The 68418-nt window shown below is 42.4% G+C and overlaps 1 non-coding gene across 1 annotated transcript; it reads left to right on the forward strand.

Moving 5' to 3' along the window:
* Window positions 1–40608: 40608 nt before the first annotated feature.
* On the forward strand, window positions 40609–40714 carry LOC146892411 (U6 spliceosomal RNA). The gene has a single exon (XR_015004643.1). It is a non-coding gene; the product is annotated as a U6 spliceosomal RNA (small nuclear RNA).
* The last annotated feature ends 27704 nt before the right edge of the window (window positions 40715–68418 follow it).

Here is a 68418-nt window from a genome sequence, read left to right on the forward strand (position 1 = left end):
GAAGTAACTCATTGTTGTCACTAGGCTTTCTATATGTCAGCTGTGGTGTCTAGTAAAGGCATCATTGCCAATTTTGAATGGATGGTAACTCCATTTTGAATCTTTTTGTATGTGTGTATGCGTATGTGTATATCTATACCTTTGTAGGTACAATATGTATTTTACAAGGCTTCAACAGTAGTAAGTATGTTTCCATATGTCTTGTTCAAAGAGTCTTTAGTGTTATTCACCCCTCCTAGTACTCCATCCTTTACCATGTCCACCTCTCCCCCACACCAATTTAACTCTTCATGCTCCTGCTATAGAGATACATGCTTATCCATGTTCATTGTTGTTCTATTCATTATATCCAGGAAAGAGGCTAGATCTAGCCCATCAATGAACAGACAATAAAAGTATGGTATATTATTACAATAAAATATTTTCTGGTCATTAATAAAAACAAAATTATGAAATCTATAGATAAATAATCATTCTGAATGATATAAAATCATGAAAAATCATTCTGAGTGAGATAACTCAGACCCAGAAAGACAAACATCATATGTTTTCTCTCTTTTCTCAATGTTAGCTTTGAATCTGTAGGTGTGTGTGCTTGTTTCATTTGAAATACCCATAGAGGTCAAGAAATTAGTGAGGAGCCATGAGAGAGAATGAAGGTTTCCAAGGGAGGGAAAATAGTGGTATAAAGGCTTAAAGAAAAATAGATAAATTAAAATTTAAAAACTAAAAATCAACTCAAGTACTGCCATGAAGGGTGAACTATACATATGTTCTAGAAACAACAAGATTAGCTAAGTTGTGTAGTCCCTAGACTCTGGGCTCTCTGAGATCTGGGGAAGTTGATTCTTCTCACCACTGAGTCCTAGCACAGTATTTGATATATGAGAGACAATAAAAATTTGATATTTCATCAATCACTTAATCCTATGAGAAATACCAAAAGCAGAGGTTGTAGAGATGGAAATGAAAAGACAAAGCACACACGTATTTAAATAAGGAACACATGTGTTTTGACAAAGCACATACATTTAGACAAAGCACACACATATTTAGACAAAGCATACACGTGTTCAAGCAAGGAGGCAACTGTGTATTACAGATAAAGGAAAGAGAGAATTCTAGCATGCAGTCGTAGTTCCCAGCCTGGATAGATTAAAAAACATCGTATGAACAGAGAAGAAGTGAAGAGACACAGACATGTTTCCAGGAATACACAATGAATTCCATTTCAGACATATTGACTTAGACACTCTTCTAAAGAGACTGTCCAAACGGCAGCTGGTTGTGTGGATGTATAACTCCCTGGAAAGACATAGAGGTTACAGGTATCAGAACATCACACAGAAAAATGCAGAGTTCAAGTCTTTTTCTCCTATGATGTTCTGTATCCATCTTAATCTACCCTAGGGTCTCAGAAAAATACTTTAAAAGACTTGAGCAGATCTGAAGAAGCCTCTTGAATAAAACTTGAGCCCCACTTGTAGGGAACTCAGTGACCCACCTCCATTTACAAGCCAGGCAATCCTTCATTCAGGAATAAGCACAATCAAGTATATCTACTCTCATAAAATAATATCATCCTTGAAGTAGAATGAAGTATAATAATGTGCACACATTATATATTTGAAAAATGACATAATAAAACCCAGTACCATTCATGATAACTCAAATATTATTTTTAATTAAATATCAGTCTAAATTAAATACCAGTCTATACACACCAAAATGTATCAAGCCCTACAATAACATGGCTCAGTCTTAAATGCATGCTAAGTGGATGAAGTCAGACACAGAAAGTCACATATATTTATTGCATTTCTATATAGATCCATACAGACAGAATCATGGTTGCCAAAGAATGGGGAAGAAAGAAAATGATGGTGACTCTTAACAGTGTGAGGTTTCAAAAGGTGAAAAATCTTCACTTTGAAAACTTTATGACAATGGAGAAATAAATCAAAGGACACCAAAAGATAAAAAGACCTCTCATGAGCATGAATTGACAAATTAACGTTATGAAAATTGGCTACATGTTTAATCCCTACCAATTTAATGCAATCTGCATCCAAACCTCATTGATATTCTTCACAGAACTAGAGAATTAATTGAAAATTCGTATTGAAGCCCAAACCCATTAAAAAAAAATAACTAATATCCAAATCAGCCTTTAGCAGAATGGGCAATGTTGAAGGTATTGTGATGTTGCAATACCAGACCTCAAAGTCTATTATAGAGCCATAGTAACAAATACACAGCACAGGCACACAAAAAAAGGCACATAGGCCCGCAGAAGAAAACAAAGGCCCCATAAATAAATCCATGCAGTTACAGCAGCCCCATTTTTGACAAAAGAGTCAGAAGCATACACCGAAGAAGAGACAACCCCTTTAATGAATGGCACTGAGAAAAACTGGATCATCACATGTAGAATGAAATGAGATCCATATCACTTTACCCTGCACAAAATTCTACTCAAACCAAATTGAAGACTGTATATAAGACCTGGGACTTTGAAACTGCCAGGGGGAAACATAGATTAACACCTCGAGATCTAGGCACAGACAAGCATTTTCTGAAAAGGGCTCCAAAAACATAGGAAAAGCTTGCAAAAGTCGATAGATGGGATTACATAACCAAAAAAGGAAGAAAAAAAAACTTGTACATAATATAAGGATGGTCAGCAGAATGAGAAACAGTCTACAGAATGAGAGAAAGAATCAGAGAGGATTAGTATCTGTGATATATATTATATATCTAAGGTAGGATATATAACTGGCATATATTATTATCTGGTATTTGTATACATAGTCAAAAGTGAGGACAGGGGAGATGGCGCCATGCTTGCTGCACAATCTGAGGCCTTGAGTTCAGATTCCCAGCACAAAAGTCGGACAAAATGATGCTCACTCACATCCAGCACTGAGCGAGCAGAATTAGACAGATCCCAGAGGATTCCGAGCCGGCCAGGCTAGCTGAGATGGTCATCTCCAAGGTCAGTGAGGGACACCGTCTCACAAATGAAGTGGAAAGAAATAGAGGAAGGTGCCCAGCATCAGCCTGTATCATGCATATGTACTTACACACATGTGCGTGCGCACACACACACACACACATACCACATAAGAGTCTAACAAAAAACCTGCAAAACTAAACACCAAAAAAGTCATCTAATCAACAAATGAGCTCATGAAGTGAATAGACAGTTCTCAAAAGGAGAAATAAGTATGGCCAAATACTTGGGGGAAACCATTCAAGTATTGGGCACACGGCTCGGCAAGAACACCTGCTGCTCACGGTTGAACTCCTGAGTTCAGCCCCTCAGAACCTTCATTAAAAAGCCAGTCATTGTTGTACCTGTGCCTTTAGCCCCAATGATAATACAAACTAACAGTGGAGGACACCCACTATTATTGTCTTCCTCTGGCATTTGCACACGTATGCACACACACCTATACATACATGTGAACACACAGATGCACACTACTCAAAAGGTGTTCTGGGTCCTTAGACATCAGGGAAACGCAAATTTAAAGTGCTGTATGGGAGCCGAGGGAGGACACAGATGGGATGCCCACCCCCACTTCTTAGTCTGAGGAGGACACAGATGGGGTGCCCACCCCCACTTCTTAATCTGAGGAGGCGCAATCAATCAGAAGCAGCAGCTTGGTCATTTCCAGCCCCGAGCCCATGGAGGACCAAGCACTGCCCAAGTTTTCTAGACCCAGGCACGTGAGAGAAGAAAAGCAACAGCTCCAAGCCATGCCTTGTGGGTGAGGCAGGCAGGTCTCAACCAGACGCCACCTGTGACCCAACCAAGAGCCCAGATGCCAGGCAGCTGGACACCATTGTGATGAGTGAGAAATGGAAGAGAGGGAGGCAGAATGGTTCATGGGCTGGGGAGAGAGGCAGATCTGTGGACGTGAGGATGGTGAGGAACAGGCTGACGTGAATGACCAGCTAGCCACCTGAGTCCAGGGTGATGCCCAGGCCTAGGCTGATGACAAGGGCCAGGTCTTCATTTGAGCTGAGGGGGCCTGTGTTGAGGTCTGTGGCTCCTATTACCACTGAGGGCCATGCTATAGTTGAGGCCTATAGTCTGGGCCACCACCTGGAGCCATGTTGGTGTCTTACTTTCCTGCTCTCTCCATGGCTGCCTGGCTGCTGCTGGCTAATAGCCCAGGCAAGTCCCTCTCTTTCTCCCTCATTCTCTTCTTTCTTCTTCTCCCATTCTCTCTCCTATTTATTCTTTGCCCTCCAGCCCTACGTATCCCTCTTCGGCCTAACTGTTGGATGTTCAGCTTTTTATTAGACCAAGCAGGTGCCTTAGGAAGCACAAGATGAAACAGATGCAACCAACGTATCTTTACATAATTAAACTATAGCAGCGCAAACAAATGTAACACACCTTCACGCAGTTAAAGTAATAGTCCACAGCATAAACAAATGTAACACATCTTTCCATCCTTAAATGTTCCTCAACGCTCCCCCCTCTGCCCCTTGCTACCTCTGCCAGGCGAGAGAGCCCCAGGATCACAAGAGTAAGGGAGCCAGCCCTGCCCCTCACTAGCTGCAGCACACAGGAGCGCTGACCCTGCACTCGCTCTCGAATGTCCCCCACAGCAATCAGGATAGCAGGCCCTACACCTCACCTGGGCAAAACAGTAGATCTGGTCCTGATGTGAGTATGGGTGACCTGGATCGGCAGATCCTTCTCACTGCAGGCTACATTGGGTGATTGAGCTCGCCTGGGTAGTGATGATGAGGAAAAGCTGGCAGGCTGATCAACCCAGTTACCACCCAAGCCCAGAACCAGGGCTATGAGTTGGCCCACCCTAACATTCGCCTCACCTCTGAACTGTTGGAGCATGCTAAGTGGAGGAATCTACAGATCCAAAACAGCAGGATCTCCATGACACAGGACAACAGGACATCCGAGAGGAGCCCCAGTGAGAGCCCATTATCAGTGGCGGAGCCGAAGCCAGGGTCTCAAGCCAGAGCAATGACTCGCGGCAGCCAGCTCTGGAAAGTAAAGAAGAATGGGCCAAACGGTAAATTGGGCAACTCAACAGGCCACATTCAGCTTCCACGAGAAGAGTCTTCTCTCTCTCTCTCTCTCTCTCTCTCTCTCTCTCTCTTTCTCTCTCTCTCTCTCTGGCTTGGTTTGGTTTCTGTTTTGTTTCTTTGTTTTGTTTGGTTTGGGGACTTGCTTTAAAATCTGGTTTGGTTTTGTGGGAAGGTGGCAAGGGCAGAGGGTGTTGGGAGATAAGTTGGATCAGAATGCATGCTGTGAAGCCCACAAAGAACCAATAAATGATATAGATAGATAGATAGATAGATAGATAGATAGATAGATAGATAGATAGATAGATGTGCTTTATGACGTTGTCTCACCCCAGTCAACGGCTATTATCAAGCAAACAGAAGGCAATAAATGCTGTCAGATCTGCAGGAAAAGAGAAAGTGCTGACTCACTGCTGGTGATTATGTAAATACGTGCGACCACTGTAGAAATGGGCACAGAAGTTTTTCACAAAACTAAAAATAGAAGTACCATGTGACTCTTGGTTATTTATACACCTGAAAAAGGACTAAGTCAACAGAGCACAGAGATGCGTGTACATACATGGTTATTGTTGCCTAGTCACAATAGTGAGAAAGTGAAACGAGCCTAGATAAATGGATGAAGAAGAATGTGGTGCTTGCACAATGGAATTGTATTCAGCTCTAAAGAATAATGAAATCATGATGTTTGCAAGGAAACGGATACAACTGGAAGTCATTGAGCAAACTGCTAGCCATGGAAGGCAGAGATGACGTGCATCCTCTCAGGGGAGTCTAGACTTCTATCTGCACGTGAATGCGGGAGGGAGCTAGAAAAGGAGATCTCGAGAGACGAGAGGAGATCTTAAGACATTGGGCAGAACTGGGTAATGGGGTACATGTGACTTGAAAGCAGGAAGAATTTTGAGTGCCCGTCAGAGGAGGGCAGGGGACATAGAAGAAGGTGGGAAAAGGAACAAAGGAACAAAATCTAAGGGTACACGTGTAAGATGATGCCACAATAAAACTCTGTATAATAGCCTTAAAGACCATAAATAAAGATTAAGACGTGTACTGCCTTCTTTGAATCATTGGTGATGGTTTCAGGCTATGAATGTACTAATAAAACCACAAAAATCTTAGTTTGTGTTATGTAAATTGTATGTTGCAATAAAGATTGTTTAAATATCGCCATTGGGCATATACTCAAAAGAGGCACAATCATGCCACAAGGGCACCTGCTCAGCTGTGTTCATAGCAGCATTGTTTGTAACAGCCAGAACCTGGAAACAACCTAGATACCCTCAACCAAAGAATGGATATAGAAAATGTGGTACATCGACACGGTGGAGTACTAGTCAGTGGTTTAAAAAAAATAAAAATAAAAAAAATGGCATCTCTAAATTTGTAGACAAATGAGTGAAACTAGGAAAAAAACATCCTGAGTGAGGTAATCCAGGCCCAAATATAGTATGTACTCACTCACAAGTGGATGCCAGACATAAAGCAGAGGATAACCAGCCTTCGTCCACAACCCCAGAGAAGCTAGAACCCTCTTCCAGAAGCAGAGGGAAGCAGATGCGAGATCCACCACTAACCACTGGACCGAGCTCCAGGCAAAGAGAGAGACAAGCGATAATATGAACAAAGGGGTCAAGGCCATCATGGGGAGACCCACAGAATCAGCTGACCTGAGCTAGTGGAGGATCACTGACTCTGGAATGACAACTGGGGAACCTGTATAGGACTGAACTAGGCCCCCTGAATACAGGTAACAATGGTGTGGCTTGTACAGTATATGGGTCACTGGCAGTAGGACCAGGACCTAACTCTAATGCATGAACTGACTTTGTAAAGCCCATTCTCTATGGAGAGAGACCTTGCTCAGCCTAGGCACAGGAGGGAGGGCCTTGGTCCTGCCTTCCACTTGGTGTTTGTGACAAATAGCTTTAATTGTCAATGTGACACCGTCTAGACTCACCTGGGAAGAGAGCCTCAATAAGGAATTATCTAGATCAGGTTGGCCTGTGTTTTAGGGGGAAAGCCAGAACTCGTTAGGAGCAGGCAAATGCACTTCAGAAACCATGGCACAGCGGTTCTCAACCCTCTCAACGCTACAACCCTTTAACACAGTGCCCCATGCTGTGGTGCCCCCCAACCAGTGGTTCTCAACCTTCTCGATGCTGCAACCCTTTAACACAGTTCCCCATGCTGTGGTGACCCCTGACCAGTGGTTCTCAACCCTATCAATGCTACAATCCTTTAACATAGTACCTCATGCTGTGGTGACCCCCGACCATAAGATTGTTTTTGTTGCTACTCCATAGCTGTGATTTTACTACTGTTGTGAATCTTAATGAAATCTCTGTGTTTTTTCTATGGTCTCAGGAGAGCCTTGTGAAAGGGTCTTTCAGGGTCTCCACCCACAGGTTTAAGAACCATTGCTATGGCAGTTTCTGGTGACCCAGGAGGTACGAATTTCCTGTCTATTCTCTATTTCTGCACACGTTTGAGCTGCCCTCTTATTTTTCTCAAGTAGTGCAGAACAAAGATTTCCATTGGCTGATAAAATATTTCTACATTACCATTATCCAATAGGAAAATGACTTTCTCCCCTTAGAAAACTTTCAGGTCTATTTTCTGATTGACTTGGCGCTGGTCAAAGATGCACCATAGCTGTGAACACTCACAAACTCAGTACTAGATGAGAAGAGAAGCAATTCCATTGCGGGAGGTGAATGGCCATCAAAAGAGCAGAAGCTAGCTACCCAGGGCAAGTGACCAATGGTTTGCATCATTGCCAATGGTTTCCGGGTCCCAGACATTTTCTCTGCGTTAGAAGCATATAAAACACTCTCTTAGGTGCTGCTGTGGCACCTTCCTCTCAGGCATCTGCCAAGGAAAATCTGCCCTCTCAGAAAGCGCTGCTGTCCTTCCTTTTGAGCAGATAATGAGAATTTTCTAATCCACGATTTCTTTTCCTGACTGTAAGGCTCAGCGTTAACTTTACTGCTCAGTTACCTAACTATATTAGGTCTCATCATTAGAGCATCTAATTCCTTCTTCTTTTGATACTTTTACAGCTCTAATTCCTGGCCTGCCCAGCTTTCTTGTATTACAAATATATTTTATTCAGACCACCTCAAATTCTCTTTGAAAGACAGGATTTTTATAAGTTCCTCTAATACCTAGTATTCCTTAACTTTATTATTTTTCCATTATTACAGTGATGAGTGCTTATTATATAAAATTTAGGAAAGAAGAGAAAAATTACCCATGTTCCGACCAGTGTTCTCATCAGGCATTATTAGCATAGTTTTAAAAGCAGCCCGAAGACCGCCATTTTGTCACAAAAGATAAGAGCAGGTAAGAGCACCTGCTGTGCAAACCTGATGGGCCCAGCTTAACCTCTGGGCTCCATATGAAGCTATAAAAAGAGAACTGACCCAATGGCGTTGTCTTCTGACCTACACAGACACAGAGACACACAATAACAATAATGGTGATCGTGACCATGGTAGATTAAATATTTTAGTTATTTTGGAAAGAGGATCAAAGCCAAGTCATATAATGAGCCAGACTAAATATATTTCTCTTTTTTTACTTTATTTATTTATTTATTAAAATTTCCACCTCCTCCCTTCTTCTCATTTTTCTCCCCCTTCCCCCCACTCCCCCTCTTCCCTCCCTGTCCAGTCCTAAGAGAAGTCAGGGTGTCCTTCCCTGTGGGAAGTCCAAGGCCCTCCCTGCTCCATCCAGGTCTAGAAAGGTGTGCATCCAAACAGACTAGGCTCCCAAAAAGCCACTACATGCAGTCGAAACAAGTTCCAGTGCCATTATCATTGGCTTCTCAGTCAGCCCCCATTGTCAGCCACATTCAGAGAGTCCAGTCTAATCACATGCTCGTTCAGTCCCAGTCCAGCTGGCCTTGGTGAGCTCCCATTAGATCAGTCCCACCGTCTCCGTGGGTGGACCAACCCCTCGCAGTTCTGACTTCCTTGTTCATGTTCTCCCTCCTTCTGCTCTTTATCTGAACCTTGGGAGCTCAGTTCAGTGTTCCAATGTGGGTCTCTGTCTCTATCTCCATCCATCGTCAGATGAAGGTTCTATGGTGATATACAAGATATTCATCAGTGTGGCTATGGGACAAGGTCAGTTCAGGCACCCTCTCCTCTACTGCCCAAGGATCTAGCTGAGGACATCCCCTTGGACACCTGGGAACCCCTCTAGAGCCAAGTCTCTTGCCAACCGTAAGATAGCTCCCTTAATTAAGGTATCTTCTTCCCTGCTCCCATATCCACCCTTCCTCCATTGCAACCATCCCATTCCCCCAAGCTCTCCCCATCCTCCCCTCTCCCTTTTTTCTTCCCATCTCTCCTTCCTCCCACCCCACCTCACCCCCATGCTCCCAATCCTTTGCCTGGCAATCTTGTCTAATTCCAATATCCAGGTGGATAAATATAAGTTTTTCTTTGGGTTCACCTTCTTATTTAGCTTCTCTAGGATCACGAACTATAGGCTCAATGTCCTTTGTTTAGGACTAGAATCCACTAATGAGTAAGTACATACCATATTCAAAAGCCCAGGACCAGATGGTTTCAATGCAGAATTCTACCAGAACTTCCAAGTAGAGTTAATACCTATACTCCTTAATGTGTTTCACAAAATAGAAACATAAGAGTCATTGCCAAACTCCTTTTATGAAGCTACAGTTACCCTAATACCAAAACCACACAAAGACTCAACCAAGAAAGAGAATTACAGACCAATCTAACTTATGAACACTGATGTAAAAATTCTCAATAAAATACTGGCAAACCGAATCCAAGAACACATCAAAAAAATTATCCATTATGGTCAAGCAGGCTTCATCCCAGAGATGCAGGACTGGTTCAACATATGAAAATCTATCAATTTAATCCATCATATAAATAAACTGAAAGAAAAAACATGATCATTTCATTAGATGCTTAAAAAGTATTTGACAAAATTCAACACCCCTTTATGATAAAGGTCTTGGAAAGATTAGGGATACAAGGTTCATACCTAAATATAATAAAAGCTATATACAGCAAGCCAACAGCTAACATCAAATTAAATGGAGAGAAACTTAAAGCCATTCCGCTAAAATCAGGAACAAGACAAGGCTGTCCACTCTCTCCATACCTCTTCAATATAGTGCTTGAAGTTCTAGCAATAGCAATAAGACAACATGAGGAGATCAAGGGGATTCGAATTGGAAAGGAAGAAGTCAAACTTTCATTATTTGCAGATATGATAGTGTACATAAGCGACCCCAAAAACTCTACCAAAGGACTCCTACAGCTGATAAACAACTTTAGTAATGTGGCAGGATATAAGATGAACTCCAAAAAATCAGAAGCCCTCCTACACACAAAAAAACAAAGAAGCAGAGAGGGAAATCAGAGAAACATCACCTTTCACAATAGCCACAAATAGCATAAAGTATCTTGGGGTAACTTTAACCAAGAAAGTGAAATATCTATTTGACAAGAACTTTAAGTCTTTGAAGAAAGAAATTGAAGAGGATACCAGAAAATAGAAGGATCTCCCATGCTCTTGGATTGGTAGGATCAACATAGTAAAAATGGCAATTCTACCAAAAGCAATCTATAGATTCAATGCAATCCCCATCAAAATCCCAACAAAATTCTTCACAGACTTTGAGAGAACAATAATCAACTTTATATGGAAAAGCTAAATATATTTCTTACAAGAAAATCCCTGTAGGCTTTAAGTTGTAGAAGGAATTCAAGGAGAATAACACTCGTAATGAGAATAAGAAACATTCACCTCTGAGAGATGTAGTTCAGTGGTAGAGCATTTGGCTAGCATTCATGAGGACCCAGGTTCAATCCCCAATAGCAACAAAAAGAATAAAAAAGAGCTCTTGAAGTCTTGGCAACAGTTTTCCAAAGTTTATCCTTTAAAGCATTTATTGGGCTAGAGAGATGACTCAGTGGTTAAGAGCAGTTGTTGCTCTTCCAGGACACATGAATTTGATTCCCAGCAACCACACAGCATCTTTCAACCACCAATAACTCCAGGTGCAAGAGATCTGACACACTCCTCTGACCTCCATACAGGTGCACAGATATACATGCAGGAAAAACACCCGAGGCATACATATAAACAAAAGTAAAAAATATTTTTTAAAAGATAATAAATTCATTTTAATTTTTGGGGTTTTTTGTTGTTGTTTGTTGGCTTTTTGCTGTTGTTGTTTTGGTTTTTCGAGACAAGGTTTCTCTGGCTGTCCTGGAACTAGCTTTTGTAGACCAGGATGACCCCGAACTCAAGAGATCCGCCTGCCTCTGCCTCCCAAGTGCTGGGATTAAAGGCGTATTCTTCCATTGCCTGGCTTCATTTTAGGTTTAAGAGAGTTTTTCTGCTTATCTATATTTGTCCCATGTGTGTGCCTGGGGTCCTTAGAGGACAAAAGAGGGTTTTCCAACCCCTAGAACTGGAGTTACAAGTGGCTGTGAGCCATTGTGTGGGTGCTGGGAATTGAACCCAAATCATCTGCAATAAGAGCAAACATTCCGAAGCACTGAGCCATCCATACAGTCCCAAGATGTCTTGTTATATTACTATTCAACAGTCTACGAAGCCATTCTTCCCAAATGTTGTCTATTCCATCGAAGCTCAAAAGCAAACTACTATCACATGTTAAGCTCTTATATGGCTAATGCCTTTTATAAGCAGGTTTTTATAGCTGAGTAAATAACCTTTAGAGTCCCAGTTCTGCCAAGGCACCGAGATGACAATAGGAAACTCATAGAAGAGTTGAAAGGAGTGTGAATGCCTATCTACCTGCAAAGAGAGCTCTACTTGGCCTCCAAAAGAAAATCGAGAGGGTAATCATACTATGTATTTTCATCCCCACCTTTGTCAGCTCAGGCCTCCAGGAAAATGTATTTCCTCCCAGTTCAGCAAGTCTGAGGACAGGAGGCAGCTTGTTCAGTCTCTAGCAAGGGCCCACTGTGCAAATCCATGCATTCTCAGTGCGTGGGGGCTTCCTACAGTAAACAAAGAAAGTCGCATCCAATAATATGTGGGGAGAGGTGCCCATAGGTTCAGGAAAAGTTCTCCCTGGGCTCTGGTGATGCTCGTGATCCAGTGGCCGGCTCGCCGCTCAGTCCCAGTTCTGCACTATCCCGGTACCCTACGGCTAAGCTTTGCATGTGTTTCTCTGCTCTGGTGCCCAACTTCTCCATGAGCTAGTACACCAACAGAACGCTCTTCTAAGGACATAAATCTCCACCACCCCCCACTCCCCTTCTTCTACCCTCCCCACTGCCCTCCACACCCCCAATTTACTCAGGAGATCTAACTAAGAACACAAATCTTATTGGATCATAACATTTAAACATTTAAACCTACTTCATGCAGGTCTTGTGTCCAAGTACACTGGAGGTTAGAGTTCTGATGTAAGAATTCAGCCCAGAGAAATTTGACTCCAGTAGCCCAAGCTTATGACAATGGTTAAATTAGCTCTGACTATTTAGGAAATAAGCATTTAAGATGAGGTGTTTTGTTTTGTTTTTTAAATTTCTTTCTGGAAAGGCAGTTTACCATGAAGCTAGCAGGATGGGAACCCAGTAACCAACTGGTTATGTCCGAAATAACTAGATTCAGGACATACAAAGCCAGCTGAAATAGCAGACTTTGTTTTGTCCAACCTTTTACGTAGTATGTGCTTATGCCTAGATATGGAACCAGAAGTCTATTTTGGATCAGAATAAAATTCCCATCCTTTGTACTCCAGAGTCACACATTTGTCTTTAGTCCTCTCCTTTGAAGTATAAAATTAAACAGAAAAATATATAAATCAAATAAATACTGTGGGCCTTCTCTGGACTCCCTCACATGTGCTAACTCTATTCAGAAAGCATGTGATTTTCCCCTGTGACATCTGAAGTACAATACAGAAATCCATCCTCTTAGTGAACTGTACCTTTCCCCCAGGATTTTTATTTTGCATTTAACAAAATAACAGCAAATTTCAGGTATTAGAAGGATCGAAACAACCTCTTCTATTCTGTTGTCCGCAGAGCACCATCTTTTATTCATGGCTTCTCTTGTGGTGCTGGGAGGCAGATTCTGTTGCTATAGCAACGCCCTGCATATCCTTGGGGATAGCTTACAGTTTCACTTTTTAGAAGAAGAAAAAAAAAACAACAACAACAAAGAGCCATTGATGCTACGCGTTGCCAAAGGTTATAAAAGTTGAATTCTAAAATGAAAATATTTCTTCTATAGAAGAGGCAGGCCATATGCATCCCACAAACTCAAAGAGACACATAAGGATGCGACCTCTGCAAGAACGCTGGTGAATCTTGCTTGGTTTCAATGGATTATTCACGGCAAAAGTAGTTGAGGATCATGCCTTGGCAAATAAAGGGTTGTTGCCAGTCTCCCTAGGGATCCAGAAACAAGAAAATGAAACAAAACTACAAAAGAAATCAAAGGTCCCATCACTTCCATTTTGTTCGTTACTTTGTAACCACCTTCCTACCCCCACACCCACCCAAAACGAACTGTTATATAAAAATCCAATTACACTCTGACAGCAAATAGATCCTCAATGAGTGGTTGGTTGTGACTGAATCCTCATTCTTCAGAATAGATATTAAACGTACGAGATTCTCAAGAGCTCTGAAATCTGTGTTCCGAGTTTCATTTAGACTGGATTCTCTCTTCCTCTGTAAGGAAAGGAATTCCTGAGCTAGCTGTCACTGAAGGCCAAGGGGCATGTTTTCAGGCATTCCTTTGAAGGTGATTTGTCTCAGCCCTCTCCAAGTCCAAAGGGATGCGCCAAGAAACTCGGGAGAAGTTGGACACTCACAGAACGGCTTCCTAGGCACTTGCAGGGGAGTCAGGAGTAGAAATCTGGATTTCTTCAACACTAGGAGTTACTGACTAAAAATGAAGATGAAACATAAGGGCCGATCCAAGTCACTCCACCTGCTATAGCCAGAGTAAACTCAGGAGGGTGAAGGCGATCTCTCTGCCAGGCCAAGCAAATGTCACAGGTCAAGGCCACTCATCCAGTCATCAATATTTACTAAGTATGTGTTATATTGCAAGCCACTCAGATGCTTTCTAAGCCCATGATTGTACTCTTAAAGGGCTAGGCTCTAATTTTAAAAACCCTTCATGAACACACAGGGGATGCTATTAAAAACTAGTCCCAAAGGTTTTCACAGCTATTAACAAGTATTGTATTCCACACACAACTGTCCACTAAGGAGAAGCAAGATTCCTTAGCAAATGTGTTCTCATCAACCACAACTACATTATGAAAATGAATAATGACATAAATAGGTTATAACACATTAAGTTAAAAGTAATACATGGAACACCAACACTCAAGATACTGAGCCAAAAGGATTGTTGTGAATTCATGATCAGCCTGAGCTGTTAGGTGAATTCCAGGACAGCCTGGGCAAGAGGTGGAGAGATGACTTGGTCATTTAAAGCATTTGCTGCTCCCACAGAGAACTCAGGTTCTATTCCCAACATCCCCATGGTGGTTCACAGCCTTCCATAGCTCCAGTTCCGGGATATTTAGCCCTCTCTTCTGACCTTCACAGACACCAGGCACACACATGATGCATAAATGTATGTGAAAACAAAACATTCATACATATAAAAACAAAATTAATATATTTTAAAGGGTTGGGACTGTGAAGATGGCTCCATGGTAAGAGTGTTTGCTGGAAAAATATAAGGATTAGAGTTCAGATCCCGACATGACAAGCTAGCTATGGTCCTGATCATGGCTGTAACTCCAGCACTAAGTGTCCCCACGGGAAGATCTCCATTCTGGAGGGAACACTGATGTGAGCTCCAGGCTCAATGAGATATCTTACCTCGAGAGGAGTAAGGCAGAGAGTAACAGAGGACATCCAGCCCCTCTGCCTCCATGCCCACACACCAGCACGCATGCATGCATGCACACCTCACACACACGTACACACACACACATACACACACACACACAAATAAAGGCGTGAGTCCACAGTATTGTTCAAAAGGAGAAACGAGGAAGAAAAAAAGAAAGAAAACTGTAACCCAATGTAGAAAGCTCTTCTTTAATATGATGCCAACTGTTACGAACTAAATTCTGTGCCCACCAAAATGTACATGTTGAGACCCTAACCCCCAACCGTGACTGTATTTGGGAATGGAGCCTTTAGGAGGTTAAATGAAGTCACAGGGCTGGGATTTAATTGGATAGGATTTAAAAGAGGAAACACTCCAGAGCCTTCTCTCCCTTTCCTCTTCTTTTCTCCTTCCCCTCCCCCTTCCCTTCCCCTCTCTTCCGGTTCCTCTTCTCCCCCTTTCCCTTCCTCTTTCCCTCCCCCTCACCTCCCTCACCTTTCCCTCATAGAGATAAGACCGTGTAGGGACGAAATGAAGCAAGCATATACAAAGAGGATTCATCAGACAACCTTGAGCCTGTCTTCACCTCTAGAACAGTGAGAACACCAGGTTCTGGAGCTTGGCACCCAGTCTGTTGGGGCGTCTGAGCTCCATCACTATTTTTCAAGCCCAGTGCAAGAATCATCAGTGGTGATCCACACCCTTCGTACACTGGCAGCACTAGCTGGACTTACTGAATTTAAAATTAAGTAAATAAATAAATTAAATGTAGAAAAAGGACTAGACGTCAGGGTGGCGATGTGGTAGGTTGAAGTGGGGTACAGAGGTGAAGGAGTTGGAGCGGGTTGGGAGTAAATACGTTTATTACATGCAGTAAGGAATTATCAGCAAATAAATGAAAACTGCTTTTAAAAGAATCATCAGAAGATTCAATGATCACTAGGTAAAAGATTGGTTTTGACAGGTGACTTTTATTTGTGTTTTTGTTTTGTTTGTTTTCTACTGGATCTGGAGGGTTGAACCTAGTGTTCCACACATAGCAGCGAACTCTTTGTGACTGAGCTATATTCTCAGCTCAAAATTCAATGGTTTTAAAAACACCTCCACATAGACTAGCTTTGCATTGGAATGTCGGCCATGAGTATCACCAGCTTAATCAACTGCCTAAGCAGTATGGCCGACATATACAAGCTGATGTATCTCTCCAAACAGATCCACTAAGAAGGATTTATCACCTATCCAATACTCCAGTCAGAATGTTTAACCTGAGCCAAACCACAAGAAAACAGACAGATTTTCACACAGGAGTTATGTTTTGCAAGGGCAACTGGTTTGTACCCTCAAGACAGAGTCAATGTTACAAGCACAACAGCAGACACTTCTGAAATAAAAAACCATAAAATGCCCTACCTACAGTCAGTGGTTTGTTTGTTTGTTACAATTACAATTAGTTTGATTGGCTCTTGGGTCAACAAAGACAACTAAACAGATTAAGTGTAACTTGGAAATCTTTCATGTGGCCCTATGTCTTGGATGACAATATCAAATTAATACCAATTTTCTTACATATGGATAGTATTGTAGCTCTACGAGAAATTGTCTATACTTAACAAATGTATACACTAAAGTATTCACGGATGAGCTGTTGTAGTTCAATAACAGCAGCAATAGATCCACACATGTGCAAACAAACAGAGGACTAGATGAAGAAGTGATATATTGATACGTGTACATCTGAGTTTTCACTCTCTACTTTTGGGTACCTATTTAAGTACTAAGAAACCGACATAGTTCAATCAAAAGCAAGAATGATCCTTGGAGACTCTCTGGACCCAAAGCGCTTTGTGATTGACCACAACAGAGCCATTGGATTCCTGTGGTTCTCTAATTTCTTCCTTTTCTCGCTTTCTTGGGTAAATTTTCAGATCTGTATGTTTTTTAATATCATATTCTTTAGAGTACAATTTTGAAATTATACTAAAGTGTTAAAGCTATAACTGCAAACCCACGAAACTTGTGCTTCTCAAAGCCCATTTTGCAGCGGCTTGGAGCTTGTAAACAGCCCAGAGTTCCTGCCTTGAGCGCTCCCTCCCCCAGATCAGCGTCTCCAGCCTTTCTTGTCAGTCTAGTTAGCCAGGCCTTTCTCTAAGCACTGCCAAATAAGAAATCGCCACAAAGACAAGTGGAAGAAGAAAACGGTCTTAAAATAACTCCACACACCACCTGCGATTCTGGTAAATGCCTTCTCTCAGAGCGGGCTTCGGAGTTTCCTGCAAATCAGTGACGCTGCCCCCCACGGGGGTCAGTGTTCCCTTTTCAGCTCCGAAATCAAATACCTCTGACTGAGCCATGTCTGCTTTTGTCCACTTCTGACCTACATGGTCCTGTGAGGGACATCTTTGTCTCACTTTTCTTTGGTCACTGAGTTCATGTCCCTCAATAGGCTGGGTCTTGCAGTCCATTAACGAGAATTCTCAGCTCAGCTCCGGGCCACCCAGAAACCCCGGATGCATGTTCGCACTGAAAGGCTTCACTGGTGGCCCATTCAAATGTGCTAGTGTCAGAAAGAAAGGTTGAATGGGGCGCCAATGTACACCATTGCGGAGGCAAAGTGACTGCGGCTTCCCACAAAGCTTCCCCTGTGGTGACGTTAAGCAGAATTATCAATGGCGCAGAGGCTGAGCAGGAACTAATGCGCCAATCAAGCCATCAACAGTTGCCACAGATGCAGCCACTTCAGTATGAAATCACGGTGCAAAGTTCACCGCAGTTCAGTCCTCCCTCCGGCTTCCAGCAACCAGGTGAACGCCATTTAGTTCTCTAGTTCCGGCAGGTCTCCTCAAATTAGCATGCAGAAGATATTCTGAAGGGAAGAGGAATTGGGTGGCATTTATTTCCAATTTTTCCTAGATTTATATCTTAAAGTCCTTTTTTTCCTTATGTTTGCACAGAAGCAGCAGAACAAGGACCACGGACTTGCCCCTCAGGCCCTAAAAGAGCATTTTAGCTCGGCAAAGGAATGTGTGACTGTGCAAAACAGACTCCATACTATGGTCCCGAGGAGCTTACAAAAGAATGCCTTGCATGTCAACCAAATTCTGAAAGTATGTGGCTGAATCCTTTCCTCTCTTCCCACCTAAGCAGAGGAAACAAAGGGGAAAAAAGAGAATGTCCAGTTGTCTTTTTTTTTTTTTTTGCTTCTGAATAGATATTCCTAGGAAGGTGTAAAAGGAGCCAATTAGTCAAGATGTCCATGAGTAGCTTGCTTTAGATTTACTGTAAGACCTTGGATTTCTGAATAATTCATAAATACAGAATGTTTTCACATATCAACTGGGAAGAATAGCTCAAGATTATAGCCACACTGCGTTTGGTCTTTTTTCTGTTGTCATTGCTGACTACTATAGACTGGGTGTGGTGGCTCAGGCCTGTGTTTCTAGCACTTGAGAGGGAGAGATGGGAAAATCAAGAGTTCAAGGTCATCCTTGGCTACATAGCAAGTTCAAGGCCAGACTGGGCTATATGAAGCAACCATAAATAAGTGCATTTCCACATAATACATACATACACACTCATAAAACACACAGCGAAGTGTATTCAGTTCTAAAGTCTGGAGTATCTAAGAGCAGAGAGAGCACGTACCAACTTAAACCTCTCTTCTCATTGCAAAGCCACTGATGCCACCATGTGAAAACTGGCAAGGTCTAGAAATGCCCAGCTATAAAATTCCTAAAATAGAAAATTTCTTCTTTTTTTTTTTTTTAGGAAAAGCCTCCACTCGAGGATTATCTGGAACCGTCTTTCTAAGAATGAGCAGGGGCAGAAGGGGACAGCTCTTTTGATCAATGATTTTGAAGCCACAAGTTCAAGATCCCCAATGGGGAGCGTAATCATTCCCCCTGAGAAGAAGCATGCTTCCCAGCAAGCAGTTTCTCCCTCTTGCTTTCTGCAAGTTGTCCTTCTAGCAGTTGACAAAGAGGGGACAAAGGTGACTCTTTCTAGCTCCTGGCTTCCTTGCCATGGAGCAACGTAAGAGTCCTTCTTTCTGAACAAGACCAGTGCCAAGGGTAGCAATGTCAGTATCAGTGGGGGGGTCCCCAATCTCATGACCACATTTAACCCTAATTACTTTCCAAATCCCACTGACATATGACTTTGAGCATAAAACTGCCAACTCATGACTTCTGGAAAACATGCACAATAACATAACACACACTATCTCTTAAAACAGCAGGAAGAGCCGATATCACTGTCCCTTTAAACGAGGTGACAGTCTACACAGACAAAGTCACATTCGTAACTTCTGCTTGGCTCCTCACTACAAGCCAACATACACAAAAACCTGCTCCTCCATTTTTTCCACACCTGAATGAAAAGCAACAAAAGAAAGGAGAACATCTCTCCATGCCAGCTAATGTTGAGAGCTGAGATTTTATTGGGGATAGAGTCCGGAGAACACAGTGAGCTTGGTCACACAGCAAAACTCCAGCCACATGGATTCCCTTGTAAGTATTCCAGGGTGCTGACCTTGGAGAGTCCTCAAGCAAAGTGTAGACCCCGCGAACTTATTTTGATCTGGTTTTTAAAAGACTAATTCAGAGAAGAGGATTCTCTGGGACTTGGACTCTGTCTGGTCCCTGCAGAAGGGCCTGCTGGAGCCTTCTTCCATCTGGTCACCCAACCACTGGTGGCTCCAGGAAGCTCTCCTACGAGAGCTCCGTTCAGCACTTCAGCTCCACAGTAACCCTGCTCACAAAGTCTAACAGCGACCAGTAACCACAGTCAGCAGCTAGAGACCCAGAGAGCAGGGGCGACCGCAGCCTAGAAAGTCTTTTCTATGCAGGTACTAAAAGACTTCCTTTTAGATCTATGGCCGTCTGCTGCTCAGGCGGGTAAAAGACACCCATGGGACAGCCTGGGTCCTCATGGTCCTGGCGGCGTGAAGGCATCCACAGGCCCTCGTGGAATCTACATCTGTGATTAACATCCATGACCCATGTTGCTGGGGGCTGTGATGATGTCCATGGCCCGTGTTGCAGGGGGTGGGGAGGTCATAGGAACAATGTATGTTGAAATCCAAGGGCCATGAGCACACTCCTCCCCTACTGGCCCTGGGATAGTTGGCCCTGCCTCTCATTGGTCACTGCCGCAGAAGAGCTGGCCTCACCATCACAGGAGAGCTGGCCTAGGAGAGCTGGCTGGCCTGAGGGAGGTGGTCCCGGCGGTCCAGACAGACCAGCTCAGTTACCACCGAGATTCATATCCTGGGCCTTGAGTTGGTCATCCTAACATCTCCCTCATCTATGGCCTGCTGCTGTGTGAAGGGACTGGTCCTATGGAACGATAACCACAGGACATCCATGACTGGGGCAACATCAGAATATCCGAAAGGAGTGATGATGGGGTGCCAGAGACCAGAGGCCTTGAACCAGACCAAAGTGACTCACTGCAGTGAACATTTTGTGGGTGGCGCAGGTAAGACAAAAGAGTATACTGCACAACACATTGCAGCCCCCAGCATCACGGATGTATGGAGAGATCTTTGAAAGACAGAGGAGTGAGGAGGGGGGATTGTGTTTGGTTTTTAATTCTTTTAGAGGGGGATGTTGCAGGAGTGGTGGGAGGATATGGAAGGACTGGCAGATGAGTGGACTTGGGGTGTGTGATGTGAAATTCCCAAAGAATCAATAAAAAATTATCTTATGGGAGCCAATTACATTCAAACTACCATGGATGCGTTTTTATTCTTTTTCCTCAAAAATAATAAAGGAAATTAATTCTCAGTCTTCTTTTAGTTATAAATAGAATCTTGACTCCATTTCCCTAAAGTGTGTGTGTGTGTGTGTGTGTGTGTGTGTGTGTGTGTGTATGATATGTGTGTGTGTGATACAATGGTAAGAAAAACAACTAGGTGATTATCAAAATCAAAATCCAGGAACTGGTGAGGTGGCTCAAAAGTGCTTGACAAACAAATATAATGATATAAGTTCAATCCCCCAATCCCACAATAGAAGAAGAAGAGCCAACTCCTGACAGCTGTCCTCTGACTTCATATGTGTGTCCTGGCTGTGCACACATTCACACATACCACATCACGTACAATAATAATTAGTTAATAAATGCAAACAATATCTATGGTCAAGGGAGATGATTCAGTCAGTAAAGTGTCTTCCATATAAGCATGAAGAACTGAGTTCAGAAGCTGTCTCAAAAAATAAGGCAGGGACTGATTGAGGAAGACACCTAAAGACCCCCACTCACACATGCACACATGTGCACCCTCACTACATGTACATACACTCACATGAACATATACATATGCACAAAACACGCACAAAACTAGTCAAACAAGGAACAACCAAACTAGTCAAACAAGAAAAATAATTCCCTTTTCTTTTCTCCTGTAACAGGAGAGAGTGGGCTGTTTGATATCCCAGCTGCCTGGCTAGCTTACACCCGAAATAATCACACAGAAGTTGTGTTAATTAAATCACTGCCTGGCCCATTATCTCTAGCCTCTTATTGGCTAACTCTTTCATCTTGATTTAACCCATTCCCATTCATCTGTGTATTAATGCATAACTGTGGCTTACCAGCAAGATTCTAACCAGTGTCCATCCCAGGTAGGAGATCCACGGCATCTGCCCTTCTTCCCAGCATTCAGTTCTGTCTACTCTGCCTACCTAAGTTCTGCCCTACCAAAAGGCAAGGCAGTTTCTTTATTCAACCAATGAAAGCAATACATAAACAGAAGGACCTCCTACACCACTCTCCATGATTTTCTTATTTATCAGACATCACTCAAATATATATTTAAGATATAAACATAGAGTTTTAATTCTAAGCATTTTCATGTGGCCGGATGTCTATAGAACTTTCATTCCTTTAACTCGGTTGCATTTGTGAGAATGTACACAGGTCTTTGTGGGAAATAGAGGAGCCTTGAGTGAATGTGTAAGGAATAGATGAAGTCCTGAGTGAACAGGCATTATTATTGGCATGGACATAGTCATATCAAGGACCAATACCTCAGACCACAGGAATGGCAAAGTCTTCCCCCTGGGGTGAGGCTCAAAGGGATGGCAAAGCCATCCTCTGTCATCCTCTGTCAGAGTCTAAATGGTGACAGCGTGGGTGAGTACAGGTGTTTATGAATGAATAATCACTGTGCAAAAATTAGCAACGGCGACTTTCTCATCCCAGACGTGGCAGCCTAGAATGCTCACTTACAGAGACCTGCCACGGAGTCTGGCTAACCCCTCCCCTTGTGCTATCCGTAAGAAACACGCTGACGTTTCAGCAGGTTGTACAGCTGGTGCCTCTCCACCAGAGTGCACACAACCCATGCTACTCTTGCTTTTCTGTGCATGTCCACCATTTCCTCACTCCCTTCTCACCACAGTCAGGTTTCCATGACAAAGCCATGCTAGACATGGCAGCTTTCAATCTAGGAAACTAAAACTGTATAGTACCATAGCGTCGCCATTTGGATTCTCCTTGTGCATTTCTCTAGGGCAGCAGTTTTCAATCATTTTAAAGCTGTGACCCTTTAACACAGATCCTCATACTGTGGTGACCCCTAACCATAAAGTTATTTTCATTTCTACTTCATAACTGTAATTTTGCTACTGTTATGAATCCTAACGTAAATATCTGGTAGGCAGGATATTTGGTATATGGCCCCTCCAAAGGGGATGTGACCCACAGGTTGAGAATCACTGCTTTAGGGAAAGAAACCTATTTTTCTCTTAAAATAGATCCCATGCTCGTGGCTGAAACCCCTACAACTTTTTTTTAGAGAAGAACAATTGAACTTGCTTATGCGATATTTATACGGCACCAGAAATGGAAACTCAAATCAGGGGGTAAATCTGTGCAGGGTTTCTTTTATGATAGAAGAGAGCTCAACATGTCCCATTTGTTGAGATTGTCCTCTAGCCCTAGGTCTTCAGAAATGAGGATGCTCCTTTCCTTGGGTATGGGGAGCATCCCTCTAATAAGTGATCTCATGACCTGCTTCACACAGGGATCAGAAATCCTTCTGGGTTGTGTAGCCTGCTTTAGAGGACCAGGGGAAAGCCGAAATGGCATCCTACCTCTCTTGTTATGCCAGATACTAAGGAACCATGTTTTGGGGTTAGTATGATCTGAACCCCATCACTGCCAAGTAAAATAGAGGCCCATTTATAAAAAAAAATAAACCTAGATGAAATTCACACTGGGGTAGTACCCAGCCTTCCCGCTTATGTTATTTCTCTTACCTGTGTTTTTTTTCTTTTATCTGTTTTAAGTCAAAATCTTAAATGGCTTTATTTTTATATTCTTTTATTATATTTTAGTTTATTTTATGTGTATTAATGTTTTTCCTGCATGTATGTCTTTGTATTGTATGTGTTTCTGGTGCCCATAAAGGTCAGAAGAGGGGGTCAGATCCCCTGGCACTGGAGTTCCAGACCTTTGTAAATAACCATATGGGTGCTAGAAACCAAACCCAGATCCTCTGGAAGAGCACCAAATGCTCTTAACCACTGAGCCATCTCTCCAGCCCCTTTAAGTGACTTCAAAATAATAACGCTCTAGGTATTATCTTCTTCAGTGACTCCTGAGAAACTCCCTAAAATGCCCAAGAAGAGCTGAACAGCCCCAGCTGTGCCTTTGTTTACGGCTCTTCTCTCATCTCCTTCTTTGCTGTCCCTCCCACAGCTGCCCAGACTCTGCTTTTGAAGACACACTTGACTTCAGAGAAGTTAGACCATGTCACAAATCTCCGCTCTCTCTGAAGCAGGCTAATAGAGATAATGGACCCTGTGGGAGAGAAGAAGCCAGAGCAAAAGTGAGATTCCTCGTCATACTTGAAGGAATTATTGACAAGGTTCACCAAGCTCTAGTTAGCAGAGAAGAAAGGAAGAAGGAAAGAAAGAAAGGAAGAAAGAAAGAAAGAAAGAAAGAAAGAAAGAAAGAAAGAAAGAAAGAAAGAAAGACCAAGCCACAGACGTCAGCCACCAGACCCTTTGTGTCATCAATGAGCTAGGAGAAGCAGGTTTGTGGGACTTTGGTGGGCAGGGGTCAGAGAAGGGGGTAATTTTAAGGTCTTCCTTAGAACACTTACCGAAGACACTACATAAATTCCTCGGGTACTTGAAACTATTAATGGAGACTAGACTCATGGAAAGCTGTTAGCATTTGCTCACGGGATAGAAATGGAACAGTGAATGAATTACAGCTAAGTGAGGGAAAGTCGATATTGGTCATTTTGTCTGGGTTAGAAAGCTAAGTCTGTAAATGCCACTGTGTAAGAAACCAGAAAGGACTTAGCAGAAATCCCCTCTTCTCGTCGGGCTACTTGTCTTACTACAGACAGACCAAAGGCAAGCTGCTCTCTCCATTTCCCTAATTTCAGCGGATATTTCGGTGCAGGGTGTTTGGGTATTTGGGGGTCTTCTTGTGTGTGGCTTATCATACACAGGATTTTAGGGTAGGAGGACATCTGCCGACCTGTCTCCTCAAAGAGGAATCTGCTCCAGTGACCTTAAGACTAAAGCTAAATGGTTGTTCTTCCAGAGATTGGTTCAAGCCCAGTGGCACACGCCTGCAATTCCAATATTCAGGCAGGAATTTAAGACCGACTTCAGCAACGTAATGAAACTCCAGATTAAAAAAAAAAAATACCCAAACTTATAACCACTTTTCTTTTTTAACTATTATTTTATGTGTGTGTGGTACATAGTGTGGGGGGGGGAAGGTAATATAGTGTGTGTGTGCTTATCCATGTGGGTGCCCATGTGTGTGTGTGTGTGTGTGTGTGTGTGTGTGTGTGTGTGTGTGGTATGTAGTGTGTGTGTGTGTGTGTGTGTGTGTGTGTGCTTGTCCATGTAAAAGCTAGAAGCTGACACCAGGATGTCTTTGCTCAGTCACTTCTCCACCTTATTTTTTGAGACAGCATCTCTCACTGAATCAGCACACACTGATTTGCTAGACTGGCTCGCCAGCAGGCCTCACGAATCCATGCGTCCCTGCCTCCTCACGCCCCACAGGATTACAGACAGTGCCCCCACCTTCTTTTTTACCTGGGTGTAAGGAGGAGGAACCCGGGTCCTCATGCCTGAACAGCAGTCAGGTCACCCAGTGAGACACTCCCATCAGTTCCCTAGACTCTCTTTCTAGAGAGTAACCAGACTGGCCAGAAGGAAGACAGAAAGGCCCCAACTAGGAATTACCGCTGACCTTGCTCTCAGCCTTCCTCTGCAGCGGAGTGGACAGGAAATGCTGACAGGACTGATGAAGGTTCTACTACTGTTCCACGCGACCACGCGGTTCAGAAAGTGAATGAGTCATCTTCACCCCAAAGTACAAAAATAACATAGATCCCATGCAAGGCATCAGTGCAAACGCATAGTAAGAATCCCCCCCCCCAGTGTAGTCTGTCTTTGTCACAGTTGTTGTTAAAAACAAGAGCTTTTTTACATGGAAAGAATTGTATTTTCTTAATCTTTCTTTCTTTTGACTCTAGACCAGAGAATTAGTTTGGCTTTGTATAAATTCTAGTCTTAAGAGGCAAATCTTTTCACTGAAAAAAAAAAAATCTTGCTTGGAGGATCTCACGCTCAGCTGCTAGGTAGAAAGAACTAGCTGGAAAGTATGCAAAGACAGTATTTTAGTTCACAGCAGCTGACTCCAGACACGCCCGGGGGTGGATTGATCTCACCAGCCGCAGTATCCCATAGGAAATCTGTTCTTTCATGACATAGTTTCCCTCCTGTTTCCTAAGCTTCCAAACAAGCTCCTAGCTTGGTTTTCTTCCCCTGAAAATGGCATGTACATAGGGGAATCACTTTTTAGCAAGGTATTCAAAACTATGGTTTGTAAAAGCCAAGTGTCAGGTTGATGCCATTGTACCCAGATCTTTGTCTTTAAAAACTAAAAAGCCAACTGTGGTAAGATTCCTAGCAAAGCCATTCCCTGGCGACACACTGCAGGTCTGTCTGCACCTCCAGGGTCACATGCACCAGTTGTCATCTTCCTGGGCTGCCTTTGAAGCTGGAACGGTTTTGCACTTCAAAGGGGTACCAAGACAATAACGGGGATGAGGGGAGTGGTCCTATTGCCCAACCCAGGAGGTGTTAGACATAGGTTACCAGCCTAAATGGTTTTCTGTTGAACCAACAAAATCTTCTTTCACCAAAAGATTAAAATGAAGCAGAGCACATTGTATCATTAATTTGCGAGGGGCGCATAACAAGTAGCAGGGAAATCTACCGCTTTGTAATGAACATGGCAGAAACAAACTGCGCTTCCCTTAATACAACTGCTTCAAATCTATTGTATCTTTCTTAGGACTCTTTAACATGGCCAAATGAGCCTTCTGTTTCTCTGGCTGCATGGGCAGGAGTTGAATAGTTTCTGGGCTATGTACTAAATCAACATTTCTAATTAAAATTTATATGCTCCAATAAAAACAGCAAGTTGACTTCATGGTTTCGTACAATCTTCTATATTTAAAGTCTTCAACTTAAAAAAGCAAGCAGTAACCAACAGCGAAACCAGAAAGAAAACCTGAAATAGCTCTTAAGAAAGCCGTGCAGTGTCCACCAGACGTAAGTAAATACTTTGCTTCTGTTTTCTAGTCCCTTTTTGTTTGGTTACCATGGTGACCTGTTTGTGTGGGGTAACTTGGAATGTATAAGAATTTGCTGTAGTTGAATGCCTTGTCCTATTGGCCAGTATGATAGGCAGAATTTGAAAGTAGACAGAAATAAAAGTGGGGGAAAGGCATTGGTGGTGTGGACAAAACTGGTATGTTACTTGGAAAATAATAATAATTAATAATAATAATGTAGCTCACTATCTTTGCAAAGTATTTTCAAAGTTGCTGTGGAGAGTCTTCCAGCTCTCCAGTCTGTGATTCCTTCCCACGTCCTATGGCCTGGGATTCCTCCCTTTCTTGGCCTTCTGAACTGCTCCTCAACTATGCACTTTCCTTTCGTTAGTCTCTGTTTCTGATGTGTCAAACACCTTTTCGAGCCCGCCAGAATCCTTCCCAACAGGAACAACATCGAAGCAGTGTGGCTGAGCAAACTCCAGAAGGGGTGTTAGATACATTGACTGTGCTCTTGATTCAGAGCAATTAATTGTGCATCATTTAGGGAAGACTCATTATAATTAGTTTATGTTATCTATAGTATTTAACCTATTGTCTATAATATTTAACCTACATGTGTTTATTATTATATCCTGAGTTCAAATGATTCAGTTCTATCTCAGGCAATAGTAATAAATGGATGATTAAGGTAACTCTGATGCTCAGGAGACATCACTTTAATACAGGCTCTCAAACTATAAATTTTAAAACCCTGGTTGGGCAGGCTGATAGTAGACTGTTTCTAAGATGAACAGAGAAGGCAAGGTAGATGTTTGTAGTTACACTAACAAAAAGAAGAAATAAGAGTCTCCGTGTGTGCTTAAAACCCTGCTTAGCCACGTAACTCATGAGTAAGCAGGGCAGAGCTACCAAAGTGGCTCAGCTAGATCCAGGCTCAGGATTACAGAAGAGCTCTTTGCTTGGTGTATCCTCACCTATTAAAGTTTAGTTCTATCACTAGGCATACCAAATGGGTTCGAATCTCAGCCATTGTTTATAATCCGAGATGATCTAAATCCTTCTCCATCCACAGCTGTCACTGCGAGCGCTTTAAGCCTGTCTTCAGCCTGTTGGAGCCAGCTAGCCACTGAGGCTACTTTAACACCTCCAAGAATAAGAAACCACACTCCAGAGCTGCCCGTCCACGTCCAGACAACTCTAATTGTTAGATAGTTCTTTTGTACACTAACACCAAATTCCTCCTATGGATGATAGCCTCAGGCTAGAATTACTGTCTTGGCAAAGTTTAGACTTCTCTCCCTCTAAATATATGCCAATTCCTTGAGTTCTTCAAAAATCACCCCGAACTAAACACAATTCTTTTCTCTGACTGATCAAAGTAGTATTACCTTCATAATTAATTCTGCCATAATTAATTCAGGTTACATCCTGATTAGGGCTATATGCTGGAGATGCAAAGATAAATTAGACATCTGTGATTTTTAAGAAGCCTGTGGTCTACAGAATGAGCCCAGAATATCCCTAAATATGTTAAACCAAAGGCCCATAGTCTACTGGTCTCCAGACTGAGGTGTGTGAACCATACAAGGTGCATAAGACAATCCATTTAGATAAACTATTAGGACTGATACTTTTTGTTTTGTTTTAAATGTTGATACAAGAAGACTATGACATGTTGCTAACATGTCACTTGCATTGTCAATGGCAACCTCAACAGATGTGTCCAACTGTTGCCTGACATATGCAGTAACCAAAGCATCCTACCAGAAACCTATAGAGCCAGCCAGTTCCCTGTCAACCTGTCAAGCTTATTATGATCATGGCATATTGTTTTTATAGTGCCAATAAAATGAAACATGGATTGTATTACTTAAAACACATGTCTCAAATGGACAGCAAATATAAAAGATTTCTTCAGGGGTATGCCAAGCTGAAGAAAACTCGGTGATAAGCGGATGGGAACTAGGAGAAAGGGCATGGTTGATCTGTGCACTGTTCCGTTTCCACGAGGCAAAGGTACTACAACTGAGCACTGCCAGGTAAATTACCACAATTACAGCTATAAAGAGGACTTCTTGAAATATGTGTCTACATGTGGGCAGCTAAGACTTTACAATCCCTAACTGAAATTGATAAAAATTCAGAAACTTCTTGCACAAGATTTTTACTTATATTTTTGGTTGTGAGCCTATCCTTTAATGGCTGAACCATCTCTCCAGCCCAAGATGTTTACTTAATAGTAAAAAATAATAATAATATTATAGCTTTGACCAAAAGCAACTTGGAAAGAGTTTATTTGGCTTATATTCCAGGTCATAATCCATCACTGAGGGACCTCATCGGACAGCGCCATAATGAAATGCATGGCTCAGGCTGTCTGCAAGACATGTTTGAGAAAAGGTGAAGCCAGTGAATGTGATGTGTGGGACTGACTTTATAAAAAAGAAAACTCTTTATTGTCATAGAAGTTGCCTTTAAAATCTTATTATTATTCAAGGGTTCTGGCTGGAGTCCCATGGCACAGCACTTGCCTGGGCTGAGGCCCTGGGTCCAACTTCTAGCGCTGCAAAAAAGCAGTTTTACATGAAGATTGCTAATCTCACAGCAAGGAACTTTACATTTTAAACTTTAATTTTAAAGTACTTCTGTACTTTAAAATGAGTTGCATTTTTTTACAGATAAATGGTCAAAGTTTTTTTACATATTTTATGATTACAATTGACTGTTGTCAGATCTGTGTGTGTGTGTGATATACAGGGTTGGTGGATTAGTGTACACATATAAGTGTTCATGAGGTGTCTTCAGCTGTCTTCCTCCATTTCTATCTTATTGAGACAGGTCTCTTCCTGAACCTGGCACCCATGGATGGAGCTAAGCAGGCTGGTTAGTGAGCTCCAGGCTTCCACCTGTCTTCGCTGCCCTATGCTGGGATCACAGATGCACAGCATGCCTGGCTTTTGTGTGGGTGCTCAGTATCCAAACCTGAAAAGTTAATAAACGCATACATATTGGATAGGTGTGCTCCAGATGTTCTTAGAGATAATACACGCACTATATATATTAGAAAAACTGAATACACCCTATCAAAACTTAGTACTGAAGGATGACATCATCACATTTATGTATTTTTGTTGTTTTTGGTTTTTGGTTGTTGTTGTTGTTATCCAAGACAGGGTTTTTATGTGTAGCCCTAGCTGTGCTGGAACTCACTCTGTAGACCAGGCTGGCCTCGAACTTAGAGAGATCCATCTACCTCTGCCTCCCAAGTGCTGAGACTAAAGGTGTGCGCCACCATGCCAGCCACTTACATATTTAAAGTATATTCTAGTGCTGTACATGGTGGCACACACCCTTATTAATCCCAGAACTCAAGAGACAGAAGCAGGCCGATCAATATAGAATTGAGTTGGAGAAACTAGCCCTGCAATCTTCGGGAGAGTTGGGTTAGGGAACCATGGAGACGGTCAACCAGAGAGAATCAGACCTGAACCAACACAGCAGTGATGAAAAGGAGGTAGAAACTGTGGACAGAGCCCGTTGAGCTTGGGAAATCAACTGCCTGTGAAGAAGGACCTGAAATCAAGGACGAAGTTCCAGTTTCAAACAAAGTATTCTCTTTAGTGTGGTACATTCCCCAAGACAGAACCTTCTAGATGAAAATAGTCGATAAAACCAGTTGAGTTACTGGCTTGAGTTATATTTTATTAGTGCAATATAAAAACTGGTTTATTTTTCTCTCAGAGGGAAAGTGAATTACATTATCTTGTTAAATCATACCAAGATTAGAAAGAATTCTTACCAAAGAATGGATAAAGAAATATGGTATATTTGCATAATGGAGTACTACACAGCAGAAAAAAATAACGATAGCTTGAATTTTGCAGGAAAATGGATGGAGCTAGAAAACATTATTTTGAGTGAGGTAACCCAGACACAGAAAGACAATTATCACATGAACTCACTCATAGGTGGTTTTTAAACATAAAGCAAAGAAAGTCAGCCTACAAACCACAATCCCAGAGAATTTAGACAACAATGAGGACGCTAAGAGAGACTTACATAGATCTAATCTACATGGGAAGTAGAAAAAGACAAGGTCTCCTGAGTAAATTGGGAGCATGGGGACCTTGGGAAAGGGTTGAAGGGGGTAGGGGAGAGGCAGGGAGGGGGGCAGAGAAAAATGTAGAGCTCAATAAATATCAATAAAAAATTGTCTTTATATGATGCAACAAACGTGTTTGGCATGTCTCAAGAAAAAAAGAATGTGTATTCAGGTGCTTACAATGTACTAAAATTGTGATTATGCCTGCTAGAAAATAACACTTCAAGCCTTTTATTCACTGTCAGTTACACAATAAAGAGTATTTATTGTCTAGATTATAAAAAAAAGCAAGAAAGAAAGAAAAGAAAGAACTCTTAAACATTTCCCAGGCATTTTTCTGTTTTGACTACTGTTTTTTTTATTTATTTTTTTTTTCATTCAAAAATTTATACCTCTTCTCCCCTCCCTCCTCCTCCCTCTTTAAGAGAAGGCGGGGAACCCTGCCCTGTGGGAAGTCCAAAGCCCTCTCCCCTACATCCAGGCCTAGGAAGCTTTGTATCCAAATAGACTAGGGTCCCAAAAAGCCAGTACATGCAGTAGAAACAAGTCTCAGTGCCTTTACCAATGGCTTCTCAGTCAGCCCCCCTTGTCAGCCACATTCAGAGAGTCCGGTTTGATTGCATGCTCATTCAGTCCTGGTCCAGCTGGATTTAGTGAGCTCCCACTAGAACAGGCACACTGTCTCAGTGGGTGGACCAACCCCTCATGGTTCAGACTTCCTTGCTCATCTTCTCCCTCCTTCTACTCTTCAACTGGGCCTTGGGAGCTCAGTCCATTGCTCTGATGAGGGTCTCTGTCTCTATCTCCATCTGTCGCTGGACGAAGATTCTAGGATGATATTCGAGATAATCATCAGTGTGATAGTGGGGCAAGGCCAGCTCAGGCACCCTCTCCTCTGCTGCCCAAGGATCTAGCTGGGGACATACCCATGGATTGACTACTGTTTTAAGACAAGACTTGTTCATATCATCTTGTTAATCTTAGGGTTTTGTTTTGTTTATTATTTTGTTTGGTTTTGTTTTGTTTTGTTTGTTTTTTGAGGTGGTAGGAAAAGGTGTTGTGGGGAGGAAATCTCATTCCATAGCCCAGGCTGCCTCTAGCTGACGATCCTCTCTCCTTGGCCTCTCAAGGGCTGGGACCACAGGCATCTGCTGCCATCCACACTCAGTCACCAGCTGCCTTTTCCATCTTTCCTTGGATAATGACACAGACGCCATCAAGCACGTGAGCTGTGGTGTCCAACTTGACCTGATTACGGTGGTTTCTAACTTACGCGAATTGAAACGTTTGTGTCATTGCATGCCATCCAGTTTGTCCCTCCAGCACATATAATAAGTTCTGTAGCCATAACAAAAGCCATCATATTTCCCATCCTATTTTAATTAGCTGGTGTCATAGTCTGTGCTGTGACAAAGCACCATGACCCAATGCAACTTGAGGAGGAAATGGTTTATTTGGCTTATACTTGTCCATCACAGTCCATCACTGAGGGAACTCAGGGCAGGACCTTGGAGGCAGGAACTGAAGCAGAGGCTGTGGAGGAAAGCTGCTTCCTGGCGTGCTCCTCACGGCTTCCTCAGCTTACTTTTCTATGTAACCCAGTATCCACCCACAGAGGGCGGGGCCCTCCTACATCAAAAATTCAAGAAAATGTCCCACACAGTTGCCTACAGACCACCTGATGAAGGCATTTTCTCAGTTTAGGTTCTCCCTTCTCAGATGACCTAGCTTGCATCAAGTTGACAAAAAACAAAAGAAAAAAAAAAAAGACGCAGTGCAGTTGGTAAAAGTGTTGATATTTTTGTTCTTGTCGTTATATTGGATTCAATTTACCAACGTACTTAATTCAATTCTAATTTCAATAACCTGCTTGTTATCTTTTCTGTGAAAATGAAATGTCACATTATCCTCAACACTACAAAAAATAGAGAGGAAAAGAGGAAAGAAGAGAAAGAGGGATAGAGGGATAAATGAAGGGAGAGGAAGAAGAAAGGAAGGAGAGAGAAAGGGAGGGAGGGGAAGAGAGAGGGAGGCAGGGAGAGAGGGAGGGAGGAAGGGAGGGATCTGGGCATGCAGCTTAATGGTAGACGTTAATCTAGCTTGCACCTGCTCCTGGAGTTTATCCCTAGCTCTGAAGAAAGAAAAGGAAAGAAGGATGGAAGGGAGGAGAGAGACAAGGCTATCTGAGAATAATGACAGTATTCTTCTCTCTCCCTGGCTTGTAGGTTTTCCATCATGTTGCCTTGCTCGGTCGGTCGGCAAGCAGTTGCTTTTAAGGATTCACAAACCGCACTCTCGCGAATTTAGTCTCAGCTGATAACAAGCCCACCGATGACAGCTGATAAGCCAGCTTCTGGTCTCCTTTTGGGAAAATATCTACTGAGTTTTCTAGAACCGTTCTTTTTTTTTTCTCAATATCATTTTTAAAGAATTCTCAGCCTAAACATTTTCAGAACTGTCTAAAGGTGATCCTGGGGTGATGTTAAGTGGTAAATGACTTGAGTTGTCTCATAGAAAGATTCGGGCAAAGCCCTGGATAATGCTGGAGAAAGGTAATCAATGAAGTGTCATTTGAATTAAAGTAGCTGTGCGGAAGCTAAATGTATTTATTTCAATTCTAATATGGCTTTGTTCCCATCGGCACTGACACTAATGCTTAGAATGGACCTCTCAGATACCCTAGGTGGGAAGATCACAGAGCTGCAGAGGCAACGGTGGTTCTGGTAAGACGCCAAGTAACATGTAAGGATGTAAAGCCCTGAAGCTCAAGTTGATTCAATAAGGTCGTGGTTCATTCAAAATTAACAGATGGTGCCTGATTTGTACCTTTCTCATGAGGGAAGAGGCACCCTAACTTTACTGGGCAATAATTTTGTCACTTTCGAAAGCATTCGATTCCTGACCAATTGAAAATGCTTTCATTTCAAAGGAGCATGATGCTTGGCCATTCCATGGACATCACACATTTGTTTACCGATCAATTATAGTAAATTATCTGTATGTGCTCCTCTTCATTATGTTAATTATGCCTATTATTACTTTTTTTGTTTTGCTTGGCTGTAGTTTAGTGTCTACCCAGTTAGAGACTCTGAGACCAAAACGAAAATCGGCACGTGGTTGGAATGGACTATAACTCAGAATCAAATTTAAATATTTTGTTGGGAAGACAGGAAAATTACATCCTAGCATGGTGTCACACGCCTGTAATCCCAACACTCAGGAGGTTGAAGTTAGACGATTGTTAAATTCAGAGTCAACCTGGGACACACAATGAGACCCTTGTCGTAAGGACGAAAGAGAGAGAAAGGAAAGGAAGTTTTTATATTGCTAGACACAGAAAATGTATTTGCCCACGTAATGTATATTGACAGTGCTTACATGAATTTATTTATAAAATTTACCTATTATATGTAAACATGTTTGAGTATATAATTATGAGTTATTGGGTGGGCAGAGAAGGTGATTACTACAGGGAGCTGTCATGTTCACAGGAATAAACAAGCAGCTTGTCTCTCTCCACGTTTATGCAGAACACTCAAAAGAAAAAGGGCAGGTGGAGAAAAGGAATGCATAGAGGGCTTGATGGGGGAGGGGCTCCCAATCCTTAAACCCTGACCCCTGACAGACTCCATCTCTCCTCCAGGCTCTCCTGCACACCGGCCTACTCACTTCCTGTGTGGAGGCTTATTTGGCGCCCTCAACTGCCTTCTCCAGCTGCTTAAAAATCATAATCCCAACAAGAAGAAAGCAAACACTCCTGGTTAGTTTGCTACGTTCATCCTGGGATGTGTAAACTGTTCATCAGGTTAACAATTTTTTTTCCTTGCTGGTTGAGTTTAATTAATATTTTTTTCAGTGAAAAACACAATGCACCCAAAGAAGGAAAAGAATGCCCACTGAGAAGAAAAGGACACGCACACGGAGGCAAGTGTGGTGCAGATTTAAAGCAAAGACGGCAGTCAGGTTTCCAAGCCGCATTTCCTGCCTTTTCTAGAACCGCAGATCCAAGCCATGCTTACGTTGCTCTCTTTCACATTGCACACACTGAAAACTTTCATTCTGAGTTTCTATTTTCCAGAAGTGGGGTGAGAGGGGGAAGCTGGTTATTATTCCCAACCCCATTGAAATTGCATTTGTGGCCTCAAAATGGATTTTTTTTTTAAAGCAGGATGTTGGATTGATGGCAAGGCAGCTGCTCCACAACGAACGAAAGCAAAAATTAATAAGAGACCTTAGCAAAAAAAAAAAAAAAAAAAAAAAAAAAGACTATTGGTTCTGCACACCCAGAGCAAATCGGCTGGATTCAGAAGAGCACACTTTGATGTTTCCCAGACTAATTACCGCTCTGTGGCTTTACTGTTTTGTGCATTAGTTGCCCTTCATACAGAACCGAAACTGCCCTGGAACACAGCTGGAAGACGAATGAAAATTTGACATTCAGTAAACAAAGCGTGGCAAGGGTCATTCTCTTGGCACAATGACTGCATGATACAATTTTAGAATGCCTTTTGTATACCAAAAATATGACACATTTTAAGGCGGTTTTGAACTCAGAGGAGGCAGTCAAGGCTGTTTGTAAAGAAGAGAGAAATTGTTCTCGACTCTGATCTATAAATATAGATTGCAATAGTTTATCTCAGCACTGTAGAAATGCTGAGGAATTTACATATTTAGAGAAATAAATGTGTTCATTTTTAGAGGATGATTTCTCATTTGTCTATAAGGTTAATTGGGAGCAGATTCCCTAAGTAGCTGTTTGCAATAGCAATAATAGTGGCTTATTCATCATTCTGGATCCTGGATTTTCTCCTACAAAGAATTCAGATTATTGTATGAATAGACGTTCTAAATAATTATTTAAGTTGGTAGTTGCTGAAAATATTGTTTAACCATTGTATTTTTGAAACACTAACATAGTATTTTAATGTAAAATCATATATTTAGACCTGAGGCTATAACTCACTAGCAGAGAACACCCTAACATATGCAGGGACCTGGGCTTCATCCCCAGTATGACAAAAAAAAAAGTCTTTAAATCTTTATATATTTAGAAAACACCAAAACTATTAAGGCACAGATCCATTTCTGCACTAAAAATAAATCAAGCACACAGCTGAGCTTCTTTCTCAAAGCGTGGTTTTAAGTAGCTTCCGTAGGTGTGTTCCCAACTGAGGCTTATGTTTTCATTGTTTCAATTGTCCGTAGTCAATCATGGTCCTAAATAGGAAATGGGAAAACGCAGAGGCAAACGGTAAGTTTGGGCAACGCTCTGGAGCATGGTGAAATCTCACACCACCCTCCCCATCCTCCTCCTGTGAGTTGACTTAAGTAGCCATCTTGGGTTTTAGATCAACTGTCACCATTGGCAACGTTTGTGTCCCCGTAACCTTGAGTTCCCTTAGTAATGGCCCCCAAATGTCAAAGCAGGCACTAGGGCATAAAACACAGGACAAATTACAATGCGCTCTGCAGCAATGCTGCCGGGCATATGGGGGGTGGGCATCATGACAGGGATAGGATTGTTTCAGCATCCTTTGGCGGCCTTGAATATACCCCTCCCCCCGCTGAGTTTTCTGCACAGTTTTGATTATGCTTTAACAAGTTGTCTAACAAGTTCTCACCACCTGATTAAGAGTGAGTTGCCTAATCCAGTCCATTGAGAGAATTTTATAACATCTGATTCAGATTGTATTCAAACCAAGTTAACTTTGGGATCTCAAGGAACTTTACCCAAGTATTTCCAACATACGCATTTATGCACCTTCGAAAGCGTACTTTAAAAGCCAAAGCATTTACAATAAGTCTACCATTTAATGCTGGAATATTTCAAATTAGGGACCTATTTGAACAGAGACGGAGTATATCAAAAATATTCTCAGGTAGACTTGATAAAAGAAAACTACATTTTTGCATTTTATTGTACTCCAAGTTTTGATAAGAATTGGTTCTGAGAACATTGACAATATAGTTCATCTAATTAACTGTTCATTAGAAATTGGGGATGGTGTTTAGCCAAGACTGACTGATGGCAAACAATCATAACCCAATTGATACACCAATAACTAGAAATATCGAATGCTTCAATCTTTTAAGAAACCACACACACATACACACGTTACGTACGTACATTCTTGCACGTCATTTTTTTTCTCAATTGCTATATGAGTCATATAAATTGTCTGGCATTTTTACTTTTTTAAAACTTAGCCGGATGGCACCTGGCAGCTTTCTAAATGTCTGGTTTTAGCTAATTCAGTTACCTACACCTCTACCTGACAGAACCCAGCCAAGCAGATTGGAGAGGACTAGGGGTGGGGAAGGGATAAGCAATGCCTTTTACCTCAGCAGCAATCAAAGCCAAGCCCTGCAAACAAGTCAGCCCACAAACCCCAAGAATGGAGGAAAAGGGAGGAAGGCGAAGCTCAGAAGCCACCTGCTCCTTCTCTTACTAAACATGACCACAGATGCCACTCAAACATGTGGGTGTCTACTCTGGTGACGTTCACAGGACATCAGCTCGGAATGACCCCAAGAAGCAGGGTCATTTCCATTTCCAGCTAGAGAGTTCTAAGGGAGCCCTGCCAAGCATGTTGCCGAGAGCGGTCATGTTTGGGGGAAGGCGGGGTTAACAGGAATTTTCTGAAGCCTTGGCTAAGTGTGCTTTCTTTCTCGGTGACATCAGTTTATTTCCCTTACCATTTGGTTTTGCCCCCAGATTTGCCTATGACATGCTCAGCAAAAAAGCACTCAGAGATATTTTATTCTTCCTTTTCAGAATGTGTGTTCCGGCTAGACACCCAAACTAAAGACCTTTTTCACTCAAAAGTTAAAAAGAAATATGTCCCTTGAGATAGGGGCAAACGTTACAAAAAAAAAATCTTAATTTTGGAAATCAGAAATTAGATTCTATTTTCAGAAGACACCGTTCTCCATGCTGTCCTTATGGTCCCATAAACTCCTTTCTGTGTAATCAGTTATACCTTTGCGATTAAAATGTTTTTTTTAAAAAAAAAATTCACCACTGGACCCCTAAATGGTTAATGTTTGAAGCCTGTATCTTGGGATTATTGCAATCACAGGTTCTGTTTTAAATTAAACACCTAATTATAAAGAAGCCATTCATAAAGAGCAATGCATCGAAATCAAATTGGAATAATGGAGTCTCTACGTATGTTCCCCTTTCCCACAAAGTTTTTGGAATACTTTCTAGGACCAGGAAAAAAAACAAAAATAAAAAGAAAGAGAAAGAAGGGGGGGGAAACCCTGAAATTTGTCAATGAGCACATTGCAGGCAGGTATTTTTGCTGAGTATGCAAATTGGTCGCCACTCTGGGCAGTGTGTTTTAGTGCAAGCGGTTGGCACGTGCCTTCTAGAAATGAGCCGTGAACTCCTGCGCCCTCGCAGGCCGTGTTGCAGCTCTCAGTAGCATCTCTTTGCTTCCTTCTGGCAAGGATCTAACTCCATCCAGCCTAGGAGGAAAAAAAAGTTTCAACCTTTGGGTGAAAAATGAGTGCTTTCAGAAAATCCCATGAAAAAAAAAAAAAAGACTCAACCTGTAATGGGGCTTTTAACTGCTCCCTAAGCCATTTTTCTTCTTCTTCGGGTTGGAGGTTACAAGGTACTTTTAAAAATGGTTTTAACACTTGCCGGGCACTGAGAAGATGAAAGGCCTAAACGGCTGAGGCTGGATGGCAAGGCCGCCACCAAAGGCTTCGCACCAGCACCGTATCGATGCCTCCTTTTCATTTCTCCGCATTCAGAAGCTTACAAACAAGATTGGGGTGTTCACGATTCGTCCAGACCTAGTGCCGTGCCGGGGTGTGTCACGTTCCATCAGAAAGCCAGGTTGAGGAGCGGAGCTCAGCGTCCTCTCGACGTTGGAGAGTTAGCGCCCACTTCTTCCCGTGGGGATAAAAGATAGCTTCGGAGAATAAACCGTGACAAGGGTGAATGAATGAAGTTGTGTCTTCAAACGGTTTGAAGTTAGACTGAATTTAAGTGGTGGGGAGAGGGAAGTGCCTTTAACGCACCGAAAGCTTCCATGAAAGCAAGAGGAATAAAATCTCCCCTTTCGCTCTGAGCAAATTAAGTAACGACCATGCGTATTAAATACTTCTATGTGGTTCTATTGTAAAAGTCGTGAGGTTTCACCCAGCTTCTCTCAAAGGAAAGACTGCGTGGAAATACTTGGTTAAACCCTGTAATGAAGATAGTACTGGCGTTAAGTGCAGCAGTGTATAGCGAATGCCAGGCTATAGAAGCTTTTAACTCTATATTATAAAATGAAAACCTCAAGACAGAGACACTAAGTCACTGGTCTATGTTACCCAGCAAAAGAGGAGCATTGTGTGATGTTTTATTCTTTTGGTTTTGGGGGAGGCCTGCCACCCAGCTCCCAAATAAATCACACACAGAGGCTTATTCTTAGTTACAAATGCCCGGCCTTAGCTTGGCTTGTTTCTTGCCGGCTTTTCTTAACCTGTCTACCTTTTGCCTCTGGGCTTATATCTTCATATCATACTTTCCTTCTTACTCCATGGCTGGCTGGCTGGCTGGCTGGCTGGCTGGCTGGCTGGCTGGCTCATCTCTTTATTAGGCCCATCAGGTGTTTTAGACAGGCACAGTAACACAGCTTGTTTAACAGAGTTAAACAAACGCAGCGTAAACAAACGCAGCACACCTTAAAATAATATTCCCCAGCAGAGGGGGAGGCCAGAGAAGCACTGGGGTCATCTGGCCTCCAAGTTTGTGCACACTGTCCACAGCAAAGCAAACAAGGGCTGACAATAATGCTGCTTTCTCCGTGTCCGGCTCTGATTGGCAGTTTACGTCTCCCAAAATGCATGTTATTCTGACTAGAAAGCTGAAGCTTGGCTGGTTTTGCTAGAAAAGGGCTCTTTCTAAGTCGCTCTTCTCATGTAGCACTTACTGTCTTATTTCTATTTTACTGACTTTATCCATTATCACCATTATTTTGTTTTGTTTTGTTTTTAAAGCAGGGTATCACGTAGCCCAGGCTGACCTTGAACTCACTGCATAGCCAAGGCTAGCCTTGAATTCTCCTGCCTCAGGTTTCCAAATGCTTGGCTTGCAGATGTGTGAAGTAAAACCCATACCCTAAAAGAAACTGTTCATATTCATATTTTGTTGCTCCTATGAGTATAGTGTTTTATAGACCACATTGAAACTCACTAATAGTTAGATTTTGGAAGTATAGTAATTATCAATTAACAATACTTGAATTTGGAGGTCAGTGAGCTGGTTGAGAAGGTAAAGGAACTTGTCACCAAGCCTGAAAACCTGCATTCAACCCCAGATCCCAGGAAGGAGAGAAACAATTCACATGGGCTTTCCTCTGTCCTCTACACATGTGACATCTTAAACACACACACTTAATAAAAGTAATTTAAATGAAAAACAGCATTTATACCTATGACATCAGAAAATATTAGCACAGGTAGCATTTTGTATTCAAATTGATATATACTTGCCAGTTCTACATGTGAATTTTTCTTGTCTGAAATCTTGTTAGTGTGAAAATAACAAGTATATGAATAATCAAATATTTCATAAGATAATTTTAGTTAAGAATTATCAAGACCCAGGGCTACAAGTGTGACTCAATGTTCCAGCCCTTGCTTAGCGTGTCAACAGCCTTGGCTTTGATTGCCAGACCCACACAAAGGAAAATAATTTCTAAAAGTTGCGTTTTCCAAACATGTTTTCCTCTTCTGTTTGTTTTTGTTTATTTAAAACGAGGTCTTACTTCAGGGCCAGGGAGTCCTAAGGTTACCGGCATTTGCCACCACCGTTCGGCCAAAGCTGCATCTAAGGCTTTATTATGGTGCGGCTTCACTCTATTGCCCCTTTGTGAGATATGGAAACACCAGAAAAGAGGGTAAAACTAAGTTTGATTTCTTTGGAAATTCAAGCAGATGAAATTCAAGCAGATATACACCCTTTGGAGGCACATACACTAAAATTGGAGCAATAGAGAAAAAAATTACCACGGTTCCTGTGTGAGAATGACGCGAAAATGCATAAAGGGTTCCATATTCTTCTTCACAAGAAAAAAAATTAAGCAGATAAAAGACTACTCTAACCATTTAAGGCTACTTCTAACGTCCGCAACAATTCTTGAGAAAGCCTAATATGTAAATATTCATTCACTACGACTTATGCTTCAGGGTATTGTAATCGATTTGCAGCAGAAGATTTTAGGAAGGACTAAAGCATCCCTAGAGCAACCCTGAGTCTTGCTGGAATCATGAGCCTGCCGATGGTTCCCGCAAAATACTTTCTGCTATCAAAATATTTTCCTCCTTCTGCTTTACAGTTACTCCGAAGTCATTTTTTAAAAGATTCAAAGCTGTTTTGAAGAAACTTGGTGTGAACTTTGCTAACAATGGTCTAAATACATTTTTGGATTACTCTGGAGAAATTGCAGCGTTTCACGCAAACGGTACCCACTTCACTCGGGTGAAATGAAGATCTCTGTTCTGCGCTTCTTTGCATGTCTCTTTAAAGCTTCCAACCAGAAGAGTGGGTCACGTTTAGGGCCGTTTTCTCTTTTAATCTTCTTCACTCTTCCATTCTGTTTCTAAAGGAATACTTAGTGTTAACTAGGTTGCAATTTCATTTGAAAAGAATTGAACTGGCTCTCCAGAACGAGATAAAGATTGCCCACGGAGAGTATTTTGGCGGCTACCTTTAAACATGCAAGGATCTGCACCGGAGGCGTACCTAGATTTAATGCAGATAATATTTGGTCCTTTGAGATAGAAATGATGTCATTGTGATATTGGCAAGAAAGATGTATAAAATATACCTTTCCTTCTTCTCTCTGGACGAGCGTGATTTTCTTTGTAGCGCTTTGTTCCGCTGAGAATGCTAAGGGCATGAAGGGGTGTCTCACAGGATGACAGCAGAAATATCTGGTGTTGTTTGGAATTCAAATGGTTAACTATGCACAAGCGTATTTTGAGCAACCTATAATAGGGGTGTGAAAATCAAGGTATGTGGTAACAATCGTTAGCACATCACTTCTACGAAAAGAAGAGAAAGTATCAGGCTCCTAGTTTTATGAATGGAAATTAAAATGTGTGGGTCAATCACACCAAGACATGTCAATATTTAAAAATAAGAAGTAAAATGAATGGTTTCCATGTGCCAAGAACGATCCTTTTAAAAATTTTTGAGTATTCATAACACACACACGAAGACACACACAGAGAAGAAAAAATGTTTTATAAATATACTCACTGTCGCAGACAGAATTCAAAGTCTACTAAAAATGTACAATACTGGCATCAAAAACTGTTTCTTGTTTAACAGTTAAGAAAATAATGAAAAGTATGAGTTTCTTCTACACTCTGACTACAAAAAAATTAGGAGTTTCTAGTATATGCTAAACATGTATATGCTAAACATGTAAACTCACAGATATTTATTAAGTCCCTTCTCTGCCCTAGACATGGATCAAGGGCGTTAAGAGAACAGCCTGCCCTCCAGTGTCAGTCACCCCTTAAAGAAGACAAAAGGTGAAAAACTGAACAGGGGAACGGCTACAGAATAACCAAGTGGCCAGTTTCTTCCAAACACATACACAGTGTGTAACCTCCACCAATAAGCACTGCCTGTATCCACCAAATAATCTCCCCAGCATTCTACAGAGCTGTGTTGTGGGGTCGTCAGGAAGGAACTGGTTCACTTTGCCCAACAAGGTCCCACGTTTGAGCTGACTGCTAACTGCCCCTGAGGGAGAGGAGAGGACACATCTTGTATGGCTGAATCCTAATCCCTTGGATTTTGCTCAAAAACTTGGTTAGGTTGGCTTGGGAGAGTCCTCTCCACATCTGCTCTTTAATTTTTAACTGTGTAGAGCTTCCTCCATGGTGGGGAACCTGCCACTGTGAGACTGAGTTTCTTGCTGAAGGCCACCTGAGCTCCCTAAAAGACCACAGTACTTAGCAGTAGGGGTTGCTTCACCATGGTCACTTACTTCAGGACAGTTTATTTATTCAAACCCATTAAGACAGAGGGTCTCTCACCTCAGGGAGAGCGCCATTCCTCTCTTAAACGCTTTTCACCTATAAAACCAAGCCCACCCTAATAATTTCTGGATTGACTTAAAACCAGTTGATTTGGTGTATTGGCTACATCTAAACAATACAGTCATAGGCCACGCCCACATTCAAGTCAAAGAGAAATGTCGTGACCACCAGAAAGTAGTAAACCAAACCACACAGCAAACCCCTCAACAGGAGCCATGTAAGGACCCAAATTAAGGGAGACTCAGACTTACTTTGTCCGCATGCACACACACACACACACGCACACAGAAACTTTACTTACAACATGGCTTTCATAAAGCCAAAAAATTATCTTTGTGACCCTTTATTTTCATACCTTTAGAACTAAACTCTAATAACTCCCAAAGTAAATATTTTTAAATAGTTTGCTTGGGTCTGGCTTGATTTGAGTTTGGTTTCTTGGTTGTTGTTGTTGTTGTTTTGAGACAGAGTCTTGCTCCATAGAATAAGCTGTCCTGGAACTCACTATGTAGCCCAGGCTGGATTCAGACTCTTGAGAATCCTCTTGCCTCAGCTTCCTGAATACTGTGGTTACAGACATGAGCCAACACACCCAGCTAGTTTCAAATATTTTGACTTTAAAATAAAAATTGCTACAAATATGACAAATACTGGAATTATTACACCCAAGATCAAACTAAAATAAAAAATATGAATTATTTAATATTAAAACCAATAGGATACACATAACAGCAATTTATGACTTGGAAAATAAGATGAAGAATATTATTACTGGTGAAATTTATGTTGTACTTTATAGTTTGCTATCAAAATAAGTGTCTAAATATATAATATACATACATCCAGATTCGCTAGCTTGTTAGACATAATTGTATTGTTTTCAAGGATAGACATTTAACAAGTATCATACAAGATCTTTCCCCACCTACTTTGAATGCTAACACTGCAAAAATGAAAACCACACATTCACAGAGGTGTCAGCCAAGATCAGGACACTGCAGTCAGGGTTGAAAGAGAAGCAACTCAATAGCCATCCCAAACAATGCTCTTCCCAGACTGACTCTCACTGGAAGTGTCAGCCACTCACCTCATTATATGCCTGCCATCCATGTGCATAATAAAAGGAGAGAGAAGGGAAGGTAATGCCCGCTGGCTTTTTTGTATCTACTACCCTGTTGCAGCATTAGAAGCTTCCTTTAGTTCTCAGAATGTCACAGAAGGGGCCAGTACAATTATGTTAGATTCTCTGTCAGCCACCTCGTGGTTCAGCAGGAACTAAAGGCTCCCGACAACCGAGGGCAACCAGAAGGACATGGATACAGAGCACACTGCCGCAAAGGTCACGTCTCTCCTTCGGGATTGAGATGCAATGGACTAAACAGTTGTGGAGCCATTTTGGAGTGGCAACTCAGTCTCCAGAGTCAGTTTCTTTAACTCATGGGTAGTAACTTAGAGGAAAAAAAAAAAAAACAATAACATTCTCAAATTTTCAGTAACCCTTAAAGACAAATTTCATAGACAACCTCTGCAATCCAGGATTCCCAAGCACCAGTGATTCTCCAGAGATGTTTCCCATACTGTAGTCATGGTGATGTTATTTGCAACAAAGGAAATTTGCTGCACAAAGAGCAAACTTTGAGCTTCTCTCTTCTGTACATACATGCCCAGGGTTCGTGGGGTTGCTAGGAATCCCAACAGGTTAGATGTGACCTCGATGTGCTTGCTTTCCGGAGCTCCTTGACCTGCACACTGCCTGCCGAGCGTCTGAGAGGAGGTGAGTCAGAGTGCAATGAGCCAATTTCGGGTGTCTACACATTCCGTCAAAGTGGCGCTGTGAAGGGTTCGTCACTATTGTTTCTATAACAGAAAGAAAGACAAAAAGATTTTTGAAATCTGTTTTTGGTCTAGAACTCTTGACTGTCACTCCTTGCATAATAGCCAAAGGCAATTGCATAGCAACCCTGCTTCAACGAATTGTGATTTAGTGACCTTGACCTTTTGTGACTCCAAAATTAGCAGTTTACATTTAAAAGACAGTCTAAGGAATTCACCTCAATCACTACCCACTCCCAGTTGAAGAAGGAAGAATGAACTGGTGAGTGTGGTAGACTGAATGAAAAAGGTCCCCATAGGTGCACATATTTTCATGCTTAGTTCCCAGTTGCTGGACTGTTTGGAGATTAGGAGGTGTGGCCTTGTCAGAGGAGGTGTGTCACTGGGAATGGGCTTTGAGGTTTCAAAAGCTCATGCCGGACCCAGGGTCGTTCTCTCTGCCCACTTCCTGCTGATCAGCTACCTCTCCAGCACCTCATCTGCCTGTGTACCATCATGCTTCCTGCCACGACGACTATGGACTAACACTCTGAAACACACGCCCTCCACTAAATGTTTTCTTTTAGAAGAGTTGCCTTGGTCATTGTGTCTCTGTGTATAGCAAGTGAGCAGTGGCTAAGACAATATTACGTGCACAGTTTGGCAGTTTGGACATATGTATACGGACATGGGATCACCACGACAGTCTCTCATCATGATGCAGGAAAATCTGGGTATCTTTGAGAGTGATGAGGTCTTTCGACACTCAGGTGGGATTTAACTCAGGAGTTAGGGCACCGTGTGCTTAGGCCACACAAAATTTATACTGAAGAAAAGGGGTGATAACTATGAGAACCATGCCTTGGTAAACAGGGATGTGAAGGCTTAGCTATTGGATCTGACTTAGACTCCCTTGGGACTATCACACCCATCCTCTGTTGGTCTATTTATCTTTTACCCCAAGGTCCACAATGTCTTGATTGCTACAACATCATAATAATCCTTGACCAAGGATCATATTAACCCATGACTCTGGGGTTACTCCAAAATTATTTGGGCTACTCTATATATCCTCTGAATTTCTATAAAATCCTGAAGATCAGCTGTTTTATTTGTATAAAATTTTGTACTGAGACTTTTTTTTCAAGGCAGAATCTCACTGTATAGCTGAGGTTAGTCTCAAACTCATGAACTGCTTGCCTCTGTCTCCCCACTGCTGGGATTACAGGCATGTGCCACTATCCAGATTGTGATATTTTTTTAATTGAACTGACAACATTTGGGAAGATTTTATATTGTAACAATCTTGAATCTGTATTAACAATATTGATACATCTCTTTACTTAAATATTTAATTTCTCTTAGCAATGCATGCACATCTTTTGTCAAATTTATTTCTACATGTTTCATAGTTTGAATGCTGTGTAAATGCTCTTAACTAGTTCAGTTTCTAATTTTGTAAAAATATAATATGTTATATAATAGAATATACAGTAAAAATTATAGCATATAAACTGAAGATCTTCCACTCTTTAACCTTGTAATACCCTGATTTACCATCATTTTATAGAATCCATCGGATTTTCTTTTTCGGACACCATATCATCAACTAATGAGACCATTTAAGTTCTTCATATCTTTTTTCTTTATTTCTTTAAACATCATACATACATAAAATGTTTATTGATCATATTCATCCTTACTCCTGCCTCCGACTATCCCCGGGACTTTCTCCATCATGTCTTTATCCCAACTTCATGTCCTCCTTTTATGACTTTTCATGTATTTATTTCCATTTTTAACCAGCTGTGTCCAGTCAGTGCTGTCCATATGCACACTGGCCATGGTCACCCACTAGGGAACACACAGTCTTTCAGTGATCACACTCCTAAAGAAAAGGGACTCTTTCTCCCCCAGCAGCCAATAACTGTCACTAGCTTCTCATCTAGGAGTGGGGGTCTCAGGAAACTCCCACAAGACTGTAATTTTTAATTGGCTTGAGCATTCAAGGGCCTTGTGTAGGTGACCACTGCTAATGTGAGTTCCTGTGGGCAGCAATCATACTATGTCCAGAGGACAGCATCCCAACCATACCATGTCCAGAGGACAGCATCCCAACCATACCATGTCCAAAGGACAGCATCCCAACCATACCATGTCCAGAGGACAGCATCACAACCATACCATGTCCAGAGGACAGCATCCCAACCATACCATGTCCAGAGGACAGCATCCCAACCATACCATGTCCAGAGGACAGCATCACAACCATACCATGTCCAGAGGACAGCATCCCAACCATACCATGTCCAGAGGACAGCATCCCAACCTACCATGTCCAGAGGACAGCATCCCAACCTACCATGTCCAGAGGACAGCATCCCACCCATACCATGTCCAGAGGACAGCATCCCACAGCATCCCTGCCCCACCCCTGATCCTCTGGCTCTTACAATCTTTCTACCCACTCTTCTACAGTATTTTCTGAACTTTAATGGGGGATTGTTATTAGTTCTTCTTTTCCATCAGGATGCCTTTTGCTTCTTTATCTTGTGTGAATTAGCTAACTAGGACTTCCAATGCCACATGGAGTGTGGTACTGGAACAACACCTGGAGAGACGCTGACCAAGACAAGGGTGTTGCTTTATGTCTACAATCTCAACACGTGGGTGTTGGAGGCAGAAGGATCAGGAGTTTAAGGTCATCAGTCAGACTGGGCCAACCAAGAAGTTATTTGCAATTGTTTCTTGCCTGGAAATGGAAAATTGTCTTCAGCGAAATGTCACTAAGTCCATCAACCAAACTCCAGGAATGGTTGACCATGAAACACATTCCATGTTGTGTGTATGTGTGTGTATGTGTGTGTGTTGCCATTATTTTTGTCTTATTGTGTTTTTTGTTTATTTCAACCTTCGTTTTCCTTGTTTTGTGGGTTTTTGAGAGAGGCAGAGACAGAGCACGAGAACATGAAGCTAGTTGACAGGGAGGTGGGGAGGATCTCCTTGTACTTGTGGGAACTATGAAGAGTGGTCAGGAGGAAAATGTATTTGTGAGGGAATCGATAGCTTTCTTCTCTTACAGTAACTCTGGTATCTGGGTACTGCTGATCTCACGAGTGAAATGATGTGCTCCTACATATTAACCTCACAGATGTATGATGTGGTACTGGTATTAATTTTCCTTAAATGTTTGGCAGAATTCTCCAAGGAGCCACCTGATTCTAGAGCTGTCTTTTGGGAGGTTTGAATGCACAATGAATACATATTCTACTTCGTAGCTACTTCCTTAGTAAACCTAGGACTAACTAGTCTGCTAATCTAATTGTCTTGAGTTAGCTTCAGTAATTCATCTCTTTCAAGGAACTTGTCCATGTTATGTCAGCTATCAAGTTTGTTGCCATAAGATTATTTGAAATAATTCTTTCAATAGCTAGATGACTGACCATAGCAATTTGTATATTTTCATTTCTTTCTGTTTTCTTTTTTAAGACAGGGTTTCATAGGGCTAGAAAGATGGCTCTTTGTCTAAGAGCATATGCTGCTCTTCCAGAGGACCTGAGTTCCATTCCCAGCACCCACATCAGGCGACACAGAGCTGCCTGTGACTCTAGTTCCCCCTAGCCTCTACCAACACTTGCACTCATGGGAGTGCACACACACACACACACACACACACACACACATACACACAAAGTGTATACTTTTTAAAAGCAGGCAGGGTCTCACTGTGTATCTCTGGTTGAGCTGGTCCACCTTCCTTCCCAACCTGAGTGCTGGGATTAAAGATGTACACCACTTCCATTTTTCCTTTATCACTCTAACCAGAAGTCATCAATGTTCTTAAACAATCAGTTGTGTGTTTCACTAACATGTGTCTGCTGTTTTTCTTCTCTTCTATTTTTTAATTAATTTCTGTGTTTTTAATTGTGCCTGCATGTGTGCCTGCCTGCCTGGTTTCTGTTATGCGCAGCACATGGACGCAGTTCCTCTGGAGGCCAGAAAAGGACACCACACCTCCAGAGTGAGAGATGACTGCGAGCCGCCTCCTGTGGGTAACGGGAACTGAGCTCAGGTCCTCTCGCGAGCACCAAAGGCTTTTAAGTCCCGAGTCATCTCTCCAGCCCCTCTTCTCTTGCCTAAGCATCATTTGCCCTTCTCCTAGTTTGCTGAAGTGGAAGCAAAGGTCATTTATTTGAGATTTTTTTCTCATTGGTTGGTTGGCTGGCTGGTTGGTAATTTGGGGCTTTTGCTGAAAAAGGGTCTAACACAAGTGATCCTCCCGCCCCAGCCTTCTGAGTAGCTAAAAGTACAGGTAAGAGCCTCACACACAGCTCTTCTTCTCTCCTAATATAGGTGTGTGTGTGTGTGTGTGTGTGTGTGTGTGTGTGTGTGTGTGTGTGTGTGTGTGTGAGAATTTATTAAGTGAGCTTTCAAATAGTAACAACAGCCAAACCACACCTAAAAAGCTGGGAACCAGGCAGTTACTCCAACTGGGACCTGGAAACTGAATGCCTACTTGGGGTAACCTCACAACAGCTGTCTCTCACTGGTGGGGTTGGGGGAGGAACTGGTAGGTAATTTCTTGGTTCATAGGGCAGTGGTACCTATCTAGCACTGGAAGCCCTGTGGTTTCCTGGAGAGTCACGGATCCCTCTTCCACGATGAAAGCTTGGAAATCCTGGTTCTGCCATCTGCGAAGGAGTCAATCAGGGACAGGAGCAAAGGGGCGAATGAACTCCCCCGCCCCGAAACACACACACACCGCGGCAAGAAGAAAGACCCAGCATGCGCAAAAGATGAGACTAAACTCCCCTCTTAATACACTTCCTCTCTGGCCTGCCTCCTGGGGGTGCCGCCCACAATAGGGCGGGTCTTCTCACGTCAATCAAGGCAGTCAGTACCATTCCCTAGATGAGGAATGGTACAGCTCAGGTGATTATAATTTGTGACAAGCTGGCCTTAAAACCGACCATAGGAGGCCCTAGTGCTATTAATGTCCCACTAGGCACGACCTTAAGAGACGTCTATAAGTTTTGATGCTTTTTGTTCCAATTCAATTGTATTGTTTTATTGTAGTCACTGAGTCCAGGGCCTCCTCGTTCTACCCTTGAACTGCGCTTCCAGACCCGCACAGCAGTTTCTCACTTCTTTCAATGTGTTTGGTGACCAGAGGTCAGAAGAAGGCGTTGAATCCCCTGGAACTGTGAGCCACCAAGTGGGTGCTGAAAGCCAGTTAAGAGCCAATAAGTCTTTAAGCCCCAAGTGATAGACCTTTAGAGATGATATTCTATGCCCCCCCCATGTGGGTTATCTTCATGAACGCTTGATGTGAATGTGGAGAATGTGCATTTTGTTGTTAATTGATAAAATTTCCTTAAACTGTCAACTAGATCAAGTTGGTAATAGTGTTGTCTCATCTATCCTCCTTTTCTTTCTTTCAAGGTGTGGATGTTTCGCTTGCAGGTACATCTGTGCAGCACATGCGTGCCTGGTGCCCACAGAGGCCAGAAGAGATCATTGGATCCCCTGGAATTGGAGTTTCACAAGTTGGTGCTAGGAATCAAACCTGGGTCCTCTGAAGAGTAGCCCGTGCTCTTAGTCACCGAGCCACCACTCCAGGCTCTGCTACTCAGTTTCTGTCTGGCTGTTCTCTCAGTCATTGACGGAAGACTCTCTGGTTGTAACTTTGGGCTTGTCTACTCTGGCTGTTGGGTCAGTTTGTGTCCCATCTAATTGAAGTCACATTACAGGGCATGCTTTAGCTGGTTGCACCCCATCACCCCTTCATTGAGCTGATTCCTTTATCACTGTGAATATCACTATATCACTGCCAATCTTTTTCCCTGAACAAATTCTTGTCCCGAAATCTGCTTTGCTGTTGCCCTCATTCTAGCTTTTATTTATTGGCCTGGAAAACCTTTTTGTATTCTGTTCTTTTTACCTACATGCATATTTAAAATGTATTTCTTCAACTAACTCTGTTATGATTTAAATATGGAATAGTGCCCCTCAAAGGCCAAGGTGTTGAAGGCTTGCTGCCCAGAACAGAGGCAGGCCAGTCAAATGTGGGGCACTGTTGGTTTATCAAGAAAGATCTTGGCTTATCAAGAGGGTGCCCAGAAAAAGAACAGTGGGAGACTAGACTCTTCTCTCCTTCTCTCTGCTTCCTGGATCTGATGTGGAGGATTTGCCTCTGCCACTTTTAGAAGCCCAAAGCAATGAGGTCACTCTTCCTAAGGTCAAAACCTCCAGAACCATAAGATAAGGAAGCCTTTCTTTTTTTAAGTTAGCTGCATGGGACGTTTTGTTGTGCAATAGGAAACGGAGTGATGCTCTGTGCTCACCCTGGTATCTGCAGACAATAGCAGTTGTACTCCAGAGGAGTGTGAGAAAATACATTTAGAAAGCAAAGATACTTCTGGCACCAAGAGCAGCTTCAAAACGCGCGCGCGCGCACACACACACACACACACACACACACACACACACACACACACACAGAAAGGGCTAGCACCATAAAGGCACCATGCAGTTCTTCCCCTGCACGACTTTAGACCGTAATCTCAAATGCGACCTCAGAGCCCTGCTGCATGTTCACAGGAAGACGATGTCTGCCCAGCTCACCAAAGAACGGTGGCCAAAGTCGTCCTGTGGCTTCGTAGTCGTCCACAAGGACAAACCCCAGGTGGTTCAGGGACACTGCAAGGCCATGGAATCAAAGGTAGGCCATTGCGCAGAAACATCCCTCTACATAGAGGCATGAGAAAGCTAATGGACAATGTTCATCTGGGTATTCACCAGCAAGCTAACCTTGGACAGAGGCAGGAAAAAAGTCCTAAATGAAAAGCCAGATATCCGCACTTGGAAAAAGCAGACAATAACTTATTTTAGAAATCCATGAATGACTGTGGTGTTGGGCAAATATTGTTTAGCGGTAGATGCCTGAGCTAGGGTATGTTCGGGACTTTTCAAAATGGCTCTGGAATGTTCCTTTGACCTTACGTTTTTGCAATTTCTCTGTGACTCTGTGTATCTATTTTTCAGTTTATTTTGTAATTTTATGATTAAAAATTGGAAATGTTTCCAAATTCCAAATGGTATTTGTTCTAGAAATATAACCCAGCTTGCAAAATAAAGAAAGAAATCAGGGTGGTGCAGCTCTCGTGCAAGCCCCACACTCTGGGTGCTGAGGTAATGGGATCCAGGGTTTGAGGCCAGCGGGGCTACATACCAAGAAAACACAAGAAGGAAGACGGGGGCGGGGGGGGGGTGGGATAGAAAAGACAGCCTGGTATTTTCCAACACGCGTCCTCCACCTGACCAACAAAATCACAAGGCGTGAGCTCGGCATCCGTGAGGTCGTGGAATCAACCTCCATCAACAAAGGAAGCAAGGGGCCCTGAAGGGTAAAGTAACATACGTTCCCAAGAAACTAAGTAAAATGTGTTTCTTGCATTTTTGGACTTCACATTTTTGTATCCAGTCTAATCATGTGTCAGAGTAATCAAATCAATGCACATGTTCTGATTAGGTTTAAGTCAATCATATTGCTAATTTTTTTCTCGATATCTCATCCGTTCTTTTCCCTTTTGCTCTTTTCCAGGCTTCTTTTGAATTAGTTAAATAAAACTTATTGTTGTGCACTATGCAATCCTAAACTAATGTGTTTTTTTCTGTTACTGTATAAAAGCTGCCTTTTCACAGTTTGTTTCAAAAAAGAAAGCTACTATCATTGTCCCGTTCCTCTATTTGTGACTCATTGTCTTCGTTAGGGTAACTGTTGCTGTAATGAAGCATCATGACCTAACGCAACGTGAGGAGGAAAGGGTTTATTTCACTTGCAGTTCATATAGCAGTTCATCATCAAAGCGGTGAGGATAGGCACTCACACCAGGCAGGAGCTGATGCAGAGGCCATGGAGCAGTGTTGGTGTGCTTCCCATGGCTTGCTCAGCCTGCTTTTTTCTAGAACTCAGGACCACCAGCCCAGGGGTGGCACCACCCACAATGAACTGGGTCCTTCCCCATCAATCACTAATTAAGAAAATACCCTACTGTCTTTTTGTTTGGTTGATTGGTTTTGGTTATGGTTTGGGTTTTGGTTTTGGATTTGGTTTTTCGAGACAGGGTTTCTCTGTAGCTTTCTTTGGAGCCTGTCCTGGAATTAGCTCTTGTAGACCAGGCTGGCCTTGAACTCAGAGATCTGCCTACCTCTGCCTCCCAAGTGCTGGGATTAAAGGCCTGCACTGCCACATCCCAGTTTGAAGGCATTTTCTTAATTGAGGTTTCCTCCTCTCAGATGACTTAAGCTTGGGACAAGTTGGCATACACTAGTACACTCGTGTAGTAGGCAGAATAACCGTGTAGACGGCTGTAGTGGTAGGAGGGACTGAGGAGGAGGAAGCAAGAGATTCACAGGTTTGCAGCCAGCCTGGTCTATACCTTGGACTGGCTCAGCTGTCAAGAGTTCTTGTTGCTCTTCCAGAGGACTTGAGTTCTGTTTCTGGCACCCACAATCAATCAATTCACAATCACCCATAACTCTAGTTCCTAGGAATCCGATGTTCTTTTCTGGTGGGTGCCCCCCCACACACATATATATACACACACACAAATCATTTAAACAAATAAATAGAATAATTATCCCTGATGCTATTCAGTACTTCTGTGCCTATTAGATTTAACTGGAAGTTTTTGTTGGCAGTGTGTGTTACGGGAAATTGTCTTGCTGAACTTTTTTTTTTTTAACTTTGCATTGATGTTCTAATGAAATGAGACTTTTGGAAACCTTGGGATGGGGCAAATGTATTTTATCTGCAGGACAGATAGTCCTGCCTAGAAACTAGAGAACAGATTGTAGCGATGGTAGCTAGAACCTTCCCAAATCCTAATTCCTGGAATCTATGGATCAGAGTAACGGGGGTTGCAAGTTAGATGATCTATAAATAGGGAGGTTATCCTAGATGGTCTGATGGCTGTGGTAGAAAAGAGAGACCGACAAGGATAGAAACGGGCAGGTGACAAAGGAAGAAGGAACAGAGGTGCTCTGTCGCTAGGCTCTCCGAACCGGAGAGTGTAAGGAAGCAGGGTCATTCTCGTTCCAGGACAGCAGTGGTGCGGGTAGCCCTGCATGCGAGCCCACGGGATCCTCATCAGAAGAGCGGCGCACAGACTGCAGGATGAAAGCCTGCTCTGCTCAAGCCTCTGTGCTCGGCGTCGTTAATGCGACAGTGGCAGGAATCACACGGCTTTCTTCTGACCGCCTTCAAGGGTCTCCTTTTACCAGTACTTTTGATTCTCAGCATTTTTACACACTGCACACATCTTCCCACACTTTTCCCCAGAAGATAATTCAGAGAACAATTTTTTTAAATGTGCCATTAAAGAGAAAAGCAATACCTGGGAAGAGGAGATATTTAAACCCTACAGAGTTGAATGTTTTATAGAAAGCAAAATCTTCTGATGAAGGCAGACCATAAAATGCTCATCTCTGGTTAAGTGCAGTCAATATCAACAATACTTCTAAGAGATTATACATTATTATCAAAGTCCTAAGACTTTACAATAAAAAAAGAAAAACAAGTGCACACATTACAGTTGCTCCATGAGGGAGCAGAGTTCACTAATCAATAATATCAATTTTTAATACACACCGCGTACTGACATGTGGTCAGCTCTTTTGTCTTGCTTTGACTTAATAAATTCATTTCATTTCAAGAATAACGCTTTAGGGTTGGAGATGGATCTTTGGTGGTAGAGGTGCCCGCAAGGCATGGACAAGGCCTCGTTTGATCCTCAGTGTTAAGTAAACTGGCTGTCACCACACATGCCCAGAATCACAGGGGTGGTGAGTTTGAAACTGGCCTGTACTATTTAAAACTAGATCTCTCAAAAGGAACCATTTTGATGATGCTATTTACTGATGCATCTAATAACTTTCTTTCAAATATGTGTATGTGTGTTGCCTGAACATGTATATGAATATCACATGCATGCCTGGTGTCCACAGAGGCCATCAGGTCCCCTGGAACTAGGGTTACAGATAACTGTGAAATGCCATGTGGATGCTGGGAACTGAACCCAGGTCCTCCTCAAGAGAAGCAAGTGCTCTTAACTGCTGAGCTGGCACTCCAGATCCTCATTTAATAACTTTATATTTGATCTACATATTGAATTTTTTTCATTTTCTTTCTAAAGAGCTTGGAGAATTTTTGTAGATATAGCTCTAAATGACAGGAAAAAAAACCCAAAAATTTTATCCAAAGGGAATAAAGATTCCCAAATAAAGCTTTTGACTGGCCTTAGAGAATGAGAAAACAGACAAAGGAAAAGAGAAAGGAGCAAGGACAACCAATCATTTCTTAGGAAAAGTCCCAAGTCCTGTAAAATGGTCTTCTCACATAACTCTGCATGTCTAATTCCTCTTGCCTCTTCCAGCAACCTAGAACATTGTATTCCTGCACACCTAAACCCTCCAGATTGTATACAATTTCTTGTAGTTTCCATATATTTTGCCTATGTGCTACAAATAAACCAGTTCCTTGCTGAACCTCACTCAAATCCATTCGGGCATACCATCTATGTCCTGCAGTTATCTTTACTAACGCCTCTATCCAGATGTTTGAGTATATACATGCACACATATACATTATCACATTCTTAATGTCTGCACAGAATGTCTGCACTATAGTCCAACTACCAGATAGCTACAGCAAATCTATACTTTTTTTCACTTTTCCTTATAGGTGTGTGCTGGTTAGTGCTAAGTAACCCCAGTAGCGCAGACAATAAGAGCAACAATGAATAAATGGGACCTCCTGAAACTGAGAAGCTTCTGTAAAGCAAAGGACACAGTCATTAAGACAAAAAGGCAACCTACTGAATGTGAAAAAATCTTCATCAACCCCACATCAGACAAAGGTCTGATTTCCAAAATATATAAAGAACTCAAGAAACTAGACATTAAAATTCTAAATAATCCAATTAAAAAAATGGGGTACTGAACTGAACAGAGACTTCTCAACAGAAGAATTTCAAATTTGAAAGAATCTTAAATCAACTGGGAGTTGGCTTCTGGCCCATGTATTGAGGTGTCCTGTTCACCGTTGGTGGTCCCATTCCCTGGCCAGGATCCTTGTCTGTAGACTTATGGAAAAGAAACTGAGCTTCAGTGTGCATTCATTGCTCTCTGTCTCCTGACTGCAGGTGTAATGAGACCTGCCATTTCAAGCTCCTGCTGCATGGATTCCCCACCAGGATGGACTGCATTCTTGAAGTAGGATTAGAAGTTTCTCCCTTAATGGCTTTTGTCATAGTATTTTATCATAGCCACAGGAAAAGGAGCCAAGTTAGAAACTGGTCCCAAGAAAGAGGGATCTTACTATGACAAACCTGGCTGTGTGGTTGTAGTGGTTTGAACAGGAATGGCTCCATAGGCTCATAGAGTTGAATGCTTGGTCATTAGGGAGCTGCTTGACAGGAATTAGGAGGTGTGGCCTTGTTGGAGGAAGTATGTCACTAGAGGTGAGCTTTGGGGTTTCAAATGCTCAAGGTTGGCCCAGTGTTTCTCTTTTCCTACTGCCTGCAGATACCACTGTAGAACCCCAAGCTACCTCTCTAGCACCGTGTCTGCCTCCATGACACCATGCGTCCCACTGTGCTGACAATGGCCTAGCCCTCTGAGACTATAAGCAAGCTCCAATTAAATGTTTTCCCTTATAAGAGTTGCCGTGGTCTTAGGTGTCTCTTCACGGCAATAGAACACTGACTAAGACAGTGGTTGCTAGGGCATTAAAACTGTTTTGTGTCTGGGATGTGAAAGAGTTTGGAACTTTGGGTTATGAAAGCCTTTGGATGCTGAAAACATAGTTCAATTGACCATTTTGGTAAGATCCTGACAGATAAGAATTTGAGAGAATTGTAGACTGTGAAGGCCTGGCTAATGAAATTTCAGACGAAACAAGAGCTCTATTAAGAATTGAACTTGGGGCTTTTGTGTAGTATTTCAATCCACAATCTGTCTTGGACAATAGACTAACTTATTTGTCAGAAGAGAGGTGTGAGAACAAGGTCAGCAACTCAGCCATGAAGAGTACAGACAGCAAAGCAGCTGTCATGGCTGAAGAGATGAACTCCATTAAAGAGAAAGCTGGTGCTCTGTACTGGGACAGCAGGAACGTCCTTGAGGGCAAAGACCCCACCACAAACGGCTCTAATGTATGCAGTTTCTATGACAGAAGAAAGCGTGAACTAAGAATGCCCCTGAGAGGGTTCCCTGCTCCTCAGAATCAACCACATAGGAGTATGTTTCCTCGGTACACAGAAGCCCATGCAACTGGCCCAAGAGGACCATGCTCCATCCTGAGCTGGCAGCAGAACTTGCCAGCGTTGCCACGCGATACTCTTTTGGAGGCAAGGAAGAGCCAAGATTGAGCAGGTCTGTGGAATCATGTTCCACAATTTCAGAGAGCAGCTGAGGTCATGCAATCTGAGGCTAAGTTGAAGACCCTGTGGAAAGGCCTGGAGAGGCCACTGGGCAAAGCCACAAAGGTTAAGTCTAGACAGCAGAGAAGACCTAAAGATGTTGCAGATGCCAGGACCATGGAATGCCCACCAAGAAGAGCTGCAGGCATACAGAGTGGGGCTGGCCCAAAAGAGGGGCTGTTTATATTGCAAGGAGCTACGCTGGAGAGTTGGAGCTACTTTTGGAGACCAACCAGTTTCATCACCAGTCCTAGAATCGAGGGCCTATATGCTGATCACCGTGGCAGACTACAGTGTTTGCCACATCTCATTTTGGTCTTTCTTTGATCTGAGCACACCTTGCTATGCTCTGAATCTTCCCTTTTAGAATGAGGATATTTACTCTGACATTCTATGTTGCATGTGTCTTGTTTATTTTTTTATGGGAACTCACAGTTAAAAGACTTTAGATTTTCGTTCATTTTGAGGGCATGTGTGTATGTGGACATACATAGACCACGATATTCACATGGGAGTCAAAGGACAATTCACAGTTGATTTTCTTCTACCATGTGAGACACAGGGATTAAACCCAGGTCATGGGACTTGGCATCAGGCACCATTATCACCCACTGAGCCATCTGGCAAGTCCCACTGTAGACTTTAAAAGGGTTAAAAGATTATGGGTACTTTCATATTTGAACTGAATGAATTGTATTTTATAACATGATCATGTCTTATGGGGACAAGAGGTGGGATGCTGTGGTTTTAAAGTGGTGTGTTTGAGAGTCAAGTTAACAAGGAGAGAAACTGTAATAATCCGTGTCAATTGTCCGCTCGACACAATCTAGAATCACCCGAGAGTCACTGGACATGCCTGTGGAGGATGATTCTGATGGCATTGACTGAAGTGGGAAGGTCTACCTGCTGTGGGCTGTGCTATTCCCGGGGAGGGATCCTGGACAGGTAAGAACAGAAGCTGCACAGCAGGGTGTGCTTGTTGATCCTCACTATGGGTGCAATGGAGCCATCTCTAGCACTACTGCCACCACTTCCTCTCCAGGCTGGAGTGTACTCTTGAGCAGTGCGCAAGCTAAAATCAGCCCTTTCTATCTTAAATTGCTGTTGTCAGGTATTTTATCACAACAATGGAAAAGCATCACAGGATACATCCAACCTTTTAAAATTGCAACATGATGCGGCCAGCTACAAAGTTCATCCTCTGGAGAACTTCACAATCAAGTTACAAAAGAAAAAGAACCTCAGTGTTTTAAAAGTTTATGATTTTGGTTTGGGCCACATTTATAACTGTCTTTGACTTTTTGTAACCATACGAAGCCCGTGGAGCACAGATTAGATGCACCTGGTTGCAACAAGTATCCATGCGTATCCATATACTTTTCCCTCTAGTGGATGCTTTTGCGGTTGGATAAACTCCTAGCAGCGGTGTCTCTGAGACAAAGGTTATGTATACATTTAAGACACCTGTTGTTAGAGACAGAAAACCAGTTCTTCACTTCTGCTGTCTTCGTCCTGCTTGACACTGCAGTAAAACCACATCCAATGTCACCAAATTCCTGGATAGAACAACTAAATAATTATCTCTTAATTTCAATTTCAGAAATTACACAGGAGGGTTTTTTTCCTGATATCTCCTTTGTCTCAGTTTTTCTGTTGCTGTGAGAAACTGACAAAAGCAACTTAAGAGCTGGCTCAGCCTGTGGAGCTGGCATTTGCTGTCCAAGCATTAGCTGTCCAGGCATCTGCTTTTCAGGCATTGGTTGTCCAGGCATTGGCTGTCCAGGCATTGGCTGTCCAGGCATTGGCTGTCCATGGCTGCCCAGGCATCTGTTGTCCGGGTATTTGCTGTCCAGGCATCTGCTGTGCAGGCATCTGCTCTTCAGGCATTGGCTGTCCAGGCTTTGGCTGTCCAGGCATTTGCCATCCAAGCTCGATTCATGGGCTGCTTTTCTTGTTACTGTGATAAAACACATTCTCTCTCACACACACAAACAATAAATGTATAAATAATTTTTATATTTATATATTTTTGTGTGTATGTGTGTGCATGAGTATGTGTGTGTGATGTATATGAGGGTCAGGGGACAACTCGTAGACATTGTCTCTCTCTCTCTCCACCATGTTAGTCCCAGGGATCAAGTTCCGGTCATCAGTTCTTGATATCAAAAACTATTACCTGCTAAGGCATCTTAACAACCCAAAAATCCTTAGTGTAAAGCAGCATAAGGGATAGGGGTTTCTTTTAGTTCACATTTTGAAGTAAATTTCATCATGGTGGGGAATTCACGAGCTTGAAGAAGCTGGTCACAATATGTCTACTGTCAGTAGAAGAGTGGGATGAAGGCAAGCTCTTGCTCAGCTCCTTCTCTATTGTATATAGTCTACAGTCCCCTGCCCACGAATGGTGCTGGCCACAATTAATACCGTCCTTCCACATCAACTAATGTAATGAAGGCATGACCAGTGCCTGTGTTTCAGTGGATTCTAAATTCTGTCAACTTGAAAATTAACACTACTGCCCATCACAGCTCCAGCGTGTTACCCCCAACAGCACAGCATTTTACCTAGGGAATATAATGTATAGTCTGAGGAGATTGCGTCGCAGTACGGCACCTGCTTTGCAAATGGGACTTCCAGAGTTCGGGCCCCCAGATTCATAGAAATGCCAGGTCAATAGTGATGCCAACCCCAGAAGGCAGAGGCAGATGCTCCTCGGAGCAAACTGCTTTGATGATGTAGGAGGAACAGGGCCAAGATAACAGCAACAAAGGCCTGGAGATCACCTTAGAAGGACAGCTGATTCTTTGGCTTCTTTTACAACTACTTGGAGGGAAAGACGCACAAAGGGCTGCATAAAAAGCAGTTGTCATTAGGGATAAGTGACTGATACAATCAGTCTCATTAAGGCTAGGATGAGGTTCAGAAAACTAGACACACTAAGATGTTCTTATTTTAAAAGATGAGAAGAATTAAAAGCATAAGATCAAAGAAAATTATTTTAAAAAAAAGAACCATTCACATTCTAAAATCGAAAATTAAGTGGGGAGGAGATAGTGGCAATCACATGAGTACAGGCAAAAGCCCAGGATCCAGTTAAATTCTGACATTTTCATTCAGAAAGGACAAAGACGGTTGTTAAGAGGCCGACTGAAGGGCTAGGTGTGCGGAGGTCTGAAGTGAACAGCAGGGCCCTCTGAACCTGCCGTAATTCAGGTACTGTTTGCCCACCCATGCGGGCGGCATGAATGACTGGTTCTGATCGCTCCTGTCTCTGCACCACGCGGGCTGGAGCTGAACACAGACACTCAAGTTGAAGCAAAGCTGTCTTTACTATACCGCGCATTCCCCTCCCAACACACACGTCTGCTGCTCACTCGAAAGGTGAGCACGGCCCCAGGCTGAAGCAGGGCAGGAGATACCATTCACTGGCCATTCCTTTAAAAGCCCATGTTAAGCTTTTTCATTATAACATAGGTTTTATGGGTCTGGGGATATGACGCGGTGGATAGAGTACTTGTCACTCAAGTTGAAGGACTAGAGTTTGGATCCCCAGGACACATTAGAAAAGGCTGCCGGCACAATGGCTTGCGTGTAATCCTAGAACTTGGGAGAGAGACAGGGGAACCCAGGCAAGTTGGCTAGGTAGACTCATGAAATCACTCAGCTCTAGGTTCAGCCACAGATCCTGTCTCAATCAGTATGCAGAGTGAAGAGCAATGTACATGAACCCTGACCTATTCTGTTTCTCTCTCTCTCTCTCTCTCTCTCTCTCTCTCTCTCTCTCTCTCATATACATGTGTGTGTGTGTGTGTGTGTGTACATATATGTGTATATATACATATATATGTATATGGGGGCGGGGAATTAAGAAAACACATTTTCTAGACTTTGGGGGACATAACTCCACAGTGGAAGACTTTGCTGGGTGTACTGTTGAGAGCCAGAGTAACATATATGTGTATATATACATATATATGTATATGGGGGCGGGGAATTAAGAAAACACATTTTCTAGACTTTGGGGGACATAACTCCACAGTGGAAGACTTTGCTGGGTGTACTGTTGAGAGCCAGAGTAAGGCTGTTTGTCACCACTCAGTCCCCACCCTCCCCTCTTCTCAACCCACCCAAATAACCACTGAAGCATCAAAAGAACCACAGGCTGTACAAAGCGATTGTTGGACCCCGTTTTTTGGAATAATGTTTATTATTTTTTAACTGAATAATAAGAGTTGAACAAATGAATTAAGCTCGAAATGCTCTCTAGTGAAATTAAAATAGTCAAACCAAAGGACAAAACAACTTAATGATGCATCATTAGACCCAATTTTTCTCTCGGGCGGTCAAGAGGCAGCCATGTAGACTCCCATTTCCAGGAAGACAGAATAGATGTAATTTTTCCTCTTCTACCCACAAACTGAAGCTGAAAACCCTAGACAAACAGGGAGACCTGAAAAGGTAGACAAAGAACCTAGACATCATCCAGGGCTCAGAAGAACAATGGGGGGTTTCCTTGGGGGCTCACACAGCAGGGCCTTGAGTCGAAGAACCTAGTAACTCATATCACAAGTGAAGCAAATGAAAGCAAACACCAGGTCCAGAGCCTGCACGTTCTCAGCCACAGTACCGGGGAACGGGGTAGGCACGCTGGCAAAAGGGGAAACCCTCAAATCATAAGCACCGTGCTCTAGACAAATACCACAGAAAAAGATGGCGGCTCACCGCACTCACACTAGCAAAACGGACAGGAAAGCCTTAGCCTGATTTCCACATTCAAGATGATGTAAAAAGAACTAGTTCTAGTTTGCTTCCCTGACAAAAAGTAACTTAGGGGAAGAAGAGGTTTATCCCATCTTATACTTTTAGGTTGTAGTCCATCATTGTGAAGCAGAAAGCATGGAAGAACGCTGCTCATCAGTCCATCCTGTGGGTCCCTCTCAGGCTGGGTCCCCCTCAGGCTCATGCTTAGCTAACTTTCTTATGCAGCCTGTGAACACTTTCCTAAGAAATGCTGCCACCCACAGTGGGCTGAACCCCCCATAGCAATTAAGATGACCAATCCCTACAGACATGTCCACAGATCAAACCAAACCTAATAAAGACAATTACTCAACTGAGGCTTTTTAAAAGATAATTATAGACCATGTCAAGTTAACGCTAACTAGGACAGACCCTCCTGATGGGCTATCTGAATGGAGTAACAGAGAAGGCTCAGAGAAGAGGTGAATTCAGCTCTGATCCCCACTGTAATGAAGTCACTCCCATCTGGAGCTAAAGCCAACCAAGACATCAAAACTTCCACCCCAACCCTGTTGACAAAGGTCAACAAAGGCCTAGTGGGGAACCTGGTAAAAGTCAGGAAGTGTCCTTCAATTGCCATTCCAGTGACACAAAAAAAAATATGGGGAGTGAGTCAGCTAAGATAGAAGATTAAAATGAGATCCAGCATGTCACAGAATAATATGAAAATATCCAGGATTCAAAAGAAAGTGGCACATCACCCCAGTACACAAGAGGAGCTAAGACTGAACAACAAAACAAGATCAAAAGGCACAGACACTGAAGTGACAAAGATGTCAAGATTATCTCACAATGATTAAGACTGCTGAGATCAAAACAGATCAATAACAATGATGAAAACACTTGAAGATGTGGCTCAGAGGTTACAACCACTGGCTGTTCTTCCAGAGGACCCAGGTTCAAATCCCAGCTTCTACATTATGGCTCACAGCATTCTCTAATTCTAGTTCCAGGGGATGCAATGCCCTCTTCTAGCCTCTGATGGCACTGCATGCACATGGCACATATACACAATGAAGACAAACAGATACAGGTAGAATTAAAATAAAGTCAATGATATAGAGAACCAAATAAAAATGGTAAACTCGTGGTTTAGAAAAATGACCAAAATAGAAAGCTAGTACATGGGACCTGTTTTGTAATCACCCTGTCAGCTCTATTTTGTGATCAAATCTGTATTTTGATTGATATATTTTTAATTTGTTTGGTTAGTATACAAAACAATGGGTTGCATTATGACATCTTCATCCATTATAACAATGGCTTATATGCCATTCTATCTTGTCTTTGGTTTACATCTATTAGTTACTTACATAATGCATGGTGTACATGTAGCATTCAGTCTGCTGGTTCTGGATAAAGAGAACCCTTCCCTCCTCACAGGAATTTACTCTCTCCCACATACAATTATCTTAAGTATATTTTGATGAGTATTTAAAATTACATCTAACAACTTGTTCTTCAAACAGCAAGCAAAGTTCAGCAACTCAAGAGGGTCAAGAAACTTTCCCTTCCCTGTGTTTCTTCCTTGCTCATTCTTCCCTGCTTGCTGGTGCCCCAAGCTCTTCCTTCCATTCTTTTCTTTCCATTTTGAATCCTGCATTAGCCCTCCCCCCACCTTTTTTTAAGAGGAAATGTACTGGCAAAAAAAATATTTCTAGGTTTTCCTTCATCTGAGAATACCCTATTTCTCATGTACTCTTTAAAAATGCTGTCAGGGGGTGGTGGTCTGAGTGAGGCAGTCTCCATAAGCTCATATGTTTATTTGGTCCCCAGTTGGTAGAACTGTTTGGCAAGGATTAGGAGGTGTGGCCATGTTAGAGGAGGTGTGTCGCTTGGGGTGGGCTTTGAGGTTTGAAACATCTCAATCTCGGCCTCCTGCTTCTGCCTCGAGATGTGAACTCTCAGCTGTCTCTGGCACCAGGTTTTTTGCTCCAACATCATGGACTCTAACTCCCTGAAACCACAAGCCCACATTAAACACTTTCTTTTATAGAAGTTGCCTAAGTCACCAGTGTTTTATCACAGCAAAAGAAAAATCACAAAAAAAAAACTGGGTGGCAGATATTTTTATTTCCATTATTGAAAAGTCTTATTCCACTTCCTTAGGGTCCACGTTTTCAGTGAGGAATGTGCTGTTATCCTAATTGGTTTCTTGCTATCCCAACATGGAAAAGATGTGAGGGGGCTTTGTCTCCGGAGGTGCACAAGATTTGATATTTGTCTAAGCTTTCAGAGTAAAATTTCAATGTCTTAGCACTGATTTTTATTTCAGTACTGGGGATTGAACTCGGAGCCTTGATATACTAGGTAAGAGGGAAATAACAGAGCTGCATCCACAGCCCCTTCTTAAACAGATGATTGTTAGATGGCTCTGTGGGTAAGCGTGTCTGCTACCAAGCCTGAGGAGCTGACTTTGATCCCTGGGACCTACACGGTGGAGGAAGAGAACTGAATCATGTGGATTATTCTCCAACCTCCACATGGGTTCCATGACATACATGCATGTGCATGTAGAAAAACTGTAGGAGACTATATAGAATATATATGTATTTTTTTAAAATTTCAAAGCACAGGTTCTTGCCAAGTTGCCCGGGTTATCCTCAAACTTGTGACCTTTCTGTCTTAGCCCCCTCCCCCCACGCGGGCTTGTGGATGTGGGCTACTACTCTGAGCTCTTCTTGATACTCAAATTTCTAGCATATGTAGATTCAGATTTCTTACCAGTTTGGAGAACTTTCCAGGCATTACTTATCTTAGTCCTTGTTCAATCAAGCCTCTTTTCTTCTCTCCTTCTTAGATTCTATTTAAACTCTGTTAGGGTATGAAAGGCAAGCTACACAGAGAGAATAAATATTTATGTTTTGCCAGTAACCAACACCTGTCTAATTGGATTTAAGGCCGGCTCAACAGGGAAGAAACCATGCCTGGTACTAGAAAACTAGCCATCTACTAGTGAGGTCATAGATCCAAGAGGAAAACCTACTCCCAGTTTAAATCAGTGTAATTCCTACCCGCGTTCTAAACAACCTATCTTTATGCCCACACACGAATGTAGTTCCCATCCCTCATCAAACAAGCTTCTCTTTGCAGCAGCCTTCCCTTTACAGAACTCCACAACGGGTCAAAGTGTAGAGAACAACTGACTGTAGGGTGTCCAGTTCAGGTTGACACATCTACAACACAACCCCAAATCTAGAGCTTGGGGAACATTGAGGAAGAGGAGGCAGAAAGGTTATAACAGACAGAAGACACACATCAGCTGTGAGATGGACCTTCTAGCTATCACAAGGAAGACACACCCATGATATCTCAACCATACGTCTGCTTAACCAAAACCTGAGCAACGGTAACAACAGTTAACATGCCAACATGGATGAATGAATCTCACAGGGCCCCACCCCTAGATGGAGAACTACAGGTAATTAATTGTAGGCAGAGACTGCTCATTCATTTCCCGATTGCTCAGACCTGAATAATCACACAGAAACTATATTAATTACAACACTGTTTGACCAATGACTCAGGAATATTTCTAGCTAGTTTTTACATCTTGAACTAACTAACCCATTTCTATTGATCGATGTATTGGCAGGAGGTTGTCGTTTACTGGTAAGGATCTGGCGTCTGTCTCCTTTGGCAGCTACATGGCATCTCTTTGGCTTTGCCTACTTCCTCTCTATTTTTCTATTCGGATTTCCCACCTGACTTTGCTCTGCTAAGCATTGGTCAAAACAGCTTTATTCAATAACCAATGGTAATAAAATATATTCACAGCATACAGAGGGGAATTCTCCACATCATCTAATGACTGCTGAAAAGTAAGAATCAGTCTTCCATAAGAATGGGCTCCCTACATCATTATCAAGTTCAAGGGTCAAGCAGTCAGCCTTAAACACACATATATACAAGCAACACTAAATGGAGACAGCAGGCTGCATTTACATATTTATTCATATGTACATATATATGTAACAATAATAATTATATAAAAAGAAACAATGGATTTTAAAGGAAATGTGGAGGAAGACATGGAAAGAGTTGAAGGGAAAGAGAGGGGGAAATGTTGTAATTACACTTTAATAACTTTTAAAAATATTTCAAAAACTAAAAAATACCTACATTGTGAAAAGAAATGTCAAAATTCAAGAGTAAAAAAATATTAAATGACAAACATGACTGACAAAAAAAACAACGAAATGATTCCTAATAATGTCCATATATACTCATGAATTAGTGACTAGTCCAGGCGCCTCTGGAGAGGCTGCCTCCGGCAACTGATACAAGCAGATGCAGAGACCCACAGTCAAATATTAGTCAGAGAAAGAGTCCAGGTTAGAGGTCTCCATCAGGTCCCTCCCCTTAGAACTGAGGAACCCTGCAGAAAAGGGGGAAGAGGAATTGTGGGAGTCAGAGGGGTTGAAGACACCAGGAGAACACAAACCACAGAACCAACTAAACAGAGCTCATGGGGACTCGGACAGACTGAAGTGGCAGTTAGGGAGCCTGCGTGGGTCTGCACCAGGTCCTCTGCATATATGCTGTGATTGTTGGATTGGTGCTTTGGGTGATTCCTGACAGTAGATAGTGTCTCTGACCCTTTCCTGACTCTTTTGCCCGCTTTTGGGACCCTTTACCTCCTACTGGGAACCTCACCGGCCTTAATGTGAGGTTCGTGCCTGGTCTTATCTTGTTGGGCAGCTTCCGGCTGATATCCCTGGGAGGCCTGCTCTTTTCTGAAGTGGGCTCTCCCAGTGAGTTCATCATAGACAGAAACTGTCACTGTCCCAAAAACTCATTAACATGAGAGCGATTTCATAATGAAGTGTGGACTCTGTCACATACACAGATGTGATAGAAAACATAAAATACAACATGCTGAGCACACTGGCAACTCAGCACACTATCCATTTGTCCTCGTGATTGCACGGCTCACTGGGAAATGAAGCTTGATGCTACCACCCAGCATCAAGAGAGAGAAATTAACAGACTGTATAACCAGCCCAGGAAAAAAGTCAACATTCAAATTTGGGAGAGCCGTTACTAAGGCCTGTGAGATGGCCCAGCAGATGAAGTCCGTGAGAGAAAGTCTGGCGTTGTGAAGCAGCATCCCAGCACTGCTACTGTGAAGTGGGAAGTAGGGATGGAGAATCACCCTGAAGCACACGGTGCGAGCAGAAACAGTAAGAGAGACCTTGCCTCCAAAACAAGGAGGAAGGAGATAACAGAGACCCCAATGTTGTCCTGTAACCTACACATACACACAGTAATAATAATAATAATAATAATAAAGTTAGTATATATGTATTTTTATTTTATGTTCATTGATGTTTTGTATGCATGTATGTATGTGTGAGAGTGTCCTGGAAATGGAGTTACTTACAATTTTGATTTGCCATGTGGGTGCTGGGAATTGAATTCTGGTCCTCTGGAAGAGCAGCCAGTGTGCTCAGCCACTGAGTCATCTCTTCAATCCCTTTGTGGAGCTCTTAAAAGCCCTAATAGGAGTCATTCCAGAGATCAAAGCCAAACCCAGAAATCTCAGAAGCCACGCCCTCCTACTTTAAGTATCTGCGTCACTGCCTAAGAACCAAGTCCTCAAGCTCCCCGGAATAGTTCTGTAAGGCACTCTGGGTCTCTTCTGAGATCTCAACAAAGGACTCCATATGCACACCTACAACTTCACATGCAATGTTCTGGATTTGATCTGTGATTAGAAGCCATTTCTTAATGCTAGCACAATTTGTTTTTGGAAAGGTTGGGCACAGATACTGCTCATCACTACTGAAATGATTCTCATTTTGAACACTATCCAGTGGGCAGAATATAGAAATACACTTAAACACCTGATGCACCCATCTGCATAATTCCGATTTTCACAAGTTTCTGTGTATTCTCTTCTCCTTTCTCTTATCCTGTTCTCCCTTTAGTCATACGCGAATGTGGGCTCTCAAGGGGGAGGTTGGAGTAATACATCCCATAATTACTCACTTGTCTTAATTTCACACCTCCAGGAGCATTACTAATATTCTCCCTATTCTTGATATTATACTGCTTGTCTGTCAGCGCCCCTAAGCAACATACGCTTTACTCTGTCTCTTCACCAATGGTGTGCAGAAGCCACCTCGTGTCATTGCAGGAGAGCAAACTTTGAAGAACTTTGCAAGCTGGTTGTTAGTTACTAAAGTAATAGAGACAATTAAATAAATTAAATAAATAGAGACAATTAAATAATAGACAATATTAAGAGCAAAGAAAACTTGTCATTGCTACTACATAGTACTATCTACACTTTGAATATATATTATATATTCATATATATGCACATGTAAAACATTGTTTGGCAGAAATGGTTTCTTAATACACATCTCCTCTTTTGCTGTTGTTGAGTACAGGGTCTCGCTCTGTCAATCAGGGAGACCTTGAACCTGAGCTCCTGCTGAACCCTCCTGAGTGTTGGCATCATGTGTGCCCAGTCTTACACGTCTCTTTTCAACCCCACATTCAGTGACATCCTGCTAGTAAGCTCAAATCAATCCATAGTCTAACTGTCTACACTAATGAAGCTAGTGAAGGCTAGAAATCAAGACTAAAGTTTTTGCTTTCCAAGACAGTCT

The sequence above is a fragment of the Myodes glareolus genome, chromosome 11 (assembly GCF_982192425.1).
Source record: "Myodes glareolus chromosome 11, mMyoGla1.1, whole genome shotgun sequence".
NCBI classification, from domain to species: Eukaryota; Metazoa; Chordata; class Mammalia; order Rodentia; family Cricetidae; genus Myodes; species Myodes glareolus.